The 55,318-nt window shown below is 37.7% G+C and overlaps 1 protein-coding gene across 2 annotated transcripts; it reads left to right on the forward strand.

Moving 5' to 3' along the window:
• The first annotated feature begins 6,153 nt into the window (after positions 1–6,153).
• Positions 6,154–52,665, forward strand: LOC127658969 (ceramide synthase 6-like). Of its 2 annotated transcripts, XM_052148557.1 has the most exons (11): positions 6,154–6,390; positions 11,913–12,018; positions 17,881–18,011; positions 27,237–27,294; positions 33,832–33,882; positions 35,016–35,108; positions 44,606–44,734; positions 45,609–45,715; positions 47,864–48,020; positions 48,537–48,560; positions 51,465–52,665. In XM_052148557.1, the coding sequence occupies exons 1-11, from the start codon at positions 6,221–6,223 to the stop codon at positions 51,612–51,614; spliced, it is 1,176 nt and encodes a 391-aa protein (XP_052004517.1). In that variant the 5' UTR covers positions 6,154–6,220; the 3' UTR covers positions 51,615–52,665. The 2 variants fall into 2 exon arrangements, with proteins under 2 accessions (XP_052004517.1, XP_052004518.1); XM_052148558.1 differs by lacking the exon at positions 48,537–48,560.
• The last annotated feature ends 2,653 nt before the right edge of the window (positions 52,666–55,318 follow it).

Consider the following 55,318-nt stretch of genomic DNA (forward strand, 5'->3'; position numbering starts at 1 on the left):
AGCAATAAGTGAAAGAATAGTATTTGTTATAAAAGAAGTCCCTCTGTTGCATGGGTAAAATGCTATAAAACACATCGTTGGGGGAATAGATTTGTTATGAAAAGTGGGCTTGACAAATTTTGCCCTATAACTATTATTAACCCCAAGTGCGGGGTATAAAAGGCACCATCGCCACCTTCAATTTTCCAAACAACCTTCTGTTATTTTTTATTTTCACACAAATGATGTTCAATGGGAACAGACATTCTGTACCATCCATATTTACCATCTCTTTGGCAATTTACACTTAGGCCTACCTGAAACTTTCATATCTCTCTGTGTTTAGAGAGTAAGATCATTGTGGGGATGTTTGAGAATTGTTTCTACTTTGCAACTGTGGAAAAGTGAAAAAAAAAAAATTATAATAAGAGTGAACTGTAATCGCTAAAGTCACTGTTATAATGCAACAAATGTTTTGTTGAACAAAACTGAGAAATGCCCATTGGAGACATTCCTTCATTCTGGTGAGTTCATTCATTCATTCTGGTGAGTTCATTCCTTCATTCTGGTGAGTTCATTCATTCATTCTGGTGAGTTCATTCCTTCATTCTGGTGAGTTCATTCATTCTGGCAAGTTCGTTCGTTCATTCTGGCGAGTTCGTTCATTCGTTCATTCTGGCGAGTTCGTTCATTCATTCATTCTGGCGAGTTCGTTCATTCATTCATTCTGGAGAGTTCGTTCATTCATTCATTCTGGCGAGTTCATTCATTCATTCATTCTGGAGAGTTCGTTCATTCCTTCATTCTGGCGAGTTCGTTCGTTCGTTCGTTCGTTCTGGAGAGTTCGTTCGTTCGTTCATTCTGGAGAGTTCGTTCGTTCATTCTGGCAAGTTCGTTCGTTCGTTCATTCTGGCGAGTTCGTTCGTTCGTTCATTCTGGAGAGTTTGTTCGTTCTGGCGAGTTCGTTCGTTCATTCATTCTGGCGAGTTCGTTCGTTCATTCATTCTGGCGAGTTCGTTCATTCATTTGGCGAGTTCGTTCGTTCATTCTGGAGAGTTCGTTCGTGCATTCTGGAGAGTTCGTTCGTTCATTCTGGAGAGTTCGTTCATTTATTCTGGAGAGTTCGTTCATTCATTCTGGCGAGTTCGTTCGTTCATTCATTCTGGAGAGTTCATTCATTCATTCTGGCGAGTTCGTTCATTCATTCTGGCAAGTTTGTTCGTTCTTTCGTTCATTCATTCATTCTGGAGAGTTCATTCATTTATTCTGGCGAGTTCGTTCGTTCGTTCATTCTGGCAAGTTCGTTCGTTCTGGAGAGTTCGTTCATTCGTTCATTCTGGCAAGTTCGTTCATTCATTCGGCGAGTTCATTGTGGGGAGTTCGTTCGTTCTTTCATTCTGGAGAGCTCGTTCATTCATTCTGGAGAGTTCGTTCATTCATTAATTCTGGCGAGTTCATTCATTCATTCTGGCGAGTTCGTTCATTCATTCATTCTGGAGAGTTTGTTCGTTCATTCTGGCGAGTTCGTTCGTTCGTTCATTCTGGAAAGTTCGTTCATTCTGGAGAGTTCGTTCGTTCGTTCGTTCTGGAGAGTTCGTTCGTTCATTTGTTCTGGAGAGTTCGTTCATTCTGGAGAGTTCGTTCGTTCGTTCATTCTGGAGAGTTCGTTCGTGCATTCTGGAGAGGTCGTTCATTTATTCTGGAGAGTTCGTTCATTCATTCTGGCGAGTTTGTTCGTTCATTCATTCATTCTGGAGAGTTCATTCATTCATTCTGGTGAGTTCGTTCATTCATTCTGGCAAGTTTGTTCGTTCGTTCGTTCATTCATTCATTCTGGAGAGTTCATTCATTTATTCTGGCGAGTTCGTTCGTTCGTTCATTCTGGCAAGTTCGTTCGTTCGTTCTGGAGAGTTCGTTCGTTCATTCTGGAGAGTTTGTTCGTTCATTCATTTTGGAGAGTTAGTTCATTTATTCTGGAGAGTTCGTTCATTCATTCTGGCGAGTTTGTTCGTTCATTCATTCATTCTGGAGAGTTCATTCATTCATTCTGGCGAGTTCGTTCATTCATTCTGGCAAGTTTGTTCGTTCGTTCCTTCATTCATTCATTCTGGAGAGTTCATTCATTCATTCTGGCGAGTTCGTTCGTTCGTTCATTCTGGCAAGTTCGTTCATTCATTCGGCTAATTCGTTCATTCATTCTGGAAAGTTCGTTCATTCATTCGGCGAGTTCATTGTGGAGAGTTCGTTCGTTCTTTCATTCTGGAGAGCTCGTTCATTCATTCTGGAGAGTTCGTTCATTCATTAATTCTGGCGTGTTCGTTCATTAATTCTGGCGAGTTCATTCATTAATTCTGGCGAGTTCATTCATTCATTCTGGCGAGTTCGTTCATTCATTCATTCTGGAGAGTTTGTTCGTTCATTCTGGCGAGTTCGTTCGTTCGTTCATTCTGGAAAGTTCGTTCATTCTGGAGAGTTCGTTCGTTCATTCTGGAGAGTTCGTTCGTACATTCTGGAGAGTTCGTTCGTTCATTCATTCTGGCGAGTTCGTTCATTCATTCTGGCGAGTTCGTTCATTCATTCTGGCGAGTTTGTTTGTTCGTTCGTTCATTCATTCATTCTGGAGAGTTCATTCATTCATTCTGGCGAGTTCGTTCGTTCGTTCGTTCATTCTGGCAAGTTCGTTCGTTCGTTCATTCTGGAGAGTTCGTTCGTTCATTCATTCTGGAGAGTTCGTTCATTTATTCTGGAGAGTTCGTTCATTCATTCTGGCGAGTTTGTTCGTTCATTCATTCATTCTGGAGAGTTCATTCATTCATTTTGGCAAGTTTGTTCGTTCATTCGTTCATTCATTCATTCTGGAGAGTTCATTCATTCATTATGGCGAGTTCGTTCGTTCGTTCATTCTGGCAAGTTCGTTCGTTCGTTCATTCTGGCGAGTTCGTTCATTCATTCGGCTAATTCGTTCATTCGTTCTGGAAAGTTCGTTCATTCATTCGGCGAGTTCATTGTGGAGAGTTCGTTCGTTCTTTCATTCTGGAGAGCTCGTTCGTTCATTCTGGAGAGCTCGTTCGTTCATTCTGGAGAGTTCGTTCGTTCATTCTGGCGAGTTCGTTCGTTCATTCTGGCGAGTTCGTTCGTTCATTCTGGCGAGTTCGTTCGTTCATTCTGGCGAGTTCGTTCATTCATTCTGGCGATTTCGTTCATTCATTCTGGAAAGTTCGTTCATTCTGGAAAGTTCATTCATTCATTCTGGAAAGTTCGTTCATTCTGGAGAGTTCGTTCGTTCATCGTTCATTCATTCTGGCGAGTTCGTTCGTTCGTTCATTCATTCTGGCAAGTTCATTCAATCATTCTGGTGAATTCATTCAGTCATTCATTCATTCATTTTGGCGAGTTCATTCAATAATTCATTCTGGTGAATTAATTCCTTTATTCTGGTGAATTCATTTAATTCATTCTGGTGAGTAGGGAACATTGGGGCTCCGCAGGGTAAAAGGCTCCATTGATTTTATTTTCTCCCAAAACACTAAATAACAAAACCTAGCACAGTAATTTCCTAAACATCTGTCACTATGAACTGGAACATTTTCCTGTTCCATGAGATCTTTGCTTGTGGTGTCTACAGGTTGATTTTGAGGCAATTTGTCTAATTATTCTTTTTTTTTTTTATGTTGCAAATATATGTAGCTCATGAAAATTAATACATTTCTTTTGAGACAAAATACTTATTTTTAATTAATAAGAAATAATTAATTAATTTGTTTATAGAATACTTCAAATGTGTTTGAAATTAACAGGAAATGTTTGACATTTTCTGAAGTAGTTGTTTTCAATATCATATTAATTTCTGTAACCATTGCCCCGGTATATCACTTTAACCCCCCTAGGGGCCTTTTACCCCAAGTGTGGGATAAAAGGTTCCCTAAACACCTTTTTTTTTTTTTTTGCTGAATTTTAATCTAAACTACTTTCCATTATTATTGCTTTTCACATAAATTATGTTGCTCCATCAATATTCAATAAAAAGAAATCCCAATTTTTAATTGCAAAATTTCCTTTAGCTGTGGTTTTAGCCCCGTTGCATCCTATTATTTCATGGTACTTTCATGTCCTACTTATAATTGTTCCAACATATTAATCTGGGACAAGAGAACATATTTGAACATTGAAAAAGGTTACAAACCTAAGCTGTATGTCTAAGTGTTTTGATAATCTTTTGGTTGGAAAATGTCTGAGCTGCACATGCTGACTTGAATTTAATAAAGACCTTAATGGAATATTCCAGGTTCAAAACAAGTTAAACTCAATTGACAACATTTGTGGCATAATGTTTATTGCCACAAAAAAATGGTTTTCTTTAAAAAAAAAAAAAAAATACAAACATTTGTGTTCCAGTGAGGCTATCAAAGCCTTTGCTTTAATCACTGGAAATGATGAATGCATTTGTTTTGTTTCAATTGATTGTAGCCTTGGTAAATATCCTCTTAATTCATCCACTGTTGTTTTTGCTCTCTGGGGGCTGCGAGGGGGTGCTAGGGGGTCTGCAATTATGACATAAGAAGTCAAATTTATAAGATAAAAAGTAATAATTCTGCGATTATAAATCACAATTTTGAGATTACTTGTTCCTCATAATTATAATGTGTTATACCATTATCTCAAAATAATGACTTTTGCGTCAAATTTATACATTTGTACCTCATAATTATGACTTTTATCTCAAAATTATGAATTTGTATCTGAACTACTGTACCAAAGCATGATTTTTTATGTGGCAAAAATATTGTATAATACATTTCATGACATTTTTTTTTAACTATGTAATACTAACTTTTAAAGTCCGGAGGAAATTACAAGGATAAAAAAAAAAGTGTAATATTGTGTAAAAGGAGCTGAAGTTGAGTTTCACATGCTATCTGTATCATAAAGGAAAGAGAGACATAGACTGGGATGATGCAATTTTGCACGAATAAATATATTAATAGGGCAAAAATGTATCTAACAAATCATGCCATCCTTTAGCGAAACACAGCAAACAAAACTTGACCAGCAGCATCACAGACCTGCAGCGCAGCGCCGTTCCTGAAACAAACACTAGAGGGCGCAGCTCTACACCAGTAAAAGGGCATCTTGAAATGAACATCTTAACCCTTGTGCGACCTTCGGGACACTTTTGTCTTTTTCATTTTTGTTTTTTCATTGTGTTAATGCCAACGGCATACATTTGGCAAAAGATGTGTATTTCTGGGGGGGATTTTGATATTTCAACCTCATCCTATAATGCATCTATAATACACAGTGTAAACAAAACAGTTACACTCAGGACATTAAAGACAAAAATGTCCCCTATTGAAACACATTAAATCTGCAATATTTGACCCCAGTGCCATTAAAACATAAAATCATTAATTCTATGATATTATGCTTTCATTCCGGAGTACGGAAGAGGATTAGGGCCAAGCAATAATAAAAAAAATAAAACCATATCGAGAATAAAGTCATTATAATGCGAGATTAAACTCGTTAAATTTCGAGAAAAAAGTCGAAATACAATCTTGAGAATAAACTCATTAAATATCGAGAATAAAGTCATTATAATGCGAGATTAAACTTAACGAGTTTTTTCTCGAAACACAACGACTTTATTCTCGATATTTAATGAGTTTATTCTCAAGATTATATTTCGACTTTTTTCTCGAAATGTAACGAGTTTAATCTCGCATTATAATGACTTTAATCTCGAGATGGCTTTATTTTTTTTTATTATTGCTTGGCCCTAATCCTCTTCCGTAGTAATCATTTCCAGGGGCAAATATCTAAATAAAAAATGTAACTTCTCACAAATTAATTTGATCTGTTCCTTACACAAAACTACAGTATATGACTTCAGAAGACTTGGAATATAATTCAAGTTTGGACTACTTCTGTGGTGTTTTTATATTGTTTTTGTCTGACAGTCGTGGTCATAATGAACTGTCGTGTACATAATGATGAACTGTTCCTTTAAGTGACGCATGCGTGTTTGACAAGTGCTCGCACCAATCATGTCGCGGAGGCGGAGCCCTAGATAGGGCAGATCGGTGGAGACACACAAAACAAACGGGCGGTGCAAAACCAGATTCCATCCTCACCATTATCATCATTTCACTGGACCTGCAGAGATCAAGCGTCGCAAGGCAGCATCGGTCATTGATTGTACATCACCACTGGCTTTAGCGTTGAGAAACCAGATCTGCTGGACATGGCAGGGATCGTGGCGTGGTTCTGGAACGAGAGGTTCTGGCTTCCTCACAACGTAACCTGGGCTGACTTGAAAAATACAGACGAGTCAACCTTTCCGCAAGCCGAGGACCTCTATCTGGCGTGTCCTTTAGCCTTCTGCATGTTCATGATCCGGCTGATCTTCGAGAGGTACGTCCTAACATCAGCATCATTGCGCTGGAGATGTCGCGTCTAAATCGGACGCGTTCAGTTTCTGACGCGTTGCAGAGCTACTCCGTTCACTTTATTAACCCGTCCATCTCAAATCAAATGATTGATCATATGTGTGGATTTCTCTTGTCATGAATGTCATTCGTTACATATTTGAATAACTTTTGACCGTTACATTTGGTCTTGATCTACTTATTTACATAATATCTTGCGTTTTACACACACGCAGTTCTTGCAATAATAGCATTATGTATGATTATATACATTAATGATTATATAATACGCATATTTTATAGCAGTGGATTTCGTTTGAAAATAAAGTAAGATTCAGGTTATTTACCTCAAGAATGGAGCTCACAGCTGATTCGTCCATGTTTGCTGTACGTCATCACTTTGACGCGTCTTGTGTAGACGGGCTCAAGCCAGTGGCGTGTCCGTCACCGGTCGCGTTCTGCAGCTGATGTGGATATAGGTTTTTCTTAAAGAGATAGTTCACCCAAATTTTTTTATTCTCTCATCATTTATTCACCCCCATGTCATCCCAGATGTGTAGCCTATGACTTTCTTTCCTCTGCAGAACACAAACAAATATTTTTAGAAGAGTATCTCAGCTCTGTAGGTCCATTGAATGCAAGTGAATGGTGACCAGAACTTTGACTATTTTAAAAGCATATAAAGGCAGCATATAAGTAATCCATAAAGCTGCGTTCCAGCTGCCAGCTACTTTGTCGCATGGCCAGTGGATAGGTCGCTAGTGGTGTGTATGGAGAGTAGCCTTTCCTCCATCTTTCTGTCACATCTGTAGCGGAGTGAGAGAAGGATCACGTGAGCTCTACCGTCTTCTCTTGTATTGCCTGTCACTCTTCATTTGCATAAAGTTAAACATTTCTCAACTTTGTCGTGTTGCTGGACATGCCCATATCCGGTCGCCAATAGTCACCGTCGCCAGCTCTCATTGAAAATTAATGACATTATTTAAAAATAAAGTTTTCACTCCAGAACAATTGAAAACCACTTTGTCCCTGTTTTCGGTTACATTCTGCAAAAACATTAGTTCGTTTTTGGTTTTTGTTCCTTAAACCATTTTTAGTCTCTGGTTTTTAGTCATTCCAGGCTGTATACATGCTTGAGTTTCACCTGTTGTACGTTTGGTGTCGCTAAAGAGGGATTAGCATGGTTGAAAATTTTTCAGCAGCCGCCGAAGCCAAATTATGAGCTGCAGAAGAAAATGTTATGATACTCATCTTGCTTTTGGCACTTTACAAACGCTAAATATACTTCTCATGTGGTATGCAGATCTGCTCGGGGTGACTGAAGACTGGTTTTGCGTGCATGTTGTGTGATTCTCATGCAAGTAATGTGCTCTTCTCAATCCTACTATTGTATTTCAGGAGCATGCAGGTGACTGTGCCTCAACCGGGCTTTACGTTTTTAAATGTGTTTAGGCTATTATTGTTTCATAAAAAAAAATAATAAAAAAAAAACAGTTTATTTTTAAGAAAGACTATCTACTTAACCACTGTAATGAGGAGCCATCCATGGTCTTAATGGAACAAACAGGCACAAGTCTACAATTCTACAATGTCTGGACTTTTATACATTATGAACAAAGTCATGTAATTATAATATAGTAACATTGTAATAAATGTCCTGTTCTAATGATGTTTGAGATTAGGAAACAAACTGGCCTGTTTTGGCTTCAGATGTTCCTAGAATAAAAATGATTCCTAAATCATTAATAGTCTGATAAAATAAAAACAAAATCTGTTATGGAGTAGGAAACAATCATTTTACTATAGAAGCGCAGTCCCAAATCAGTAAAGTGATTAACTTTGATTATACTAGAAAAGATGTTAGGTTAGTTTGATTTCCCACAGCACCTAAAGTACAAAAAACTGTTGAATTCAGACATTTCTAGATGCTCAGATGATCAAAAATAAATATTCATTACAAACATGAAATGCAACTTCATATCTTAAACATTAATTGCATTTATAAAAAAAAAAAAAAAACACCAACCACCCGAAGACCATGTTTGACCCAGGAAAAATGCTGATAAAGTAAATAATGAGAGAATTATTGTTTCTGGGTGAACTATTCCTTAAAATGGATAGTTCAACCAAAAATGTAAATTCTGTCACTTATTTGCCCTCTTGTTGTTCCAAACCTACGCAATGTTCCTTTTTCTATGGAACACAAAAATGTTTGCCTCAGTCACCTTTCACTTTCTTTTCCATACAGTGAAAGTGAATGGTGACTGAGGCTGACATTCCATCTAATGTCTCCTTTTGTGTTCCGCAGAAAAAAGTCATGTGGGTTTGGAACAACATGAGGGTGAGTAAATAATGACCCAATTTTATTATTATGAGGGTGGGGGTTAGGCCTGTAATTGCTTATGATAGGTTTATAACAGGTACTTTTCTATAGTCTGTTACTCTAGATGTCACAAAACATAATTTTTCAAAATCAGAACAAGCAAACAGTGTCCAAATCCTGCTTTTTTCTGAAAAGTAATGGATTTGTGAGGAAGAAATGGCTGTTGTGTTCTTCTTTGTGGCATCACTTCACTTCCATTATTTGGAGTACAAAAGTCCTCTCCCATCTTCCTGCACTGAACTGCGCATCGCTGTAAAGTTTTATAGCGAACAAAAGCCAATTTATGTCATTTCAGATCTACAAAGGCAAACAGTTTACAGAGCACACAAATCTATCTAGACGTAGCCTCCATATCCTTATCTCAGCTTTTCAGGTTTATACAAGAATAATTTCAAGAGTGTTTTCTGCACTGAATTGCATTTTTATCACGTGAGGCCTCTTAATTGGTTAAGTTTAGTTAAGTGACAGAAGCTCTTTAAAGGGATAGTTCACCCAAAAATTGTAATTCTCTCATTATTTACTCACTCTCATGCCATCCCATATGTGGATAACAGTTTTCGTCTGCTAAAGTCAAACAAATATTTTTAGAAGAATATTTCAGCTCTGTTGGTCCCCACAATGCAAGTGAATGGGTACCAACATTTTTAAGCTGCAAAATCATATAAAGGCAGCATAAAATTAATCCAAACGACTCCAGTGGTTTAATCAATGTCTTCAGAAGTGATGGCGTGGATGAGAAACAGATCAGTATTTAAGTATTTTTTCCCTATAAATCTCCATTTTCGACCAGCCCTCCTATGCACGTTCATGGGCTAATATATAAAACAGTGAAATCTTCATATTCACATTGTGCCTTTTTGTGCACTTTGTGTGTCTCAGCCAACTATTCATCATCAATATAATGGTAATCAGAAGGTTGTAGGTTCGATCCCAACAGCCACCACCATTGTGTCCTTGCGCAAGGCACTTAACTCCAGGTTGCTCCGGGGGGATTGTCCCTGTAATAAGTGCACTGTAAATCGCTTTGGATAAAAGCATCTGCCAAATGCATAAATGTAAATCAATATTTTTTGGTACCCATTGAAATTGAATATTATATTAGTGTATTATAATATTATTATTATTATTATACCCCAGGCCAGGCTATGTTTTCTAATAAGATCCACCAATGATACTCTTCAAAGCCCTGGAAATTTGTCTCTGTGGTATGGTAAAGAGGAGAATTGTCCCCTCTGCAAGGCCCCAAGAGCAAATCTGCAGCACACAATCCGCTGGGTGCAAGACCGCCTTGAAACAAGGACGGTACAGCTGGCGCTATGATCAGGGATCCAGAGCAGAGATCCTTGAGGTGTGTAGAATAAAGGCTAACAAAGGCCATCATGCTTGTCAAAGCATTGAGCTTGTTAAAAAGGGATGTGCCGAACAAGGCACAGCATGGAGGGAGGAAAGGTCAGTCCTGCACATGGAAGTGATTTTGTCAATGGTGGTCAACCTTGGCCAGCCGCTACATTTCCTTCCGAGATTTTATTAACTCCTTCAGGCCTGATATAGTGTTATGGTTGGCATCAACCAGGAAAGTCATAATGATTGAAATTACTGTCCCATGGTAAGAGGGACTGGAGGCAGCCTATGAGAGGAAGAAGCTAAAATATGCTGATCTGGCTGCATGAGTGCAGGGAAAATGGGTGGAGGGCTGCCACTTACCCAGGTGTTGGGTGGAGGTCAGGTGTTGAGGGTTTATGAGAACAACAATGCAGCATCTGTTGAAAAACATTGCCATCTTTGGATCAGCATTGAAGAATTCTGTGAAGGAAATGGCAGAGGAAGCAGAAAAAGTGAGATTCTGGCTATGGAAAAGTGGGCTGTGCAGAAGTGAGAAAGTAGGATAGGGACCAATTGCGATATTTGGTGAGGTAGCATGTAGAAGAGGAAAGGTGTTGGGAAGAATTATTTCTGCTGACCCATTCGGTCTTTCTGGAGAGGGATTGAGTGAGGGAGTGAAACCAGGCCAAGCTAGGCATTGGAGGCATCTCACGTCACTCACCTACTTAATCTGTTGGAGGATTGGTTTAAGGATAGGCACTGGACGGGTGGTAGGCATAGATTGATAGCTTCTGTGTTTATAACAGAGAAGTGGCCTTGGACGTATGGTAGGCCTGCTCGGGGGAGGGGGGGTTGTATATTGAACCCTGGTTGTATGGTATGTCTCAATGAGAAAGGAAGAATGGGAAAGCAAGAATGAGAGACAATCGAAAGGATCTGGTGTCCAGCTGCGGGGGTGGCAGGGAGACATCCATGAATGGTGGCTTCCGGCTGATGACCCCGCAGTTGGACAACTGAAGGCACCGGCAGAGGTTGCACAAGCTCATATCACGATTTCGATTTTATTTTGATTAATTGTTCAGTGCTACATTCCAAATATTTACACTGGCACATCACATTTGCTCATGACACACTTGAATCAATACCAATTGAGATTTTTCAGTTTGACAGACGAGATTCTTCACACAAAGCTATTGAATGACTTTTAAGACTTGGAATAGAGCATAAATCATAGGGACTACTTTTGTGATGCTTTTATGGTGTGTTTTTATGTCTTTTATTGAGCTTGTCGGGCATGGTAATTGTGATATGTCATTGTATGGAAAAGAGCTGCGTGAATATTATTCAAATCCAAATTTTTTGGGTGAACTATCCCTTTAACAGTATATCAGGTCTTCTTGGGTGTATACCAGGGCTGTTAATGCATTATCCATGGATGCTTATCTGACATTCCAGAGGGCAGTTTGTCAGATGTAGTAAGATAAAATGCTTACAATTGGCCCATGCGGTTTACTTCATTGTTATCTGAAGATTTGGCAACACAAGCGCAGTGAATGCAAACAGTAGGATTTCTTTAGTCACCTGCTGTTGATACAGATACAGTATTTTTACCTCTTAGAAATGTAATATTGATTTTTAAATCAACTTTGGCATAAACTTAACTACCAGGAATTAATATTGTTAAGTTGTTAATATTCCTGCAGAAAAGAGCTTAACCAGCATGCAATGCAAAGCATATGCTGCTTTTTTCAAGCAGGGAATGTTAGCTATAAATGTAACAAAGTATTTTTTTGTTGTTGTAGGTTTATTGCCAAGCCATGTGCTCTTGGTTTGAAAATCCAGACCAGTGGGCCACAGAAGGCTCAGCCCAATGCCATTCTGGAGAAGGTCTTCACTGCCATCACCAAGGTAAAGTGCATTTCTCTCACCACCATACTGTATACTTAAGCACTAAGGCACGAGAGACTGTGAGTTACAGTGGTTATACCACCGTTAAAGGTATGAAATTAACTGTTTTGCCCACCAGAACCAATGGAGGATGAATGCCCAGTTTTCCCAGCCAATGTTTTTCTATATATATATATTATTATTATATTTTAGAATTTAAAATGTACTATATAACACCATAGGCTAATATTATCATAATGATAATATTGCAACATAAAAATGGAGGCTGAAGAGTAGACATGCACAGAAGAGAAATGTCTTGTTCAAGAACTATTTTTGAGGCAGTACTGAATTATGATGGCACACATGACAATTCACCTGTAGTTTTATTGTTGTTGCATGTCATTTGCATCTGCATCCTAAGATGGTCTGAGATCATATGCAGCATTTTTATAGATGACACTATTCTTGCAAACTGTTCCCAGATGACTGACAGAAAAGAAATAGTGAAAACGTATCATATGCGTGTTTATCACAATTATTCTTTAAAATGCCAAAAGAGTGCTGTACTACACCACACATCTGGATTTATGCCAGTTATTTTCTCCATCATTTGATGAATTACTACATCATTTTAACCAGATCCGAAGACAGTGTTGATTTTTCTTAATCAGTTTAGAATATCTATACCTCACTTTGTGGAACTGATTAGTGGTACTTTTTAATATGTAAAGAAATAAAAACATCTAACTACACATTATTTCAATATAAATGTGCAGCCTATTTAGAAAAACTTTATTGTTAACTAGTCTACTGGATAATGCAGCAGCAAAATTAACAGTAATTATAGTGAAAGTCTTCAGTAGAAAATGATATACTGTGTGTATATATATATATATATATATATATATATAAACTACCTGTCAAAACTTTTGAAACACTTGACTGAAATGTTTCTCATGATCTTAAAAATCTTTTGATCTGAAGGCGTATGCTTAAATGTTCGAAATTATTTTTGTTGACAAAAATATAATTGTGCCAACATATTCATTTATTTAATTATAAAACTAAAATGTAATAAAAAAAAAATTTATGACTTGGACCACATAATAATAAAAGCAGCCAATAAGTGCCCCACATAGATGGTTTAAAAAGCATCCCAGGGTGATTCCTCAAGAAGTTGGTTCATGTCAAGAGTTCATGTCTGCAAATTCTAGGCAAAGTGTGACTACTTTGAAGATGCTAAAAAAAGACAGTTTTGATCTATGTTGGATTTTGTTCAGTCACAACATAATTCCCATAGTTCAATGTATGTTATTCCATAGTTTTGATGACTTTACTATTATTCTAAAATGAGAAAATAAAATATAATAAAGAATGAGTAAGTGTTTCAAAACATTGACCGGTAGTGTATATGTACACTGGCAGCCAAAAGTTTGGAATAATGTACAGATTTCGCTGTTTTGGAAGGAAATTGTTACTTTAATTGACAAAAGTGGCATTCAGCTGATCACAATGTATAGTCAGGACATTACTGATGTAAAAAGCAGCACCATCACTATTTGAAAAAAATCATTTTTGATGAAATCTAGACAGGCCCCATTTCCATCAGCCATCACTCCAACACCTTATCCTTGAGTAATCATGATAATTTGCTAATTTGGTGCTAGAAAATCACTTGCCATTATATCAAACACAGTTAAAAGCTATTTGGTTCATCAAATGAAGCTTAACATTGTCGTTGTGTTTGTTTTTGAGTTGCCACAGTATGCAATAGACTGGCATGACTTAAGGTCAATATTAGTTCAAATATTGCAAATAAAGAAACAGATTTCTCTAGAAACTCATCAGTCAATCATTGTTTTGAGGAATAAAGGTGATACAATGCTTGAAATTGCCAAAAAATGTAATATTTCATACAAAAGTGTACACTAAAGTCTTCAAAGATAAAGAACAACTGACTCTAACAAGGACAGAAAGAGATGTGGCAGGCCAGATGTACAACTAAACAAGAGGATAAGTACATCAGAGACTCTAGTAACCCCATTGAGCTTTTGTGGGATCAGCTAGACTGTAAGATGTGTGAGAAGTGCCCGACAAGACAGACACATCTATGGCAAGTGCTACAGGAAGTGTGGGGTGAAAGGTCACCTGAGTATCTGGACAAACCAAAGCTGTCATTGCTGTACGTGGAAGATTTTTTAATTAGAACTCTTTGAAGAATGCCCTGACTATACAATGTGATATCTCAATATCGCCTTCAACTGACTAGCAATTGCAAAGAGCATATCATGGTTCACGGCTATGATGTACACTAAATGCTATTAAAAAAAAAAGACATAAACCCCTTGATATGCCACACCCCAACTTCCTGCTTTAATAGTTAATATGTCAACACAAGAAAGAAAACTGTGCTCGTCTTTTCATGGGCTCTTTAAAAAGGTTTTAGATCCCTTGTGTAGTACACACTTGACTGGTGATGGCAGTGCGGATTGACATAACAGGTGATCAAAATCTTCCTGCTGCACATGCACAGATCTGTAAAAGCAGAGCGATTGCGAGGCCCTTTGACATGTGTGGCTTTTTCAGAGCTCATGTGTGCTGACGCACAGGATCTATTTTTAGCCCACCTCAGAACTAAGTTTCCTTGACAAAGGTTCGGATTCTCAAACACAACCTCACTTTAAGATTTGAGAGACAATTCCTTTTGAAACGAAGTAACAGAGGGAGAGAGAGAGTGAGAGCAGCCTGAGGGCAAAACTAAATTAGCACGCTTGTTGTCTTTTACAACCTTCTAACTTATAATTGATCGAATTCGGGTGAAATACATAACTGATAGAGATCATGTCAAGGGCTGTTATGAGATGGGATTATATTTATAACTGTAAAGTAATAAGCGCCCAGTGAGAAGAGTAATTTACATTTTGACCTATTCTTTTGAGAGATACCTAGATTTTTTTCTTGATTTGGACACATTGGAATTATTGATACAGATTTTTTGATTCTGATTGATTTGGGTATATTTCAGTTCTTTTTTGCTTAAATATTGAATAAATGCTCTTTCTCAGCTAATGCTGTTAGTTATAAAAAATAACTCTGGCATAGAGTGTGATCAGTTGAATTACACTTTGGTGAATTAAAGTACCAATTTTCTTCTGAAACAGCAAAGTCTGTACATTATTCCAAACTTTTGGCCACCAGTGTAAGTACAGTAATTCAAAGTTTAATCATTTTGATCACATTTGAGCTTTTTCTTTAAGTACAAATTCCATGTATTCAATCAATAAATATCTTAAAACTGCACATATTTTATATATATATATATATATAGGGTTGGGAGGGTTACTTTTGAAATGTATTCCACTACAGATTACAGAATACACGCTGTAAAATGTAATTTGTAACGTATTCCGTTAGATTACTCAAGGTCAGTAATGTAATCTAAATACTTTGGATTACTTCTTCAGCACTGGTAGATTTGTTCACTTCTTTTGACTATAAAAACTGTAAGACAAAATACACGTTAAAAAATCATTCTCTGAAAAACCCAAATATATTCTGCAGTGTTGTTTCTAAAACGAGATCAATCAAATGAATCTTGTTTGAAAGATTTTTAGATATTTTTACAGGAAAACAACACAAAATGTATTATCAAGAATATGATTATTGTCCTAATATCAAAGGTCTTATAAGAAAAAAAATTATGATCTAACGTGAATTTTCTTGATAAATAAATATGATCGTGTCTGTTAACATGTGCATGTAAAATGGCTAGAAATAGCATTTTAGCTTAGCGTAAAGTTTACAATTTACACAAGGATTATTTCTATTTCTTCTGCTCCAAACGTACTTCAAACGTACTTCTCTGTCTGCTCGTATGAATGTAACACATCATAAGAAAGTGTTTCACCGCTGTTCAAATGCACTTTGGATCACATCATTTATATGTATAAATATCTTCCATCTGAAAGGACTAAATATTTGTATATATATAGATAGATAGATAGATAGATAGATAGATAGATAGATATAGATATATAATATAACATTTTTAAAATATTTAAAGATAACTATGTATAATGATTTCATCATTATATTTTTAATTATTGTTATATGAGGGGCTTTCTCAGCAAATATTTGTATATGCAATTAATCACGATTAATTAATCTGGACACCATGTAATTAATTAGATTAAAAATTGTAATCGATTGACAGCTTGTGTATATATATATATATATATATATATATATATATATATATATATATATATATACACACACACACACACACACACACACACACACACACACACACACACACACACACACACACACACACCGATCAGCCACAACATTTAAACCACCTGGCTAATATTGTGTAGGACCCCCTCATGCCACCAAAACAGTGCCATCCTGCATCTCGGAATGCTTTTTTTCTCACCACAAATGGGTTGGCACTGTTTTGGCAGCCCGAGGGGGACAATATTAGGAAGGTGGTTTTAATGCTGTGGCTGTGGTATATATATACACTCACCTAAAGGATTATTAGGAACACCATACTAATACTGTGTTTGACCCCCTTTCGCCTTCAGAACTGCCTTAATTCTACGTGGCATTGATTCAACAAGGTGCTGAAAGCATTCTTTAGAAATGTTGGCCCATATTGATAGGATAGCATCTTGCAGTTGATGGAGATTTGTGGGATGCACATCCAGGGCACGAAGCTCCCGTTCCACCACATCCCAAAGATGCTCTATTGGGTTGAGATCTGGTGACTGTGGGGGCCATTTTAGTACAGTGAACTCATTGTCATGTTCAAGAAACCAATTTGAAATGATTCGAGCTTTGTGACATGGTGCATTATCCTGCTGGAAGTAGCCATCAGAGGATGGGTACATGGTGGCCATAAAGGGATGGACATGGTCAGAAACAATGCTCAGGTAGGCCGTGGCATTTAAACGATTCCCAATTGGCACTAAGGTGTCTAAAGTGTGCCAAGAAAACATCCCCCACACCATTACACCATCACCACCAGCCTGCACAGTGGTAACAAGGCATGATGGATCCATGTTCTCATTCTGTTTACGCCAAATTCTGACTCTACCATCTGAATGTCTCAACAGAAATCGAGACTCATCAGACCAGGCAACATTTTTCCAGTCTTCAACTGTCCAATTTTGGTAAGCTCTTGCAAATTGTAGCCTCTTTTTCCTATTTGTAGTGGAGATGAGTGGTACCCGGTGGGGTCTTCTGCTGTTGTAGCCCATCCGCCTCAAGGTTGTGCGTGTTGTGGCTTCACAAATGCTTTGCTGCATACCTCGGTTGTAACGAGTGGTTATTTCAGGCAAAGTTGCTCTTCTATCAGCTTGAATCAGTCGGCCCATTCTCCTTTGACCTCTAGCATCAACAAGGCATTTTCGCCCACAGGACTGCCGCATACTGGATGTTTTTCCCTTTTCACACCATTCTTTGTAAACCCTAGAAATGGTTGTGCGTGAAAATCCCAGTAACTGAGCAGATTGTGAAATACTCAGACCGGCCCGTCTGGCACCAACAACCATGCCACGCTCAAAATTGCTTAAATCACCTTTCTTTCCCATTCTGACATTCAGTTTTGAGTTCAGGAGATTGTCTTGACCAGGACCACACCCCTAAATGCATTGAAGCAACTGCCATGTGATTGGTTGATTAGATAATTGCATTAATGAGAAATTGAACAGGTGTTCCTAATAATCCTTTAGGTGAGTGTATATATATATCATCAGAAATTGTTCATGTTGTTAATTTACCTTTTTTTAAAGTCAGACAGGGGCTGAAAACTTTATTTGTCAGACTGCCTGTACACTTACAATGCCACATGCTTGTGTCTTTTGTGTCCTCCAGCACCCTGATGAGAAGAGGTTAGAGGGCTTGTCCAAGCAGCTGGACTGGGACGTCAGGACAATCCAACGCTGGTTCAGGCAACGACGCAACCAGGAGAAACCCAGCACACTGGCACGCTTCTGCGAGAGCATGTGAGAGATAGCTGTTCACACACACACAAATACAGTCACCTGTTGTTGTAAAGGGCCTGTTCTGCTAACTTTTGAGAACCTGTTTTTATTCAGAGCAGTTTAATTTAATTCTTGTTGGTATTTTTTATGTACTGAATGATTTTCATGACTTGCGGTTCTGTTAATAGTACTAAAACTAAAATACTGACATTGAAGCAGCATGTGCCACAACTAAATTGACAATGTAAATTGTACAGCGTGACCCATGTAGTCTGATTCCTGAACTAATGATTCTGATGAGGTGTTATTTTTCAAAACAGTCTCATGATAACTTGTATTAATTCATACGAGATGACGAAATTGTAATGCATTGTACGACTTGGCTCGTACAAAAAGGTATGATTTTATTCCCATAGAGACGAATCAAGCATCAAACTAAATTTCAAATCGAAACAATACAGGCATAAAATTTTTGCTTGCCCTTTTTTTTTTAATGAAAAAGTAGTCATTTTTATTTATATAGCACTGCTGTAATGTCTTAAAGTCTTGTGCGGTTTAAATGAATAATGTGATTGAAAATCATGCCTTAAAACTTCAAGTTTCAAGTACGGTAATTTCCAGACTATAAGCCGCAACTTTTATCCCATGCTTTGAACCTCGTGGCTTAAACAACGATGCGGCTAATATATGGATTTTTCCCGCTTTCAAATTTTATTTAAAAAAAAAAAAAAACATTCTGTGACGTGCTCAGTTTTTTGGCGGCATGAAGCTTTCATTAGACCAATGAAATTGCCGAACAGGTTAAGGTCAAACAACTTTTTTGTTTACTGTTTAGATTAATTCGAGCGCACTCAAACTTCCCATCATTCTGATTACGGTAGTCATTTTGTCACCCTCAAGACATGGAGAAATGCATATGATGCTGCTTTCAAGTTGAAGGCGATTGATCTGGCTGTTGGAAAGGGAAATAGAGCTGCTGCACGGGAGACGTTGGAAACAGCAGCGTGAGGAATTGACTCAGTGCAAAAAGACAACTAAAGCTGAGGCTATACTCCGACACCGAAGGAGATGACTTCAGTGGTTTCAGTGCGCAAGAGGAGGAAGATAGTGACAATGACTTTCTTGCTAGGCTACTGCTTACTGCTAATTTTTAATTTTTTGTTACAAGCCGTGTGTGGCAGCGGGGGCGTGGTCAAGCGCCCGTCCGGGAGAGAAAAGCGGTAAGGGCGCTATACACCTGAGCTAATGTCTAACACATGTGTCTAATTTCAGTAAGCGTGGGGAGAGCGGCATAAAAAGGCAGCAGAGAGAGAGAGTGAGTGAGTGAGTGACAGAGAGACACACACACGTCAGTCTAGTGTTGGCGCATAGAAGTCCAAGAATTGAGAAACTTTATAAAATTGATTGTAAACATTGCTGTGGCCATTAAAAGCCTTACCTGGAACGTCAAGTGCCCTGCTTCACGTGTCCTTCTTGGGAAAACTGTCACACTGGCACCAGTGTGACAGTTTTCAGCACTTGATGTAAGCGCCCTTACCGTTTTTCTCTCCCGGACGGGCGCTTGACCACGCCCCCGCTGCCACACCGTGTTTCGTTTAAGCCTATTTATTTTTGTTACAAGCCGTGTTTCGTTAAAGCCTGTGTAAAGTTCATTTGTTTCAATGTACCGGTAGGCACCTGCGGCTTATAGACAGGTGCGGCTTATTTATGTTCAAAATAATATTTTTTTTTAAATTTAGTGGGTGCGGCTTATATTCAGGTGCGCTCAATAGTCCGGAAATTACGGTAACACAAATCTCCATAAGATGTAACACCGGTATAAACCAGGCTCAGCTGGAGGAGCGAGTTCCCTTCTGGCAATATACAATGAATATAAAGCCAATATTATTTATTTATGTGAAATACAAGTCATGAATATTTGCTAGATTTTGGTGAGCAATGTTTAAAACTAAAGGAGTTTGAATAAACTGTAAGAATGCTGATTAAGTGTGTTTGAAGTCCATCTCAAATTGACTGCAAAAGTGCATATAGATTAAGTGTCCTTTTTATTTGGCTGATGAAGGCTTTCGCTGGCATTAATTTACTGTAAGTATTACATTTTAAGGAAGTGTGGTCCATCCTATGCCAAAAATGATGCTGGAACAGGTCAGTGAGGTGTGCCCCTCACTGTCTGTTTGGCATAGGCAGCAGTTAGTAGTCATCGTTTAGCGACACATAGCATTGGGAGTGGGACATAGGGCTGATCCGGAGCTAGATCTTGCTGGCTCTGGTAAGCTTAGGATATGTATCCCAACGATAAGACAATGAAACAAATATCAGAATATTAGGGTAGATGCCATTCACTTTAAAGCTGAGTAATTGAATATGAGAAGTGTTTCCGGTTCCAGCAGATTTGACTAATGCAGCATAACTACGGGTTGAGGGATAAATTAGGTGTATGCCTGGCTGAAGAGATTTAGTCTAGACTTAAATTGAGAAACTGTGCATAAGTCCCGAAAAGCTTTGTAAGTTAAAGCAGAATTTATACAAAACTTAATGGGTAGATAATATAGTGATGATAAAATTGCTCTGCTAAATTGGGAAATTGGGAAAATATTGTCTGCATATCAGTGAAAACTATTTACATTTTATGATAATGTCTCCCAGGGGAAGCTTATACAAGGTAAAATGCATAGGACCTAATACTGAGCTCTGTGGCTCTCCATACTTCTACTTGATCTGAGAATTACTCATTTACACAAGCAAAGTAGTAGCGGTCAGATAAATAGGACCTAAACCAAGCTAATGCCTTCCCACAACTGTCAACATAGTTCTCAATCCTATCCAAGATAATGCCGTACTCTATGGTGGCGAAGGCAGCACTAAGATCTAAAAGCACTAGAAGAGAAATGCATGTAAAAATTAACATAGTTGAGAGAACACTACCTTTTCTGGAATTTTAGATATAAATGGGATATTTTATATCAGTTTATAAATAGCCAATAAATGCCAGCTTTAAAGTTCTGGGTAAATGTCCTAAATATGTGGGTAGAGGAGTTAATAATATTGAGAAGAGTTCCTGAGATTACAGGAAACGCCTCTTTTAGGATCTTAGTGGGTATAGGATATAGCATACATGTTGTTGGTTTTGATGCTTAATAAGTTTTGTTAGATCTTCCTGACCTATAACAGCGAAGGACTGAAGTTGCACGTAGGGAATACTATGAGACACTGTCTTCTGAGGTGCTGTTGCTGATGGTTGCATAGTTTTCCTCCTGATTGTCTCAATTTTATTTTTAAAGACATCCATAAAGTCATTCTACCTGTCCCGTGAGGAAATATCTGGTTCAGTCGAAGATTTGTTATTTGTCTGTTTAGCCATGGTACTGAATAAACACCTACAATTTTTGTTGTTATTTTATATGAGTTTGCTAAAATATGCAGACCTAGCAGCTTTTTGAGCCTGTCTGTAGCTAGAGACACTGTCCTTCCATGCACAGCAGAACACCTCTTCCACTTGCATTCCATGAACCAAAGAAATTTGGTTAATTGTTTTATTTATTTAAGCATTACTAATTACTCATGTATATCAATAACTTGTAACATGTCCCTTGTCTCGTTCCAATCTCCAATTATTCTTTCTTCCATGGTTCATTTCCTATTAATTTAATGGTTAGGTTTAGGGTTTGGTTAATGGGTTAGACATTATGCTTAGGGTTAGGTTTGGGTTAGGGGTTAAACTTGTTAAACTAATAATATTGTGTTGGTTCATTATATTTCTCTATGGGAATAAAAGTTGTATGCTTTCGCATGAGCCAACCCGTACCATTTCTTATCATTTTGGCGTCTTGTACTCTTATTATGACATGTTATGAGACTGTGTTGTTCTTTTTAGAGAATCAAAAACATACAATGTGACCAGCAATGTTGGAACCAGTAGTCAGAATCAAAATCAGCACAGATAAATAAATTTAAAAAAAATCAGCAGATTCTGTCCAGGCTTCCTCGTATATTTGAAAAGATTGCTGTTTTATCTGAGCCATAATGTCATTAGCCTAATTCTTTTCTTCAATGTTTGGCTGAGTCTGTACCCCATTGCCAAATTGTATTTCCTATTTTCAGTAACTAAAGGTGTATTGAGGCCAGGGATGAATATAGAGACAGGGCTCATAGTTGTTTATTAGCTGTCTTGCCTTCTCAGTCTGCTCTCTCCTGCTAAGTGAAAGTTTTTGCCGCATTTGTTGCGTCAGCTGTGGGATTTATCAGTGACACAATTCTATTTGGTCTTCTCCCTGTGCTACAGTCTAGTCTGAAACGGCACAGAGGTAACATCTAATCACAGCTTAAGCATGAAAATGTGCAAGTTCCATCAAAGGCAATTAAAGCTAAAGTATGTAAATATTTTGTGGTTATAGTACTTTCTCCTATCCCAGCTTCAAGTGCAGAAACAACTATAAGCAAGTCATTTGTAGGTTAATTTAATCATGACCACTTGTGTCAAATGAATACTAACCTGAATACTTGAATGAATACTTTATTGAAGCACCTGTTGGGGTTGGCAGTATGGTTTTGTTCTGGGCAAACTCCCCAGTAAGAGAAGAGATCCAGCAAAATTATACTACAACCATGTAATAGCACACCTCTCTTTAAGCTGCATGATTTGAGATCGTCATTCATGTCTGAGGCTAACCGGTATTACGTGGCATACTGTAGTTTAACAGCCAAAATGTACTTCGGTTTCCACGTACCGATGCGTCTCACACACATTGCGGGACATAGATTTCGTTATTAGCACAGTGCACGTTGACAGTCCACATGTAGCCCAGTTTTTCTTGACAAGCGGACAGTCTGCATCGGTACATCGTCTACACATGTGCCTGGCATAGTACCCGTACAGGCTCGTGCTCAAAAGAGTACTGTATACTTTTAAAGGGTGAGCATTCGATAATGCACGAGTTGGAACGGCACGCAGAAAAATGTAGAATGAACTACATAGTAATAGTGATGCCTGGATTTCTTTGCACTGTAGGAGAAGAGGAAACATTGCTATTGACATACAGCACAGACTGAAGACATCTCTCTAATTAGTAGTTGTGTTACCTGCACTAATTATTACATTAGCAAGTTCATTTTCACGAGGTAAGAATCACAGAGCTCATAGAAAGCTAAGTGGAGATAGTTAATTTTTCTACGCCCACGGAGAATAAGAATATGTTTAGTCTCCATAGCAACACCATAAGAGATAAGACTTTATTGTTTCATAGAGTGTTGGGGTCAGTTATCCTCATTTGCAGTTCACAACTTTGAAAAAAATTACACAGCTGTAAAAAAAAAAAAAAAAAGCCAGATAAAGCACAAAGCATTGTTAATTGGATATGCACTTGTTGACTTTAGGCTTGTTGTATTTTAGTTTTTTACATAATATTGTGATTATTTCATTGCTGATTTGTATTATTTAATCTAATCAAAATGATTGGAGATAACCATGGACATTGTGCATTTTAACTTCAATTACCAATAAATAACAATAATTGTAACATATTATCTTTCTTCTATCATATAGGACTATAGTATATTATAAAACCTTAATATAATAATTATATTTCAACAGCACTAGAAAAAATGCTTTTTTCTCTTTTTCTGTCTAACCCTTCCCCAACTCCCATCTGTTTAACTAACCTGTTGCCAAGCAGCTTCTGTGATCTCTCATTGGATAAATCACTCATTTGTGCTCATCATGCTCATTTGTTTTTACAATTTAATTGATTGAGACTACGCTTTTAAATTGCATTGTGTAAATCAGCTAGATCCCGAACATAAATTTATTCAAAGAACTTAATAAACATTTTTTTATGAAGATTTCTGTGAATTGATGATTCAACCCTAAATTCTGATTGGATGAGGCTGGATGAAGTTGTTTTAAAATGCCGATAAACTTACACCTGTGACTGCGCATTCTTTAATGTGCCATGTAGCTAAATTGCTTGGCAATCCTAATTCGGTATTCAATGCAATAATTGTTTATTTTGATTATTAATAATTTAGTAAGCATTCAAAGAAAATAGGTGTTTTTTATTATATCGCTGCATGTCATAATTTTATAAAAGCAATATGCATTCGAGGCATTGCTTTACAGTTATTTTACCATAAGTATCGTAATACTGTTTTCAAATCGGGTCTGATATGTCAAGTATGCAGCAACAAGTAGTTTGTCTGTCCACAGACACGAAAACGCTGCACAAAGCAGCACAATCACAGACAGTATGAAATATTGTGTGTGTGTGGGGCTAGCCAAGTAGATGCTGCAGAAACAGAAACCAAGTGATCGTTCACAACATCCTCGAGAAGCGACAGAATTTCAAGGGACCAAGTTAGGACATGGTGTTACACGCAAACTCTCGTGGCTTATTGCTGTAATTATCCACACAATTAGTTTCACAGTTGTTGATTATAAAGTCACTTGTGTAAGTAATCTTCTAGATGTTTAATGAGAAATTCAATTTGAAGTTGTATAGAACGAAACCATGTTATCGGTGTTCTCTGGACCATTGCAGTGATACAAAATCACCTTAAATGCCTGTCGGACTTTACTACTGAATTCTGTATTCCCTGAAAACAGACCATCCTGCTTATCGAGTCTGTGTCTATGCTTCTGGGAGGTCTTTTAGGTAATGGTCGACCGATATATCGTAAATCTTCTGATATTCTGACTTATTTCATTATCGACATTGGCTGATAAATTTTGTTTATCAGCTTTGTTTCTTGAGGGTGCAATCACCTGCTTGCATGTGAAGCAACTGAGACATGTAAACACCACAGAGTGGTGGTGGCGTAGTGGCTAAAGCACAGGGCTGTTAATCAGAAGGTCACTGGTTCGATCCCCACGGCCACCACCATTGTGTCCTTGAGCAAGGCACTTAACTCCAGGTTGCTCCGGGAGGATTGTCCCTGTAATAATTGCACTGTAAGTCGCTTTGGATAAAAGCATCTGCCAAATGCGTAAATGTAAACGATAATATAAGATTGTCCAAACAAACAGGGACATTTAAGCAGGATGTAACATGTACTTTGTATAAACTCTTTTGAAAAGGAAACTGGATATAAAAGTGTGGTTCACTCAATCAAACAATTATTGCTGTCGGTTTTTTTTAATTGACCAACTGGTATTTCTAAATCCTTTTTCTAAAAAGTTCTACTTATCGCTGGTATCTCTTGACCAGTGTGTGGATCATTTTCTGAAATCTCACTTTTCTACTTTTCTCTGTGCCGTTTCAGGTGCTGATATAAATTTGTCATGTTGCCACATGATGTAGCAACTTTAATTTTGCACAGTACCTCTCTCCGCTCAGTGTCGGTTATCTTAAAGCCAAAATATCACCATATAACCAGGGTTTTCCTGGCTCAAAATGAGGCGGAGGTGGTACCATACTGATCAAAAAAGTGACGTTATAAACACGTAAACGTTGGCTTTGCGGTAATACACTCCTAATGACCTGGCAACTGAATACTAGTGTTCATTTGGTCACCTGTTTTTTTTATTTAATCTTAGTCTTAATCCGGTGTCAAATGTCCTTTTTAGTTTTTATCATATTTAGTCAACCTTATCCTATTTCTATTTATTGTTTTTAGTCATTTTGTTTGACAAAGTTTTTTATGTTGTTTTAGTCAATGAAAACTGTTGACATTTTAGTCATATTTTAGTAACATTTAGTCATATTGATATTTTAGCCACTGAACACTGTAAACATTTTAGCCATAAGAGTATTATTGATAAGCATTCGTCAATCTTGTCAATCCAAAACCAATATATATATATATATATATTATTGTTGCTATAATTTTAGTGTTATTTTTCACCCAAGATTGATCTTATCATGATGATCTTATGATGATGGCGTCGCGAGTGGCAGACAGCGGGGATGAGAGATGAGCGCCTCTGTGTTAGAGTGCGCATCAGCCGGCGGAATATTAAATCTCTCCCGGTCTCGACTTCTGCTCAGATTGGGTCTCTTCCGCGACTGGTTGAAGCAGCTCTGACCGCATCGAGAATGACAGTTTTGGAGTTTGTGCTTATTTACATGGCACGCTCCTCTATTATTTGAAGCTTAATTAAGGATGAAATAAAGATATATCGCCAATCTGTGATCTGTGTTTCTATCAAACACTCGAGCTGCAGCACTCCTCTCATCTAGCGTGTCATCATTATAGACTTTTTATTAGCGGTGTAGAAAATGGTCAAACAGTTCTCAGAGAGAATGGGCTGTCACGTCCACGCATGCACTTATTTATTGAATAAAATCGCAGCATTTTGACGTCATAATCGCACAGGCTGACATCGCTATTGCTAAATGATTAATCGTACAGCACTATTGTCTAATGATAAAAAGTCAAATATCAGTAAAGCTAATATACTGCTACAAATATGCACATATCTTGTTTAAATAGATGTAATAACCCAACTTCACACAACTTCAGCAGATCCAGCATCCTGTGGAGCGCTCATTTATTTATCTCTTTAGCACGTATTCTAACAGTCTCTCCTCCTCAGTTACCTGTCACCTTTAACTCCCTTTTCTAATGATAAAAACTACATATCAATAAAACTATTATCATATACCAAATGTTTTCACGAACCTCTCGAAAATCCAGCTCTTTCTTCCCGTCGAGCGCTCATCTACATTTACATTTATGCATTTGGCAGACGCTTTTATCCAAAGCGGTTCAGTGACAACTGTATTCTACAACTGAATGAACTCCTGAAAAATGAAGGTAGTGAAAACCACATTTTCAAAAATTCCACGCAGTGTGTATGGAACCGAACTGAACAACTAGTTGTTAATGATGTGATTAATGGCGAGTGTGAGATGTGTCTGTCTTCTACTGGAATATCATATGAAGTATTCCAGTCTTTCTCTCTCATCTGTAGTTTCTCTCATCAGTCCTGCGGTCTCTGGGTAACCCGTACATTACAGTCCAGAGCGCACGCGCTGTTTAACAACAGCTGCTTTGACATTCAAACTAAACATGGAGACTCTGTCGATGGCATCTAACTAAACATTGTCAGCTATGTATACATCTCTTCTGGATAAACTGTTTGCTTAAAAACAACAAACAAAAAACGGGTTAAACTGGTGGCATTTATGTTTCACAGGCGCGAGACACAAATGCTGTCGTTTGAGCTTAACTTGTATAGAACCCAGAATATTCTTTAATGCACTTTTATTAGCAGCATTTTACTGAATGCACTGTTTTGTGTTTTCTTTACAGGTGGAGATTCACATTTTACCTGTATATATTTACTTATGGAGTACGATTCCTGAAAAAGGTAAACAATCTGTTTTGGTTGATTAATTGATGTTCAACGTTACAAAGTAAAATGATAATTTTCATGTTGAAATTTCTTGTAGGCTACTATTCATTTTTGCCCTCAATCTTAAAGGTGAAGTGTTTACTTTCTCTTGTTCCATTTCATTATGCAGATACAACTACCGTAATTTCCGGACTATTGAGCGCACCTGAATATAAGCCGCACCCACTGATGTTTAAATAAAATATTATTTTGAACATAAATAAGCCGCATCTGTCTATAAGCCGTAGGTGCCTACCGGTACATTGAAACAAATGAACTTTACTCAGGCTTTAACGAAACACGGCTTGTAGCAAAAATAAATAGGCTTTAACGAAACACGGTGTGGCAGCGGGGGCGTGGTCAAGCGCCCGTCCGGGAGAGAAAAGCGGTAAGGGCGCTTACACCTGAGCTAAATTATGTGTAACACCGGTGTCTAATTTCAGTAAGCATGGGGAGAGCGGCATAAAAAGGCAGCAGCCACAGAGCTGAGAGAGTGACACACGTCAGTCTAGTGTTGGCGTATAGAAGAATTGAGAAACTTTATAAAATTGATTGTAAACATTGCTGTGGCCATTAAAAGCCTTACCTGGAACGTCAAGTGCCCTGCTGAAAACTGTCACACTGGTGCCTGTGTGACAGTTTTCCCAAGAAGGACACGTGAAGCAGGGCACTTGAAATTAGACACCGGTGTTAGACATAATTTAGCGCAGGTGTATAGCGCCCTTACAGCTTTTCTCTCCCGGACGGGCGCTTGACCACGCCCCCGCTGCCACACACGGCTTGTAATAAAACATTTGCAGTAAACAGTAGCCTACCAAGAAAGTCATTGGTCACTATCTTCCTCGTCCTGTGCACTGAAACCACTGAAGTCATCTCCTTCGGTGTCGGAGTTGAATAGCCTCAGATTTAGTTGTCTTTTTGCACTGAGTCAATTCCTCACGCTGCTGTTTCCAACGTCTTATCATCGACTCATTAAGACCAAGCTCCCGTGCAGCAGCTCTATTTCCTTTTCAACAGCCAGATCAATCGCCTTCAACTTGAAAGCAGCATCCTATGCGTTTCTCCATGTCTTTGCCATGGTGAGGTTGACAAAATTACTATCGTAATCAGAATGATGGGAAGTTTGAGCGCAATCGATTTAATCTAAACAGTAAACAAAAAAGTTGTTTTGACCTTAACCCGTTCGGCAATTTCATTGGTCTAATGAAAGCTTCACGCCGCCAAAAAACTGAGCACGTCACAGAATGTTTTTTTTTTTATATATATAAAATTTGAAAGCGGGAAAAATCCATATATTAGCCGCGTCATTGTATAAGCCGCGAGGTTCAAAGCGTGGGAAAAAAGTTGCGGCTTATAGTCCGGAAATTACGGTACTGTACTGTTTAAGCAAGCTATTTATATGTTAATTCCCACCGAAAAGTGAAAACACTGTGGCTCTGTGGTGCCCACAAAACATTGCTGTTTGTTTGAGCTTCTCGACAGCCCGATGTTAGTTTGAGGCGGGACTACCCGTTTTTTTCTGTACGACCAAAGGCAGATGGGGGAGTGTTCGGGAAACCAGTTTGAAAATATTCATTATTTTTGCAATTCTGGTTGGTGACGCCAGTTAAGCAGAAATTGTCTGTGAATGTTCATTTGATTCTCAACTGCAAGCTGTCCAGAAGAGAAGCTTTGTCATTTTTGACTATAACAACATTATCAAAATAGATGTCTCACATAGAGTGTCACTTATTTAATTTGGGATCATAACAACAAATACAAACCACTGGGTGCTCTTAGTTATTTGGAACTGAACATGCAGACAAGATGAAAAGAGATTCGTTTTTATTTGTGGTGTCGTGCTGTGCGCCAAGAGACAGTAAAATCTTAAGTACACCCTAAACTCTCTCTCTCTCCCTCTCTCTGCACTTCTTCCTCAAAAAGATATTCATAAATCATCACTCTATCTATAGTGCACTCTCTTTTCCCTCTCTATGCAAACATATTTAGCAGAACAGGCGCCATCTTTATGAATCCTATGTAGCAATTAAACTGATCATAAAGTTTCATTTGCACATTAGAACTCGAAAAAAATCTGTACCAGAACAGAGCTGATTAAGTACTTTAATATTATGAATATACATAATCTCATAATAATAATGCTCATTGATAACGGTCTTAATTAGGGTTGTCAATCGGTTAAATAATGTACAGTAATCGAATACGTGATACGCTGCTTAATTAATCAAATTAATTAATCCGTTACTGAGTTAACGGGTCTTTAATCTTTCTTTTGTCTCCTTTATTTATATAGCACTTTACAACTACAGAGTAGACCAAAGTGCTGAAAAATCTGCATAAAATCTACATAAAGTAACAAAGCAACATAAAACAACACCACACTTTACATGTTATACATCTTTGAATAACATATAATGGGCGAGGAGGTGCAGCCAGTGGAGTTTCTGGCGCCCCCAGGGTGCCCCCAAGTTTGCGTAATATGCGTATAGGGAGTGGCGGTACTGGTATTATATGTCATATGATGTAGAAATCGGAATCGAGAGCCGAAAATTGGGAGTCGAATTGGGAAGTCGGTATCAATACCTAGCCCTATTAATTACGTTGATTTCTTAAAATGAATCACACTAAATGAGTGCTTTATATTTACAGCAATAGACTTTACAGAAACTAGGTTAAATGTGAACTGTTTGAACTTGCATGACAAAGCACGATGCTGAGTTCATTCATTGCAGGCTGGACAGTCTCCTGCCTGTGTTATTAATAGTAGCAGGAGTGACATAAACCCAATACAGCTCACAATGTCTATCCACTCATTCTGGCAGCAGAACTATTATGCAAAGCACTGAAAAGACAGATTAATTCATCAGTTTGTTCTTCTATCTCTTTCATCTCTGATTAAAGAGAAGAGATTACGGAGACATGGGCGAAACTGGGGGTGAACAGTGCCTTGTAAAAGTGCTGTTTATTTGCAAGTGCTGGTTTAGCACCCAGTTCACTAAAGGAATTATGCAGATAAAATAATGTTTAACACCTGCTTTCCTCAGGCAGTAATCAATGTTTATTTCATCAGGAAAATAGCACAGTTTTGTAAATGAAGTGCGATTTATAATGAGCTTAATTTACATAAAAGGGAGGTGTGTTTGCGCTAAAAAGGCATGGCTTCATATAAATACTCAAGATGTAGCACTATTAGAGTGAGTAGTTAGTAAATAAAACACAGGAATTTTGCACTGAAATAAAACACGCAAAATTGTGCAATCGGGGAGTGGTTTGGCGTGGGGGAAAACAAATATTATTTTACTATAGTTATCATGTCTATGGGAAAAATTATGTGCATTATTCAGCCTGATCTCATGAACATTACGTGACCGTAGCAACATTTTTGCAAAAAGAAATGACGTGCCTTATTACACGTTTCGCTGCAATTACCTAGTGAAATGTCCAGCGGGGGGCGCCAAAAGTGAGTGAAATAGTGTGGTTTTAACGTGATTATTAGGTGGTTTTAATGAGTAAAACGTACCTTACTTGGCCTAAAACTTGAACCTAAATGATAGTATCCAAAAACTAAATATGAAATGAAAAGCAAATTTTCTAAAGCAACCACGTCCTTTCAAATCGCTTCTATAACACTTTCATCTCACATGTCAGCTTGAGTGTTTTACTTGTTTCAATCCTCAGTCTTCTGAGTATAATTAGTCACTGTACTCGTGATTGTGAAAATGAATAAAATGCACAGTTGTTGTAGCGCCTCTAGTGTTCATTTCACCAGGAAACTGCAGTGAAACGTAGAACAAGGCACGTAATAGTCAGTTTGGAAAAATGTAGTGATAGTAACACTTATTCTATGAGGCTAGGTAGGAATTATAACATGGAATATTTGATTCTGATTGGCCAAATGTTTTGTTTAATGACCATTAAACTGTATAATTGACTGTTGCCCAAGGTAAGATTTGTAATGCAACTGTGCCATGGTTTCATGTCTCTCCCATTATTGCGCACGCTCTTCTCGCCAAATAAAATTAAGAACTCAAAATCAACATTTCGTGTCCATTTATTTAATTATAGTCTGCATGTCATTTGCACAAAATAAACCACTTTAGAATGATATGATCACTCTGCCAAGGTTTATTGTGCGATAATGACTGTACATTATTCTGTACGTAACCAATATAAAGTGCTGTGAAAAAGTATTTGCCCCTTCCTGATTTCTTTTATTTTTGTGTATTTTTCATAATAAATTGTTTGATCTTTTAACGAGATATAATATAAAACAAAAGCAACCTGAGTAAACACAAAATACAGTTTAAAAAAAAATAAAAATATATATATATATATATATATATATATATATATATATATATATATATATATAAAAATTTAAGCAAAAACGTTATCCAACACCTATATCATCCATGTGAAAAACTAACTGCCCCCTTAAACTTAAAAGCTGGTTGTGCCACCTTTAGCAGCAACAACTGCAACCAATAACTGGAGATCAGTCTTTCACGCTGTGGTGGAATTTTGACCCATTCTTCTTTGGTACTGCCACAGCATCTCAATTGGGTTTAAGTCAGCACTTTGACTAGACCACTCCAAAACTTTAATTTGGCTTTTTTTGAGCCATTTACAGGTGGAAATACTCCTATGCTCTGAATCTTTGTCTTGCTGCATAATCCAGTTACATTTGAGCTTCAACTCATGGACTGATGACTTGATGTTCTCCTTTAGGATTTTCTGGTAGAGAGCAGAATTCATGTTTCCCTCAATTATTGCAAGTCACCCTGAAGCAGCAAAGCATCCCCATACTATCACATTACTTCCACCATGATTGACTGTAGGTATGATGTTCTTTTTGTGAAATTCTGTGTTTGATTTACTCCTGATGTAACGGGACCCCTGTCTTCCAAACAGTTCCACTTTCGAAGCATTCTCCCTAAAGTTTTGAGGATCATCAAGGTGTTTTTTGGCAAAATTCAGACAAGCTTTATTGTTCTTCTGGGTTAACAGTCGTTTTCGCCTCACCACTCTTCCACGGATGGCATTTTTGCCCAGTGTCTTTCTGATAGTGGATTCATGAACAGTGACTTTTATTGATGCGAGAGAGGCCTGCATTTCCTTGGATGTTGTCCTTGTCTTTTTTGTGACTTCCTGGAAGAGTCGTCGCTGTGCTCTTGGAGGAATTTTGGAAGGTCGGCCACTTCTGGGAAGGTTCACTACTGTGCCAAGTTTTCTCCATTTGGAGATAATGGCTCTCACTGTGGGTCTTTGGAGTATCAGAGCCTTTGCAATAGCTCTGTAACCATTCCAAGACTGAAGTTTTTCAATCATCTATTTCCTCATCATTTTTGGAATTTCTTTAGATAGTGTGCTTCAGGGTGTGACCTTTTATCAAATTTCATGCTGCTGAAACAGTTCTGTGTAGGTGTTGATTTGATTGAAACAGGGGCAGTAATCAGGCCTGGGGGTGTCTAGTCCAGTAGAACCCAATTATGAATGCAGTTTCAGATTTTGGGGTTTAGTACTAAGGGGGGGGTGGGGGTTAGGGGGGAGATTTAGTACTAAGGGGGTTGTATTGGATAACTTTTTAGCTTCAATAAATAACATTATCATTTAGAAACTGTATTTTGTGTTTACTCGGATTGATAAGATTTTATGTTAGCATGTTTTAAAACAAATTTAGTATGAGATTTTATATATATATATATATATACACACACACACACACATACATACAAACACAGAAGAAATCAGGAGGGGCAAATACTTTTTCACAACACTTAATTTAGCCATTTTTAGTACAAAAACAGAAAGTTTGTATGATTTTCATACTTCCAATAAAGCAAAAAAAGAAGCTCCAGAACAACCCCCAAACACACACCCCAGCCGATTTAATAAAATAAGCTGAAAGAAGACTGCGGTCAACACAAACAGTTTATCAAAGTGGTAACAGACGCATGTGTAAATGCGTTTATCTGAAACAAAAAATGTGTTAACTTAAACTTGCAAAGTAAAGTCTAAGTTTGTTCGTTTAAATGGCATGGAAAGAAGAATGAGGTCTTGCGTCAATATTTCAAGAACACAGAATTATATGAACATTGGCACCTTCCATTTCTAGCAAGCAGGCAGATCCAGAGTGATGAAATTGAAATCCAGAGGCTTCAAATGAAATTTTTATTTGTATATGGCCTTTGAGAAAGATACAGCAAAGTCGCTAATTATCCACTCTACAGTGTATTTCCCCTAGTGAGTGTACACACACACACACACACACACACACACACACACACAGGAAATTTCTCTCCGAAAAATCACGTTGCACAATACCAAGCTTTAATGCCAAAAATTATGTGTTTTTTAGGTGAAAATACATTTCAAATACAGTACATGAAAGCATTTAGGATAATGATTGTATTTTAAGTCTTTTTTATAATTGAATGTACAGTAAAATACATTTTGTGCTCCATAGATCATGTACGTCTCTTTGTTGTATGTTCTTTATGTCTGATTTTAAAGACTCCGTGGCTGTGGAACACCAGAGAGTGCTGGTACAACTACCCCTATCAGGTAGGTTTTATACTATCTAGTGTTTTATCACAAATAATTATTAAATGCTACTAATCAACTGTTCTTAAAGGATAGTTCACCAAACAATACAAATTGTAATTTGCTCCCCATCAGTTTGTTCCAAAACTGTATACAGGAACTTTCTTCCGTGGAATACAAAAGGAGACTTTTTAAACAATCTTTACGCAGTTCTTTTCCATACAATGACAACTGTCAAGCTCCAGAAGTATAATAAAAGTAGTTCATATGACCTGTGTGCTATATTCAGAGGCCACTAAGACCATATGATAGTTTGATGGTAAATGGTCTGCACTTATAGAGTGCCTTTTTTAACCTTAGCGGTTACCAAATCGCTTTACACTGTGTCCCATTCACATAATCACAAACACACACACTCACACTTACATTCATACACCAATGGTGGTAGAGCTGCCATGCAAGGTGCTAGCCTGCCATTGGGAGCAACTTGGGGGTTCAGTGTCTTGCCCAAGGACACTTCGGCATGTGGAGTCATGTGGGCTGGGAATCGAACTGCCAACCCTGCATTTAGTGGCCGACCTGCTCTACCACCTGAGCCATAGCCACCCCATTTGATGTGGGAAACAGTCTAAAATGTAAGTTGTTATTCACTGATAACATTCCCCTCTGCTGTAGCTCTCAAATCTCATTCTCCAATCTGCATATGTGCCAATTTTGAACAGAATGCAAACATAAATTAGATTTCAGAGCTTCAGCAAAGGGAAATGTTATCAGTGAATAACGACTTAAATTTCAGTCTGTTTCTCATCGTATTACATCACTTGGAATACAGCAAGCAAGTTATAGGGACTACCCTTATAGTTTGTTTTTAAAGGAGCTTGATAGCTGCGATCACTCTGAACAGTCCTTGTATGGAAAAGAGCTGCGTGAAGATTCTCGAATATTTCCGCATTTGTGTTCCACAGCGTACAGGTTTGGAACAACACAAGGGTGAGTAAATAATTACAGATTTTTTTTTATTTTTATTTTTTATTTTTTTATGTGTGAAATATTCCTGTAACTGTGCTTAAACTTAAATGCATTTATTGTGACAAGGAAACTGCTTTTTATTATTATTATTATTTTGTTAACCATAATGTATGTGGTTTTTATAGCCAATAACGGCGGATTTACATTACTACTACATACTGGAGCTCTCCTTCTACCTGTCTCTGCTCTTCACACAGTTCACAGACATCAGAAGAAAGGTACGCAAATACGAGTTTTCGAAATTCGAGAGATGCTTTGTTCTGGTTAGACGTGTCTGCTTCAGTGGTTTGAGTTTCTCATGAGAGGACCAGTGCTTGGGTTTATTAACAATGGCATCTGATTCTCTTGTTTCCTCTGGGGAATGGGCTGAAGGGTTTTCTGGTTTGTGGAAGCTTCCTTTTTAAACATCTGATATGTTTTAAAACTAAACTGCTTCAGAATAATATTCAGCTCAGATTTTCAGCATTCAATATTTTATCTGTTTTATAATGTTAATTTATTCAAAGGAATAGTTCACCCAAAAATTAACAACACTAACATATACACTACCAGTCAAACGTTTCGAAACACTTCCTCATTCTTTATTATAATTTATTTTTCACATTTTAGATTAATAGTAAAGTCATCAAAACTATGGAATAACATAAATGGAACTATGGGATTTATGTTGTGACTAAACAAATTCCAAAATAAATCAAAACTGTGTTATATTTTAGCATCTTCAAAGTAGTCCTCTTTTGCCTAGAATTTGCAGACATGAACTTTTGACATTTTCTCAACCAACTTCTTGAGGTTTTAAACAGTATTGAAGGAGTTCCCATCTATGTGGGGCACTTATTGGCTGCTTTTCTTTAATATTTGTTCCAAGTCATCAATTTCAGATTATTTTATTTTTTTTATATACAATTTTAGTTTTATTATGAAATAAATGTATATGTTGGCACAATTATATTTTTGTCTACAAAACTAATTTCAAACATTTAAGCATACGCCTTCAGATCAATCGATATTTAAGATTATGAAAAACATTTTAGTCGTGTTTTAACATTTTTGACCGGTAGTGTGTGTTCAAATATTCCGTCAGAACAAAGTCATAAAAGTTTGAGTATGCATAAGAGTGAGGAAATGATGAGAGAATTATAATTTTCGGGTGAACAATTCCTTTAAGCTTCCAAATGATGCAAAAGCATTAGAAAGTGTTCCAATACAATTGTATGGCTTCAGAAGACTTGGACCATACCGTACAAGACAAATGGTGCACTTATGACATTATATAGTGCTTTTGCATCCTTTTTTTAAGCTTGAAAGCTCCAGTCTTATGCGTAGCTTGAAGCTACGGTGTTTACATTAGAGCTGCAAAATTCATCTGAAAAATATGCAAGATTGCACATTTAAATCTAATCTATTTAATCTTTTTCTATTTACAATGTGTTGTTTTGGCAACATTGAGAATTGTAACCAAACCATTTTTATTTTTATTTTTTTACATTTTTTGTGTTGATTTTGTAAATCTGCAAAATCTTGCAGAATAGATTTAAATATGGTAAAATGTGTGAAACGTACTGATTTATTATTCAATTATAAATGGTAAAATTAGCCAAAATATTTAATAAACAAATAAAAACAATTGAACAATTTCTGTCCCAATTCTGTGGAGTTCTCTGCAGATTTCTGCACACGCAAATTCCGTATGGCATGAAGAATGAGTTTTTAACAGGTGTGGCGCACAAGCCCTCAAAATGTGAAGCCAAAACGTCTCGATCGCCCCCCGGTGACTGGTCCTAGTATAGGTCATAAGCCCCGCCTCCCCATGTTATTCAACGGGACGTGAGACCAATTAAACAATTAAATTACATTTCACAAATCTTTTTTACAAAGACAGTTTCTGTCATTTACTGAAGATAGTTTCTATCACGTTGATGTCATTTCAAGTGTTTGTTTTCAAAATAAGTTTGTTTTTAGTTATTTGATGCTATAAAAACGGTGCTGTGACATCATGATTGACAGCTGTGATTGACAGGTTCTCTGAGCGAAGTAGTCACTGAAGCACCAACTGACTTTTTTTCGGGATCTTCGGAGGACTGAGGAGATTGGAGCTTTAAATTTAATATCTAGATTTCTATAATTAATTATTTCACACTGTCATAATCAAAAGTCAAAAGGGGCGTGTGCTTGCAATTGATTCGGCGAGAGTGAGGGCGGGGCCTTGATTTCGCGGCTTTACTTCCTGCTCACTACTGCGCAGGTCTGGTCCCGAAATCGCAACTGCGCAGACTCAAGTCCCAAGATGTCAGCGCTATATCAGGACACTGGCGGCTTCGGTTTTCACCAATGGAAAAGAGCGAAGGGGCGTCGTCCATCTTTTTTTTTACAGTCTATGGTTTTTAATCACAGTCTGATGGATTTTTCAGTTTCACATGAATACAATCTCAGCTTGCTTTGGATGTGTAGCCTAAAGAATATGGCATGCTGTTAACAAAGCTGTTGCTCTAAATAAAATAAGTTTCTTCATGTAGATTCTCTTAATCTAAATTAATAATTGTGATTTATCAAGGAAAATAATCGACATTTATGATTTTTGTCATAATCTTGCAGCCCCAGTTCGCATACTTATTGCATCGAGCCTGATTAGGACACAATGTCAGTCTTAATCAAATCTCATGTATATGCATGCACATCTAAACAACAAAATCCACAGACTGCCCTCGACGGTTGCCACAAGCTTCATTCAGATCCACAGGCTCTTTAATTGTCCCTTGTTGATTACGCCAGTGTCCTCTCAGTGTAAAAGTGCTCTCCTGCAGTTGTCATGAGCACTCTATGTTGAAGGTTTATTTGTTTTCTGGTGTAATGCAGGAGACTCTTAGCCTCTGTTTAAACAGGTGGACAGTTTCTCTCAAAGGCTCCTTGAAATCGCAATTAGCACCTGCAATCTGCACACTTACGATTTTCTTTCTTTCATTCACCCATTGGCACCAGGCTGAACACCCCCTCATTTCTCTGCCGATCATTGCCATGTTTTCTGTTGTTGTTTTTTATTTATTTGTAATTTTTTTACAGGGCTTGCAAGGCAGTACTGTACTGATATTTTTCAAATGTTCTGGTTTAGGTTTTTTTTATATATATATATAGCCACAACAATTGAACATTATGCATGTTATCATAAGAAAAGTGTGATAGAATCACTTTCTGACCTGTATATAGTTACAGTACATCCAATATTTAAAATATGATGACATGCCATGACCACGTAAAGTGATACATTTCATTCTATATGTGCAATGATAACAGAACGGGGCTGCTTAAATAAAACAAATGCCATTAACAGCCGGAAGTTTATTTACCTAGGAAATACATTTGCTGCTTGTAAATCCTTCATAACATTGGCCCCATAGTTTCCATACTTCAAAATCTTTGTTGATTTGCACTGATGGAATGTTCACCATTTAAATGACGTCATCACAATGATTGTATTCTGAATTATGATTGGTATAATTTCTTTGGTCTATCAGCAAACTGGACTGTGATTGGTCCTTATTTTTTTTGTATCCAATTAATCATTTATAGCAGAATGAACGATTGCACCATTGTTGCACTGATAAGTTTAGATGCAACGCAACGTATAGAACAGAATGCTGGTAACTCAAAACATATTTTTAAAAGTTAAAGTTTAAAAAAAAATGTTTGGCACTCCAAAAAAGATTATTTATTATATTCCCACCTTAGTGATCAAAACGTCACCAAGCTGAAAATGTAATAAGTGATCTGTTTTTGGATCGGTGGTGTGCTGAATTTGTTCATTTTCAACTGTTTTTCCCTTTTAGGTGAGCGTTTTTGCTATTGGATGTGCGCGCTTTTGCTCACTATTTTAAAAGTTGCTGTTTAAATTGACACAGAATCTAAAAAACACAGCACTCCTGCACAAGAGAATATAAAGTTGAGATGAGGCAGAACAGTCAAAGACATCGACCTTGTGCGTGTTAACAGAAAACCAATTAAGAAACAGCATAGATGGATGCAAAAACGCGTTCGATGTGAACGGCCCTAAAGCCAACAGTAAACAAGACCCGCACTGAGTGTCATGGCCACAGCAAAGCAACTACAATGTGGCATTTCATTTGTGCAAAACCTTAAATATTAACTTAACTAAAACTTTAACACTATTTATTTGCTGTCTTGCAAGCACTGCACTTTTTCCATCAGGAAATGCAAATCAAGTTTTTCTTTCTCCTTTCAGTTTTTTCCATGCTCAAATTTCAGCATGCATTGAGGATGTCCACTGCCCCCTCTCTGGTTTGCCATGCTTCTATTCTGACTCTCGGTCCACTGCACTTCCACCTCATCTTCATCTCCATCATTAACCTGCACTGCTGAGTCTGTACAATGCCATGATGCAACAGTGGGACTCACAAAACATCACATCACATCTTAGCAGCTTTTTTCAACAGTATTTCCTCAGTGTGAATAGAGTTTGTCTCACCTCTGATTTGATTTTAAAGTTTTAACATTTTAATGTTTAGTGTTAAAAATGCACAAACTAGCAAGTGAATAAAACACTGCAGTTGGTTACTGGTACATGTAGGAACATGAACATCGTCCCATCACTATTTAAAGAAATGTTATGAGATGCATTACATTTTTGCTGAATAATTAAGTTACTTTTCATTGCAAAAGAAAAACAAACAAAACTAAAACTAAATAAACTTTTTGGTTTTGGAATTGTATTTTTATTAACTAACATTAACTAAGATTAATAAATAGAAAAAATATATTGTTAATTGTTTGTTCATGATACCTAATGCATTTACTAATGTTAATGAATAGAAACTTATTGTGAAGCGTTACAAAATTTTTATAATGCATAATTACTTGTAAAACATCTAATAATAGAAAGAATAATAAGTTATACTACTGCAGGAGCAATATAAATATATAATAAATTCCTGCCATCATTTACTCCTCAAAACGAGTTACTTTTTTCATTCGCGAAATACAATGTTGAGGGATTAGAGGACCATGATTGTGGCTGTCAAGCTCCTAAAAGCACCATAAAAGTATTCCATATCACTTGTGCACTATATTTCAAATCTTCTGAAGACATATGATAGTGTTCATTCACTTCACCCATTCGAATCCATGCAGTGTGCATGCAAAAATGTCTTTGATAACCAAAAAGCCTGGAGGTGAGCACACCTGACACTATATAAACCACATTACCCCACACCACCCAACACATTAAGAATAAATGCCTCGGGCTGTCGAGTGTATGCGCTGCAGTGCCAGGTGAGATTTGAGAACGGGTTCACCGTTAGGTGTTAGGCAAAGGGAATTTGAAAAAGACCAACAGAATGAGGACACAGGGGAAAAAACTATAAACCAATTAAAACTATATTCTCCAAAAAAAACATATTTTCTTTGAACTTTTCAATTAAAGAAGGGGGAAAAATGAACACCTTGAGTATTCCTTAAATGAATAGTTCACCCAAAAATTAAAATTCTCTTAACATTTACACCCCCTCATGCCATCCCAGATGTGTATAATTAATTTTTTTCTTCTGCAGAAAACAAATGAAGATTTTTACAATAATATTTCAGCTCTGGAGGTCCTCACAATGGAAGTGAATGTTGACTACAACTCTGAAGATCCAAATATTACATAAAGGCAGCATATAATGACTCCATACGACTCCAGTGGTTTAATCCATGTCTTCTGAAATGATCCAATAGATTTTGGGTGAGAACAGACCAAAATGTAAGTCTTTTTTCACTGTACATTTGGCCATTGCAGTCTCTAAACACTGTCATGATTTCATGCTCGATTACACTTCCTAGTGCTTGATGCATGTGCAGGAAGTATATTCGAGCTTGACATCATGATCTCCAAGGATACTGCAGTCAAGATTTATAGTGAAAAAGGAATTACAGTTTGGTCTGTTCTCACCCAAAACCTATTGGATCTATTCAGAAGACCTTGATTAATCCTCTGGAGTCATATGGATTACTTTTATGCTGCCTTTGTGTGCTTTTTGGAGCGTCTAAATTTTGTCTCGCATTCACTTGCATTGTATGGACCTGCAGAGCTGAAATATTCTACTACATTTACATTTATGCATTTGGCAGACGCCGTTATCCAAAGCGACTTACAGTGCACTTATTACAGGGACAATCCCCCCGAGCAACCTGCAGTTAAGTGCCTTACTCAAGGACACATTGGTGGTGGCTGTGGGGATTGAACCAGCAACCTTCTGATTACCAGTTATGTGCTTTAGCCCACTACACCACCACCACTCCACTAAAAATATTGATTTGTGTTCTGCAGAAGACAGAAATTCATACACATCTGGGATGAGAATATAAGGAGATAATTTTTGGGTCAACTCTCCGTTAAAGAAGTTGCCAATTTTCCATTTCTATACATTAGTGCACAACACCCAGGAAAATGACAACATTCTCTCAAGGGTTCTCGCTGATCCTTAAAAAGTCTTAACATTTCTTAAATTCAGTTTTCACAAATTTAAGGTCATAAAAAGTCTTAAAAATCTTAGATGATACAACAAAAGTCTTAATTTTTATTTCAAGAGGTCTTCAATTTGAGGGCAGAAAGACAGGAATCTTGAATATGACTTAATGTTATTATCAAACTTCATATAAATACAAATAAATTAATACGCTGTGTCCTTCAAAGTGAAAACGCAGCACTGTTGTAATTTCTCCAAGCACGTGGGGCTTGTGAGTGTTTCCAGCTGTTGCAGATCAGTTTACAATCATTAGGCCATACCGGAAATGTATTACAAGCTATCACTAAAGATCAACTGTTGATGATGATGTAGTGTTTATGAAATATGGTAATGTTTACCATAATGGTAATTGTTTATATTGTAATACGTTTTAGATTATTGTAGGGGTGCACATTTTATATCCCTTATTTGTTTGATTGAGCAGCTGGAAGCAGTGAAGCGCAAACATTTCAAAATAAGAGTCCCCGGTGTATTTCAAAGTTAAAGTGCCTTTAAAGTTAAAAGTTCCATTCTATGAATCAAATGAATCATTCACTTTTGATCGACTATATCACAATTCCAGTGGGTCAGAAGTTTACATACACTAAGTTAACTGTGCCTTTAAATAGCTTGGAAAATTCCAGAAAATGATGTCAAGCCATTAGACAATTAGCTTCTGATAGGCTAATTGGAGTCAATTGGAGGTGTACCTGTGGATGTATTTTAAGGCCTACCTTCAAACTCCGTGCCTCTTCGTTTGACTTAATGGGAAAATCAAAAGAAATCAACCAAGACCTCAGAAAAAAAATTGTGGACCTCCACGAGTCTGCTTCATCCTTGGGATCAATTTCCAAATGCCTGAAGGTGCCACATTCATCTGTACAAACAATAGTACACAAGTATAAACACCACGTGTCTAAGCAGCCATCATACTACTCAAGAAGGAAACGCATTCTGTTTCCTAGATATGAACGTAGTTTGGTGCAAAAAGTGCAAATCAATCCCAGAACAACAGCAAAGGAACTTGTGAAGATACTGGAGGAAATAGGTAGACAAGTATCTATATCCACAGTGAAACGAGTATGTATGACATAACCTGAAAGGCTGCTCAGCAAGGAAGAAGCCACGCGTCCAAAACTGCCATAAAAAAGCCAGCCTACAGTTTGGAAGTGCACATGGGGACAAAGATCTTACTTTTTGGAGAAATGTCTCTAGTCTGATGAATTTTTTTTTAACTGTTTGGTCATAATGACCATCATTATGTTTGGAGGAAAAAGGGTGAGTGTGGCAGGGCAGAGGGCGGGCGTGGCCATGATTCTGCACTCAATCTGATCAAGCCCGAGAGGGAAAAAGGCGACCGGAGATGGCAGTTCGAAAGAGAGAGAGATTTATGGGCAGCTTCCCGGCATGTGTTTGTCTTTTTGTTTAAGTTAATCATTAAACTATTATTTATATTGTCAAGCCGGTTCTCGCCTCCTCCTTTCCACTGAACTTTGTTACACTGGTGCCGCAACCTGGGAAGGAGGAGGGATGTGCCGTAGTAGAGTCCTCGCCACTACCATCCACCCCAACGGAGCAGCCACGGTCATCCGCCGGGGACAGAGGAGCCCATTTGCCTGAGAGCGGAGGAACGGCCACCGACCACGAGGGGAGGATGGGCTCTTAGCCGACCAACTTGAGCAGTTAGTGCACCTGCCAGGGGTGGAGGAGACCCCTACCAACTGCTAAAACATGGTGGGTTCAGAGGACCGCCGACCGTGAGCAGGGAGGGGCTCCTGGCCGACCGCCTGAGCTGGAGAACCGCTGGACCCTTCCGTCCACTGAAAAAGCAGCGGGGCATTCCGTCCGCCAGGGGCCGGAGGACTGGCTCCGATCCGCCCGGGGAGGAGTGGCTGTCGTCCACTAGAGGGTGGATGAGTGACCAAAGACCAGGCTATGGCGTATTGGAGAACCGGAGAAATTGGAGAATATAAATCATTATATATTTTTTTTCTCTCTCTCTCTTTCCCGCTGCCACTCCACATTGGCCTTTCCCTCTCTTTTTAAATATTAGTATTGATTTAGATTGGTATCATCACCGTTACGGTTTACAAAACCAACAAATTGTTGTTTCCCTCCCCTTGTCCCCTCCCAGATCCCCCTCAGGAAGGCGGGGATGACCTGCCGGCAGACAGGGCCCAGACTGGTGCACTTATAAATGGATGGCACCATAAGGAACGTGACGTGGATATACTGAAGCAAGATCTCAAGGCATCAGCCAGGAAGCTCATTTGCAAATGGGTCTTCCAAATGGACAATGACCCCAAGCATACCTCCAAAGTTGTGGCAAAATGGCTTAAGGACAACAAAGTCAAGGTATTTGAGGGGCCATCACAAAGCCCTGACCTCAATCTGATAGCAAATGTTTGGGCAGAACTGAAAAACGTGTGCAAGCAAGGAGGCCTACAAACCTGAATCAGTTACACCAGTTCTGTCTGGAGGATTGGCACAACTTATTGTGAGAGGCTTGTGGAAAGCTACACAAAACATTAGACCCAAGTTAAAAAATGTAAAGTCATTGCTAACAAATATTAACAAATTGTAAGTAAACTTCTGACCAACTGGGAAAGTGACGAAAGAAATAAAAGCTGAAATAATTCTCTCTACTATTATTCTGACATTTCATTCTTAAAATAAAGTAATGATCCTAACTGACCATAGACAGGGAATGTTTCAATTTCTGACTTTAACTGTATATGTGGAAAACATGTCTCGAGTATTTTAAATTTGCAGTTAGCCTACCCTGTTTTACTGTTAAGTAATAAGGCCATTTTGAATGTGTGCCCCTGCTTGTTTAAGTAAGTGTCTGTGATGCATGATTTATTCTGAGATTGAGTTGGTTTGTTTTGGTATGGGGATACGGTATTCATTTAATTTGTTCAGGTCTTGAAAAAGGTCTTTAAAAGTCTTAAATTTGATTTGGTTCGAGCGCAGGGTTTCTGCTGAGTTTTTCAAAGTAGTGAAAGTATTTAAAATGTATGTCATGTTCACTGAATTGTGATATTGTTATGATTTCCATCCTTAAAATAGTTTTTAATTTAGCCAATATATCCAGACATTTATGAAGGGGACTGCAGAGTAGGAATGACAGTTCTTGATTACATAAACTTACACATTCAAATTTAAATTGCACCAACATTACATTTATGTTTACACTCTGTCCGTGTGATTTCTTGCAGGACTTCCTGCTCATGTTTCTGCATCATGTGGCGACAATCTCTCTGATCACCTTCTCATATGTAAATAACATGGCTCGAGTGGGAACGCTCGTCATGTGTCTGCACGATGCAGCTGATATTCTACTAGAGGTGATCTGCTCTTGTTTTTGCTGTGTTTACCACTACTAATTAAAGGTTTGGACACCGACTTACTATTTTTGTATCACTTAAAACAATTTCAGTTCTCTTATTATTTACTCCCCCTCATGATATCCCAGATGTGGATGACTTACATTCTTCTGCTGAACACAAATTAAGATATTTAGAAGAATATCTCAGCTCTGTAGGTACATAAAGTGCAAGTGAATGGTGACCAGCACTTCAAAGCTCCAAAAAGCACATAAAGGCAGCATAAAAGTCCATACGACTCCAGTGGTTAAATCCATGTCTTCAGAAGTGATATGAAACATGTGGGTGAGAGACAGATCGATATTTAAGTTAAACACAACAGTATTGGCTTTAAATTGGTGGAAATAAGTTGTACTGGACGGTGAAGGAAAAAAGTAACAAGTGTTCAGTGTACAGGAACATTTATAAAAATATAATGTCATAATATATGTTAAAATTTGAGTTCAAGTAATTCATATGAAAGCACAAATTTTCTACAAATCTAATTGTTAACATTTCAGTATAACACTTGTAGAACAAAAGGTTTTTAAGATTGTGAGAAACAAATTCACTTACATCTGTCCAAACCTTTGATTGGTACTTTATTAGACTAAAGAAATTATTGTTTTGATACATTGACAGCAGTAGTATACAAAAAAACAAGCACTGTTTTGAGATAGGATTTGATCCATCATACAGAATAATTCAGTGTGGACCAAGATCATTTTAATAATTGAATAGTTCTTTATGGCCTATAATATCTGTTCCATAATACAGTCTATTCAAGATATGGTTACTCATGCTAGTTGTATGCATCCTGTTGTTACAGGTCATGATTTACGTTTTGTGTTTTTAGGCAGCTAAAATGGCCAACTACGCCAAATGCCAGAGATTGTGCAACGTTCTGTTCATCATGTTTACTCTGGTGTTCATCAGTTCCAGATTGGGGATATATCCTGTATGGTAAGAAACATCTCAGCTCTGTCTTTATAGTCCTGTCAATAACACTGTCAATGATATGTGTTGAACGTTGTTAATAATGTACACGCTGCTGTCTGACAACTCGCCTCTCAACCTCTTGTTCTCAGACATCATTTTACGATTTTGCAGCATTTTCGTTTCAGGTTTTGACACCTTCACTCAGTATTGTTGCCAAGTACTATGGTGGTTACTATGGCGACAGCAGTAGTGTAGAAATGTGGATGAGATTGAGAGAGAATAGATAGGCATTAACAGATGTAACTCTTATCTTAAACAACTTTAGATCCATGCATCAATATTTATATTCAACTATCATGTTTAGCATTTTAATAAAGAAGAAGCATGTCATCTCAATAAGTGTAAACTCTGAAAGCGGTGTTCCTCTGTGCAGTCAGAGCCACTTCTATGAGGCGAGAGAGAGACTAAAACTGAGCCTGTTTCTGTCCCAGACACATTGGGACTTTCTTACGCATTTGGCTTTAGGGCCGGGCAAAAAACATTGATTCTTAAAATCCCACGATCACTCTTTCAGTCTATCTGCAACCCTCTACAATCATATGGCTGTAAGTCCCTCCCATATATACCGAAAAATGTGTTTGATTCACCACTGGCTGAAAACATTTTTGGAATTCAGTTACTTGTGAGATCTGTCCATTGCATGCAGTGAGTCCAGTGCAGTGATATATATATATATATATATATATATATATATATATATATATATATAGCAAAAACTTTTTATAAGCAAAAGTTTATTCAAGTATAAGCATTTTATTCAAAAACACATTTCAGGAAGGGAAAATTGTCTTTGCATGTGTAATAGATGACAGCATCAGTTATTTCTTTGCCTTTTCATTTCTCTTTGTTTATTTACCTTCACGATTTCTGTTCTCTCACTGGTGCCTTTTTTGCACTCTACATTTTAATTGGCGTGATCTCATCAGTGTACAAAAGATGTGCACAAATCACAATAGCAAATGAAACATCACAGAATTCTGAGTAAAAAAAAAACAAAATATATATATATATATAATTGCAGCTTGCTGCAGTTTAGAAATTGCACACACTCATATTGTATTGTGATTTTGATTATTGCATAGCACTACACTAAATTAGTAATACATCGTGACATGGTAAATGGATATTTTTAAATACTTTTAAAACTATACTGATATTTCAGAGACCAAATTTACCATAGCATCCACCAGAGAGTAGAGTTTTTCCTTTTTACTCTCATGATTCTGAGATTTTTCTGTAAACTCTGCCAAAAAATATATTCTTATAGAGTAGCCGATCTTTGTCTTGTTTCCTTTAAAATGTAAAAAATTCATTCATTTATGCATTTAAAATTAAATGCATTATAAATTATAATTTAACAATAAATTGTCCTCTTGCTTCCTAACTGTGAAATTTTTTTTTAAAAACGAAATGCAGTTTATATTGTTACATTTATATTTGACATTGACACCTTTTTTACACTATGTATAAAATTCAATCATTAATTTTAAATATATTTTTATTTGATTTTTATCAAACAAAATGTGGCTTTTGTCCGATCAATTGAAGAAATAATCAACATTTAATTGATTATCAAAATAATTCTTAGCTGCAGCACTAATGTTATCCAAGCTAGTTTTTATTTCTATCCTAAAAGTTTTTCACTCGTTCATTCTTTATGCTTTCATAAGTGAATAATAAATTATAAATTGTCCTCTTGCTTCTCAATTGTGGACAGTTTAGTTTTATGTAAAAATCGATATGCACTATATATTGTAACATTTATATTCTATATTTTACACCTTTTACACAGTGTATAGTATACAATAATACATTTATATTTTAAATGAAAAAAAAATTAAAAATGAATGACATACGGACATAACATTTCTTATATTCAATTAATCGAAGAAATACTCAACAGATTGATTATCAAAATTTGTTGCACAACTAATGTTATCGTACCTATATTTCAAGCTAAGTTGACTCGAGATGTGCTAGTTTTAGATTTCTATCCTGTTGTTTGTTTTTCAATCAATTTTACTCATTCATGCTTAAAACTTCTTAAAAGTTGGTATTGTGACAACCCTAAACTGACCTAATCCTATATTTCTATTGTGTGTGTGTTTGCAGGATTTTAAACAGCACTCTGTTTGAGAGCTGGGAAATTGTGGGGCCGTATCCATCCTGGTGGGTGTTTAACCTGCTCCTCATGCTGCTGCAGGCCCTGCACACCTTCTGGTCTTATCTCATAGTGCGCATCGCCTGTAGGGCCATTTCCAGAGGCAAGGTGAGAGACACACCATTAAACACACCTGACCCTCGCAGCTGCGGACATCAGACTGGCTCTTTCATCTTTTACCATCGAATTAGCCAAAGCTATTGCCATGGTAACATGACAGATGACAGATTAATTTAATCTTCATCATGTTATTAGGTCCATTGATCAAAGTGCACTTGTGAAGAGTGTAAACAGTAAAAATGAGTGTTTACCACAGAGTTGAATTTTCTGTTGATATGTAGCTCCCATTTACACACATTTGTGGAGTTGCTGTGTACAATTCACAGTTATTCCAAAGAGCAAATGTTTGTCTTCGTTGTCTGCCATCAATATATAATAACTTGGATAAAATCGAGTCCTGTTCAACATTTGTTGTTCACTCTAAATGATGACTTTACATAAGCAAAATTGTGTTTCAAGTTGTATTAAATTGGTTCTGGATAACTGGCCTTTTTGTAAGCAATGATTATTTTGCTGTATACCTCCTTTGATGTGCTTTTTCTGTCTTCACTGCTGCTTTCAAAGGCGGGAAAATGGAATCCTTTGCATGTAAGTAGTTGTGATTGAGGGATAAATACAATACTCCAACTCCAACAATTTTCTATCATTCATAAAGTTACTTATGACTAATTTCACGGTTATGACATCACTGAAAGGACGTAGGTGAGATTGTGGGAATGACAATGCTATTATTTTCAATCATACAAGACAATCAAGTCTTAATTATGTGCAACGGTGGTTAAATAATCGACTAGTCTTCCAACAACTCACTAGTTGATTCGTTGGGTGGAATAATAATTTTAATTAGTGCTGGTGGTTTAAATGGGATATGCAATTCATCTTGGTTACTGTCGTAACCTCCGTTCCCTGATGGAGGGAACGAGACGTTGTGTCAATGTAGTGACAATAGGGGTCGCTCTTGGGAGCCCCAAACACCTCTAGTCTTTGAGAAAAGGCCAATGGGAATTGGCTAGTGGAATTTGCATGCCACTCCCCCGGACATACGGGTATAAAAGGAGCTGGCTCACAACCACTCATTCAGGTTTTGCGCTGAGGGACCACGACAGGGTCCCGGCCATTTCAGAGGGTAGCTCAGGTGCCTCACCCGGCCCCCACATAACCTTTCCCAATGCCCCACGAACGTCATATGGTCCCTCGCACCCCAGGGACAAGACGAACTCATAGTGGGAAAATGCAGCGCCAGCCGTGGCCTCTTCTCTTTTTTTTTATCCCACAAAAATGGAAAATCATTCAGCTGGGACAATATGTATCCACGTCGGGCAGGGTGTCCTTTCCAGTAGGGTAAAGACACTGCGGAGACCACACCCTGCTGAAGGGGAGGTAATGTGTGGAGAATATGGCACATGGACTTGCCGACTGGCAGTATCACATGTGGAAGAAGTCCCCGCGGTAGGTCCCATCTGGAGGGGAGGAGCTCTACAAACACGCAACCGGTGGCAGACGGGGCTCTGACCAAGGAAGACGCGGGAAAACGTACCCCAGAAGATATATCACACTGGGTTACCCATGGGCAACCAGCAAATGTGGAGCACATACCCCCAGTACAGGGCATCTTAGTGCACGTACTGGGCCCAGCATCGAATTTCTCCTCTGAATTTGCCTGCAACAGGGTTGAGGGAGGAGAGTCATCCAGGGTTCATCGGTCTCAGGGACTCCTAGGAGTAAGAGGATTCAACCTTCTTGCGCCTCTAAGGAACCTGATGACCAGGTCATGTTTCCCCAGGGACTTACCGTCCACCGTGTCATGGTGCACCACTATAGCGGCCACATACACCTTCAAGGTAGAGGGGGACCGCTGCCCCTCCAGCCTCTCCTGCAGGAAGGAAAGCACCGACCCAACTGTGCATCTCTGGGGGTCTTCACCTCGGAAAGAACACCAATTCACAAACAAATGCCACTTCAAGGCATACAGCTGCCTCGTAGAGGGAGCCTTGGGCTGAGTGATTGTGTCTACCACTGCCGGTGGTATGTCACTTAGGCCTTTCACGTCCCGTCCAAGGGCCAGACATGGAGATTCAGGAGGTCTAGGCGCGGGTGCCATATGGTGCCCCGTCCCTGAGAGAGGAGGTCCTCCCTCATGGGAACTTGCCAGGGAGGGGCTGTCGCGAGGAGGGTGAGCTCCAAGAACAAAGTCTGGGTGGGCCAGTAGGGTGCCACAAGGACGACCTGTTCCTTGTCCTCCCTGACCTTGCACAAAGTATGTGCAAGCAGGCTCACTGGGGGAAGTACTCACGTACTCTACTTCTCAAGGCCAATGTAGATGCTTCTTAAACAGATATCCTGATTAAACATCTTTTCATTGGTCATTTCGATGCAAAATACAAAACAGTACGAAGAGATCATTCGGCGCATTCCGTCTATGGTAAAAATTCAAAATTGCCAAAATCGGAGATACATGTTTTTCATCAGACAGCAACTATACGCGTATTTGTCCCACTCTTTTTTGGAGACTTTCTTGTTTCTTACTGTTGAAGTGCTGCGCTTAGCGTCCGTATATCCTTCTGAAACGTGGTCGAGGTCACATGAACATAACTGAGCCTAATTATATATTATTATCCTTAACATCGACTAGTCAACTAGTTGTTCAAACAACCACCTGACAAGTCAATTATGAAAATTGGTAGTTTTGCACATCCCTAGATTAAATCAAGCAAACGTTTCCCCAAAATAAAAATTCTGTCATCATTTACTCACTGTCATGTCTTTCCAAACCTGTGTTGTTGTTGTTGTTGTTGTTGTTGTTTTTCTGTTGAATACAAATGAAGAATGTTTGAAGAACTATATGCAGCTCTTTTCCACATAACGACCACAAGTTCCAAACTCCAAAAAGCATTATAAAAGTAGTCCGTATGACTTGCACGCAGTATACAAAGTCTTCTCAAATTGTTCAATAGCTTATTGTGAGGAACAGACTGAAATTGTACCTATTTACTAATAATATTTCCCTCCTCCGAAGCTCCGAATTGTTGCTCATGTTTAAAACATGGCACTTTGACGCATCGTGTCGAGATTTGAGAGCTGCATTGGAGGATAAGATTATCAGCAAAAAAACAGCCTAAATTTCAGTTTAATCCTCAAAAAAAGCCATTGTATGACTTCAAAAGACCTGGAATAGAGCGCACAAAATGATTGAACTCCTTTTGTGGCACTTTTTTAGTTCTTTTTGGAGCTTGACATTCATTGTCACTATGAACTGTCATTGTGTGGACAAGAGCTGTGTGAAGATTTTTCAAAGATTCTTCCTTTTGTATTCCATGAAAAAAATAACAGCATTTGGGTTTGGAATGACATGAGGGTGAATAAATAGTCATTTTTGGGTGAACTATTCTTTTAAAACAACATGCAACTTTTGTATCCTCAACAACCCAAGTGTACACCCAAGTGCAGACTCTTTCTCTAGTTGCTCATCATAACTGTTTCTGACCTGTCTAGGTGTCAAAGGATGACCGCAGTGACATTGAGTTCAGCTCTGATGAAGATGAGGTTCAGCCTCCCCCACAGAAACACCACACTAATGGGACCAACGGGGCCCACGGCACCAACGGATACCTGTCCTTGTCTCCCTGTCCATATGAACACTAACTGTCCAGCTCTGGACATTTCACTGGGTCCCAGACTGCTGATGGAACCTGCAACACTCTGTAGTGTCAGAACATGAACATTGCTAGTCTAGTTCTGGAAATTCTCAATAATGTGAATGCGGTTCTGTTTTCTCCCAGATGTTTTTCCCTTTATGTTTTGTTTGTTTGCTTTCGTTTTGTGGTTGTTTAACATGCAACGATCATTGGCACTCAGTTATCACAGCAACTTTTAGATTCAAGTGCAGCTCACTGTTTGATTTTTAGCACAGTGGTTCTCAACTGGTGGGTCTGTTCTGATTGGGTTAACACAACAGGGAAAAAACAATGCCAAATGCAAATAATAAAATGCAACTATCAATATAATCATACTGACAAAAGATTTAAAGGTTGTGCATTCAACTGCTGCAAATTAATGTGCATATCATTTGGCAGGATGCCAACATGGGCAGGTTGCATGACATCCCCTCCCCTTACAAAAAAGCACTGTGCTGGTGCCATGGTACAGTGATCGTTTCAGATAGTAACACTAACACAGATAGAGTTATTTGGTATTACCGAAATGCATCTATCGTTGTATTTACATGGTACTCCAATATAGAGATAGACCGATATATCGGTTTTACTTATTAATCAGTGCCGATTTTTCCTTTTTGGAACTATCAGGTATTGGAAAAAATCTATTGCAATTTTTGTTTTTATGAGACATTTTTTATGTGTTCCTCTTTGGCCGGCGCTGGAGAATTCTACTGTTAGACAGTATTGGTTTGTACAGTGTAACAGCAGCTTATAAAGGTGAAATAAAAACAATCACTGACACTGAATCACTAAAATCTTTCATCATTGGCAAAATGCATCCATATTTGTATATCTTATTTGTTATATTTTTATATCATATTTCCTTATCTTGTGAATTATAATAAAAACCTCATCTGATGATGATTTATATATACACTGGCAGCCAAAGGTTTGGAATAATGTACAGATTTTGCTGTTTCAGAAGGAAATTGGAACTTTAATTCATCAAAGTGGCATTCAACTGATCACAAAGTATAGTCAGGACATTACTGATGTAAAAATCAGCACCATCAGTATTTGAAAAAAGTCATTTTTGATCAAATCTAGACAGGCCCCATTTCCATCAGCTATCACTCAAACACCTTATCCTTGAGTAATCATGCTAAATTGCTAATTTGGTACTAGAAAAATAATTGTCATTATATCAAACACAGTTGAAAGCTTTTTGGTTCTTTAAATGAAGCTTAACATTGTCTTTGTGTTTGTTTTTGAGTTGACACAGTATGCAATAGACTGGCATGTCTTAAGGTCAATATTAGGTCAAAAATGGCAAAAAAGAAACAGCTTTCTCTAGAAACTCATCAGTCAATAATTTTTTTGAGGAATGAAGGCTATACAATTCTTTAATTGCCAAAGAACTGAAGATTTCATACAAAGGTGTACACTAAAGTCTTCAAAGACAAAGGACAACTGACTCTAACATGGACAGGAAGAGATGTGGAAGACCAGATGTGCAACTAAACAAGAGGATAAGTACATCAGAGTCTCTAGTTTGAGAAATAGACGCCTCACATGTCCTCCGCTGACAGCTTCATTGAATTCTACCCGCTCAACACCAGTTTCATGTACAACAGTAAAGAGAAGACTCAGTGGTGCAGGCCTTATGGGAAGAATTGCAAAGAAAGTCACTTTTGAAACAGAAAAACAAAACGAAACGTTTAGAGTGGGCAAAGAAACAGACATATAAAAACAGATCATTGGAAAAGAGTGTTATGGATCTTAATCCCATTGTGCTTTTGTGGGATCAGCTAGACTGTAAGGTGCGTGAGAAGTGCCCGACAAGACAAATACATCTATGGCAAGTGCTACAGGAAGTGTGGGGTGAAAGGTCACCTGAGTATCTGGACAAACTGACATCTAGAATGCCAAGCTGTCATTGCTGTACTTGGAGGATTTCAAAGTTCAAAAATTCAAATTGTAATAGTAATTTTTCACGTTATTAATGTCCTGACTATACATTGTGAACATTTGAATGCCACTTTGGTGAATAAAAGTACCAATTTCTTTCAATAAGAGCAAAATCTGTACATTATTCCAAACTTTTGGCTGCAGTGTGTGTGTGTGTATATATATATATATATATATATATATATATATATATATATATATATATATATATATATATATTAGGGCTTTCAGTCGATTAAAATATTTAATCAAATGAATTACATGCAGATTAATTAATAAAATGAATCCAACATATCAATAGTTGCAGAAAAGGGCCCCGAAATAAAGATAATTCAATATTTTATAATCAAATGTGCCTGATTATGAATATAATTTGTAATAAAATATAATAATATACATTTATAATTATAAAAAATTATTTAAAGACATAAGATTATTGTGGCAGATGCATGATTGATTAAAGTACTAATTAAAGTAGATAATACTAAAAGTGTCTTTAAAATCGATCAGAGGTGGGTAGAGTAGACAAAAACTGTGCTCAAGTAAAAGTACAATTACTTAAAAAAAACATTACTCAAGTAGAATTAAAAGCACTTACATAAATATGGACCTGAGTAAGAAAGTATCCAATTAAAAGAGTACTGAAGTAGTGAGTAACTCATTACTTTCACAAATGACATAATAGACGTTTACTCCCCTATATTCCATTACAGAATACACATTGAACATGTATTACAGCATTATTATTATTATTAATGGAAATTCTGTCATCATTCACCAGTATGGCTTTCTTTCTTCAATGTAACACAATAAGGAGATTTGAGACAGAATGTTTGAGTCACTGTTTACTTTCAGTGAATGTATTTTTAATTTTTGTTATATATATTTTGAAAGTGAATGGTGACTGAGACTGTCAGTCCCTAACAGTCTGTTTTACATCTTTTGTGTTCCACAGAATACAGAAGGTCACATGTGTTTGGAACAACATGAGGGTAGGGAAACGATGACAGAATATTAAATCATGACTGAGCTATCACTTCAAAAGTGTAGTTCACCCAAAAATTTTAATTCTCTCATCATTTACTCACCCTCATGCCATCCCAGATGTTTATGACTTCCTTTCTTCAACAGAACACAAATTATGATTTTTAGAAGAATATATCAGCTCTGTAGGTCAGTACAATGCAAGTGAATGGGTGCCAACTTTTTGGTAGAGGTGCTGCACTCCGTTGGTAGGGCAATTCATTTCTATGGTGGCACGATTTATTGGGTAATTTTGGGTGCAATTTCACATTTAGGGTGGGCATTATGTTCTCTTTTCACCTGACTGGGGAGTCGGTGGAGTGGGGTTAACATGGAATATCTAGGAGGGTCAATGCCCCTTCTAGCCCACCCTTAGACCCGGCCACGTAGTACCATAATGCTTTAAGTGATGTAAGGTAAAGAAGGTATGACCTTGTCTACTTTAATGATTAAATATGGTACTGTGTTGTGTCACGACTTGATGTCCAATGTAAAATCTGGGACCAGAATCAAAACCAGTTGAGAACCACTGATTTTAAAGCAGTTTTTTCTTTCATAATCATGTAGGCGAGCTGATGTGGTCATTAAGGGAACAGTAGTTTTCTTGCATTTGTGTCTTATTTTTTCAGACTGTCAGGGTACCAGAGCCGGTGCCCAATCTAGTATCATTCCACGTGTTTTTATCGAAGAATTGTTTCT

Source organism: Xyrauchen texanus, chromosome 18 (assembly GCF_025860055.1).
Source record: "Xyrauchen texanus isolate HMW12.3.18 chromosome 18, RBS_HiC_50CHRs, whole genome shotgun sequence".
Taxonomy (NCBI): domain Eukaryota; kingdom Metazoa; phylum Chordata; class Actinopteri; order Cypriniformes; family Catostomidae; genus Xyrauchen; species Xyrauchen texanus.

What these genes read in the sequence shown, in the direction of transcription:
- LOC127658969 (XM_052148557.1), top strand. Translation starts at nt 6,221, where the DNA reads ATGGCAGGGATCGTGGCGTGGTTCTGGAACGAGAGGTTCTGGCTTCCT. An exon ending in ATCCGGCTGATCTTCGAGAG is followed by an intron (nt 6,391 to 11,912) that starts GTACGTCCTAAC and finishes TTGTTGTTGTAG; the next exon opens with GTTTATTGCCAAGCCATGTG. An exon ending in TTGGGGATATATCCTGTATG is followed by an intron (nt 45,716 to 47,863) that starts GTAAGAAACATC and finishes GTGTGTTTGCAG; the next exon opens with GATTTTAAACAGCACTCTGT.